This window comes from Camelus ferus, chromosome 13 (genome assembly GCF_009834535.1).
Source record: "Camelus ferus isolate YT-003-E chromosome 13, BCGSAC_Cfer_1.0, whole genome shotgun sequence".
Classification (NCBI taxonomy): Eukaryota; Metazoa; Chordata; class Mammalia; order Artiodactyla; family Camelidae; genus Camelus; species Camelus ferus.
In genome coordinates, this window is record NC_045708.1 from 66,862,628 (window position 1) to 66,931,548 (window position 68,921).

A 68,921-nucleotide genomic window follows, 5' to 3' on the forward strand; every position below is an offset into this window, starting at 1 on the left:
GCTTATTGCTCTCGTGTTTTCCCTCAGCTTTCAGTGATACTGTTTGCATGGCCTACACTTTGTGCAAGAGAGAAGTAACATGTCTTCACGGCCTAACACCCACCTTCCTTCCATGGTCAACAGAAATGACCGCGGAGGGCGGATTTTCTAGAGGAGAAGGTCACTCTGTGGACCAGGCTGAATGTGGCTGCCAAGGCCCCAGCAGGAGACTTTCTTTAATCTAGAGCTAACCTCTTTACAGGTGTGTAAGAACCGTGACACCGTTCTAAAGGAAGTGCTATCCGTGGCGATGTTCAGCATGGATTCAAGTCCCCTGTACCAGCTACGTCTTCACTTACATTGCCCAGAGGTCGAGACCTTGCATCAGGGCTCCTGGAAGAGCGACGTGAAGAATGCCTGCCCTTCACAGCCCCTGGGGGAGCCGCGTGTTACAACAAGCTCCTGGACGTTCTCAGGCTAAATGACCTCCATTTAAAGTATTTTCACACTGACAGTACTCCACTAAGAAAAAATAACGAAGAACTGCAGATATGCAGCTTCTATAAAGAGAAATGTAAGCGTCTGAAAACGGAAATGGTCCTGCTGCTTATTATTTATGAGCGTCACCTTCTGCTCAGCAAGCTCACTGAGGGAGACATGTACTCGAACATCTCTCTTAGGCCAGGGCCTTGCAAGGCCCAGTTCATCCCTTCTTGCTTTTTAATGCATATAGTAATAAACCATGCATACCCCCCACTTTCAGACTGCAAACTAAAGTAGGTTCAACAGTGGGTCTCAAAAGCCTTTATTATTTCCATAACTTTATTAAAATAAAAAATATATGAAAAAAATAACAAAAAACAAAGACCTCTATCAGCTTTATTAGCTGCAATAATATGCATTATTTGTAGTTATATATTATAAATTATCAATTACATGTAACACGTAATTATAACAAAAACTTTAGTTTTGAAAAACGTTTTATTCAAGAATTATATAATTTCAAATATCTTCCAAAATACAGTTTCCTAGATTACTACAAAAGAAAGCAAGTTCAATAAGAAATTTAAATCATTAAATATGTTTCACTAGTATATACATACAGAATGCCAAGCGGTCAACATTTGGGCCTGGAATGCGTACCACGTCTCTCGTTCCCCCTCACGCAGGCCCTGTCCGGCACGGCGTGCGGGCCGTGTGCAACAGGCAGGCAGGGTTCCGTGTGCAGAGGAGTCTGACGTTAGCTGCCTTGGTTTAAAGCTGTGGGAGTTTGTCCACGGGGGTGTCAAATTTGAAGTCTGTAGGAAACAGATCCGGCGCCCGAGGGTAGATGAGTCTGTAGGACTGTCTGATTGTGACATCGGCAACACCAGCAATGTCTCCAATTTCTAGAAGACAGACAGCAAAACATCAGTCGAACTTCCACCCACCTCCCTGCTCCTACCTGCATTCCCATCTGCGGGACATGGTGGGATAACGCGGCTCAGTGAAAAACAGGACAAAAATGCTGATTCTTAAAAACTGATAATGGAAATACATTCTGAAAAGCAGAAAGAAGGGCTACAGCGACAACGCAGTGGGGTTAGTACTCACCATCTCAAAGGCTGCACGTCGGTATTAAAAGGTTTTGTACGTAAAACATTTTGAACAGTGCTCAGGGCATAGCACGACGTGTGATAACTATTATACTGGTCATTGTATTTAGCACTGACTTGTTTTCTTCACAAGAAATCCTTTTGAGGATCACAGAAGTAATCCATGAGTACATTCTTGTAAAGAAATTCACTTTATTATTTCTGTGTTTAAAAGTTCCCCTGCAACGAATTCGAAAATTGCACCTCTTGGGGAGTGATGGAAATGATAGCTATCTTGATTGTGGCAGTGGTTTCGCTGGTGTATATACATCTATCAAAATTCATCAAATTGTACTGTACAGGAGCCATATCACAATAAAGCTATTAAAAAAAAAAAAGACTCCCATACCAGAAAAGAAAAAACACTGACCCTGCAACATCTCCCCTAGCAAATTTCTATTAAGAGGTTCTTCCGTTAGGTTCCAGTGAGTTCACTCTCATTTTCAAATTGTAAGCAATCATATTTTCAATTTATATATTGTATTTCTTACTAATATTATGACCAAGAATTTTATCGTATTAATTTTTCAATGTAATTTGTTTACAATAATGTAATCATCAAAATGACACACAGTTACACTACCACTAACTAGGCTTCATACACCAGCCTGTATTTCACTGTGTTCAATGTATACTTGTAAACAGAACAGCTGCAAACCTTAAAAAAAGCAAAATGGGGTCACACTGTAAGTACTGTTCTACAACCTCTTTTTCTACTTAATACGTGTGAGATGGAGCAGCTATATATTACGGCATGATGCAGGTTTTCACTATTACAATAAACGCATGCTTGAGCATATATATTGAGCTCATGAGTTATTCCTACAGCCCGTTACAGAACCCTAGGATCCACTTACTCTCTGTAAAGTCACTAGGTGTCACTTTTCTTTATTAGAAGTCCCAAAGGAGAGCCATTTAATTATTTGGTTAGTTATACTTAATCAAAATAGATTTTTAAAACACACACACTCTTTAATACAAATTCATTTTGCCACCTTTTCACAGCCAATTCAAATCGATGAGACTTTATGGCTTTTTAGCATGGACACCTCCATCAGTGCATAATTAGCTAATTTAAAATTTCCTTGTCTCATGCTGCATTACAATTTTTCTAGATATAGGTACCAATGAATGTCAACTACGTGAATGTCTGCTGGCTGCTGGGCAGGGAAGGAAAGGACCTTAAATTAAAAAAAACAAAACAAAACTTCATGCAAAACACAAACAGTAGCAAAGTGCCAAGCTCAACATTTTTGTGTTGATTAGAATAAACTTTACAACTTGGAATGAAGGTAAGGACGACCTGCCCAGCCACAACTTCTCAAAATTTTCCCAGGAGACTCACAATTTCCTTAAAAAATAAACGTGAAGGCCAAAGAGAATGGACAATGGCACACTTACATACCTAATGGATGGGTGCTTCTTTCTAATCATTCTTCTATATAATTCATTACTTTTATTAATACAGAAACATACGGCCTAAGCGAAGGTAAAAGGCCGCTGTGAACAGGGTGTTACAGTCACTGCAGCAAGTAAGTTCACTGCCTCACTTTTAAATTTAGAACCGACTTCTCCTTTTTCTTTATACATCTTCGTGAGGACCACAGAAGTAATTAATGAATACATGCTTGCAAGGACATTCACTAAATACCTCTGTCTGAAAGTTCTCCTACAAGAGCAAATTCAAAAACGGCTGCAGAGTCTGAACCACCTGTGTCAGCATTTTCATGAGGGAGCTGTGGACGGCACATGGAGGAAGAAAGAGAATAGGTTCCACAGGAAGGTGAAACTCGATGGTCAGCACACATCTACAGCGTGCCTATCCTGAGGGCGCCGTGCCAGGCAATGAGAAACAAAGCACGACCACATCCTCTCAAGAGTTAAAAAGGTAAAATTTGAGAGGAAAAAAAGCGACTATTTAAAATAACCAGGAATATTTAGAGGGAACACATAAAAACTTCTAAAAATGAAAAATATACAACCTAAAATTAATCACAAAAACGTTAAGTCTGTACACAGGGTTATGCCTCCAAATACTTTTATTTATGAGCCACTTACAAGCAAAATACTGTACTTTCTTAAGTTCTGATGCTAAGGAACTACCTCCTAAATGTGGGTTCTGGATATTTACCAGACTACCTGGAGGTTCAGTTCCAGACCACTGCAATAAAGCCAACACTGCAATAAAGCAAGTCAGAGGAATTTTTTGGGGTCCCAGCACATATAAAACTTAAGGTTTATACTATACCATGGTCTATTAAGTGTGCAAAAATATGTCTAAAAAAACAACACACATACCTTAATTAAAAAATAGTTGACTACTTAAGAAGCGCTAACCATCATTTGACGATGCAGGGTTGACATAAACCGTCAATCTGTCTGATGCTGTGAGAAGTCCGACAGAGAGCGGCGTGCCTGCCGGCTTCACGCCGGGAGCGCAGACGCAATCACACGCGGCCCGCAGCCCTCGCCCCTCGGCCCGCCCTCCCAGATGACGAGCACTACCTTTCTGGGTCCTCTTCTCCGCGGACGCCTGCGAGGCCATGTAAATGGCCGCCGCCGCCACAGATATCGGGCTCCGGCCAGGAACCAAGTCCAGCTCCACGGCCTTGCGGGCTATGTGCGTGGCTGCCATCTGCACTTGCTTAGGGAGACAAAGGTTGGAGCAAAACCTGGACATGAAGTCCCCGGTTGTAATCAAATCCACGCTGGTTTCTAAAGCTTTCAAAATAAGCTTAAAACATCGACCGATTTCTTTCTTAGAAATTCGTGATACAGCGCATATTTCTAAAAGAAAAAGAAATGTAAGTAAATCAATCCACAGAAGGCACACAGTCCAGTAACTTCTCTCAAGTTTCAATTCATCAAGTAAGTCTCTTCAACCAATCAAAAACTTCTTTGATATTTATGTTAATCTGCTTTAAGGAGAGTATCAAGAAGATGAGAGAAAAGACTCAAGCTAAAGAACGCTTCTGAAGCTAAAGATGTCATACGTGTGTGTAAGCCCTGCGATTTTAGGCGACAGCAAAATGGGATCAAACATCTGACTCCGTTATTCTAAAAATTCAACTACCACTTTCAGAATAAATCTAACAAAGCCTAGTTTTACTCGTAATAATCAAATGATGACGATAACGGGCACTGCCTCTTTACTTTGGCACAAGAAAATGTGACAAAGAAGTATCTGTGGATGAACGAAGGGTAGTCACAGTCTTAAGCTAAAATGTGGAAGTGTCACAGCGACACTGTGGCTGCGCTGTCACGTATTTATGGGTGAACTGCAAACTGGATTAAAAATTCTGGCTCTCTCAAAGCCTCTGACTTAAGCATGAACATGCAAACTGTCCAACTCAGGAGAAAAAACGCCACGGACGCTTTCTAAGGCTCGACTCCCTCTCATGCAGAGACCTGTGCTAGGAGCAGAACCCATCCCTGCGCCTCCGGCGTACGGACCACGCCAAAGGCCAACTCTGGCTTCTCACGCCAGGCCTCGAAGCCCCCAAGGACAGTCAGAAGATCTTACTAGCAAAGAACACAGGGCTTACATGCACTAAAATGACTTCACATGGGAAAGAAAACAGCCTGAAAAGAACATGGTCAATTAAATCATGGAATTTATTTTTGTCAAGGAAGGAGGTAACGTAACACTTGGAAAGTCGCTGAGGTGGATTACTGCATGTAACCAGGAAGACATGACTTAGCCACTCAGTGTCACAGCTGCTTGCCTTTGGTCTGTTTACTACAAAACAGATTAACACTTAAATCTATGCAAGTAAAAACTTACCTTTAAATGTCCTGGGCACCCCTTCCTGTCTGCAGGCAATATAGAGACAAGCGGAAGCTATGGCATCATTAGCTCTTCCCTTCAGGCTCTTCTGTTCATACACTTGCTTGAATAAATTATTTGTTCGATCCTTCAAAGCAGAGAAACTAAGTTTGTTTAACTCTAGGCCATTTAATTAGTTGCAAGATCAAAATTTCATGTATTCACTAAATTATGCTAGTGAAGCCAATGCCAGTATGGCTTAAATACAGACAGACAAGAACTTACAACTATATTCCGAGGGAGGTTGATTCTGTCTGCCATGGTGGTGATTTCCTTGAAGGCATTCATCATTGCCCGATCGGAACTACTCATCGTTCTCCGATTCTGGTACTTAGAATTACCAAATTCATCAAAACTTGCAGCTCCTGTTCCCTATAAAACAAAAGTTTTGTAACCTCATGCAAAAAAATTTTGAAAACCCAAATGATCAATTTCTAGCAAAACTGAACTTATACCATCTGACTCCACATTGCCCAAGAAATCTACCCCGAGCATCCTCTCTATTCCTCAATTTTCAGAAAAAGTACTAGCTTAAGATGGGTTCAAAGAGGTTTGTAGCAAATACTTCAAATATAAAAATATTAGTAGAAAGTCTAATATAAACCATCATATTAACAGAACTAAGGAGAAAAATCACACGCTGAGCTCCAAATGTGCTAAAAAAGGCTAAGAAAACAAAACTCAAAATCCATTTTCTGATAAACTCATGAAACACAATAGGTACTTCTTACTAGAAAGCCACTCGCCCAAGCCCAAGCCCAGCAAAATGGATTAGTGGAGGGATTAGCAGCACCACCACCAGAGACAGAAGACAAAGGTGCTTCCTACCAGCACAATTTCCCAACACTGTGCTAGAAAAACTAGCCAGTATTATGTAATTACAGTTACATAATGTAATTACATAACAATTATATTATTATATTAAAATTCGGCAAAAGATTTAAAGTATAAATCTGAGAAGGAAGTGATAAACTACTTGCAGGTAGTATTGTATATACGCAGAACACTCAAGAAAATCCCTGAGACTACTGTAAACAGTAAGAATTCATTAGCGTGGCAAGGTCAAAATTAACAAACAGAAATCAGCAGCCTACATGTGTGTAACCAACCAGTTAGAGAAACAAAAAGGTCCAATAACAACAGCAACAAAAAAGACAAAATATTGAGGGGTCAACTTAAGAAACACGCAAGATCTTCATGGAGAAAAATTTTAAAACATCCGTTGAGGGACACACATGACCTAAGGAAATGGAAACGGATGCCAAGTCTTTGGACAGGAAGGTTCTTCATTAAGAAGTCAATTCTCTAGAAGTCAATTACCAAATAAATCTAACCAACATCTCAGTGACAATAATAACCAGGTTTTGAGGGGTTTTTTTTAACTACATAAAATGATCCTAAACTTTAAATGGAAAAGACTAGTAAAGAAAATGCTGAAAAGGGGCAATAAATGAGGATTAATGCTCCCAGATATAAGAACAGAGTGGTGTGGCATCTGACTAACTAGACCAGGTCAGAGAAAGGATAGAAGTCCAGAAATATCCCCAAATACACAGAAGTTTAGCATGACAAATGCAGCATCTCAAAAATTGACATATAGACAAATCTTTGCCACACAGGCATAAATACTTTCAAAGCACACAGGAGAACCTAGTAATAGTGGTTACCTGTTTCTGACAGGGAAAGGGGGCTGCAGTAGGAACTGAGAGTTTGAGGGTTAAGGGTGAGGAAAAATTACTGTGTTCTTTTTACATTTTTGTTTTCGAATCATGTATTTCCTATTGAAAAAAATTAAGCATTAATAAAAGTTAGTGTCAGTTAGCTGCAATCTTAAAACATTTTTAAATGTCCTCAGTATAATTTTTTTTCAGCCTGGAAAGCTAAAGCAAATGCAGAAACCACCTACTTAAAATATTTCTCAACATTACAAACTTTTTCATCTAGCCTGTATTTTTCAAATTTAATATGTAGTTTATAGAGCATGAAAAAATAATGACCTGCTTTTTAATACTTTCTTAAAAATAGACACTGCAGTAGTACAGATTAAGCTCTAAAATAGCACACACTTCCTTGATGAGTCCTCTGGAATACTGCCACTGCGACTTCCAGTTCAGGTAACAGGGGAAAAAAAAAAGGCCAGATTGCCAGGAAGATTCTGCTGCTGCCTTATGTGCGAGCAGCAGCAATTAACTGAGCACACACCACACACTACCCGTGTCACGACGCTTCACGTGCACTCCCACTGACCCTCAACACCTCTATGAAGTGTTATCCTCACTTTACTGATGAGGACAGTGAAGCTGAGGAAAGTCATCCATTCAGCAGTATTAGAAAACTGTCTACACTGAGATTTACCTGAGGTGGTATGGAGGGAAAGAGGAGACATCCCCAGCATTCAAGAACACGGCAATACGAACTCTTAAGGACCATACGACACTCATTTTTGTGTGTGAAACTGCTTCATGAAAACAAGGGCCTGAGATGTAAGGATTCTGCGGCTTAAATCTGTTGGTCTCCCCCTTAAGATGGAAGAAATGCACATCCTTCACAATGGTATTACTGGCAAATGTGATTCTCAGGTCACGACTCCGCCCTGGGGCAATGACTGACGCTTCTGTAGTTTCCGAACTCCCAGGCCTTCAGGTCAGTGCACACTTGGTACTTCCTCCCAAGTGGATGTATTACCTTGCCGATCATAGTGGACAAATCTCCATCACTCAGAAGAGGATTCTGAGCGTCTCCAACTCGAGATGGATCTTTTGTTGCTTTATCGTTGCTGAAAGTTCTCCACTCAGATCCCACGTCGATAACCCGGTCACCTAAGAATACAAGCACAAATCTAAGTCGTCAAGACAGGATTTATTGAACACTGTCTAATGCCCGACTCAGCCCTTTTATTCCCAGGACACCTCAACACGAACATCTGCGCTTCAGTGTTAAGTATCTTGTCTCAGACATTTGTCCCAAAGCATTTCTTTAACTATTGTGCCAGTCCCAATTATAACCCTCTTTAAACACTGCTCTGATTAATCATATTCTGACTTCTGGAAGAAAGAATTAGTCAAAATAAGGACAAATAGCAAGATAAAGCTATTCATGTGCCGCAAAGATAAAGTAATATAACAATGAAGAACCAAAATTTGCACAAAATGTGCAACAGGCATGGAAAAAAAATAGAAAGCTGTTCACAATGGTATTAAAACACAATTTAGCATTAGAAAAAAATTACAAAGCTTTTATGGGCAATGCTTTGCAAAGAACTAAGCCTAAGCTTATGTTTTAGTAACTATTTGATGAAAGAGTATTTTGGGGCAAACAATTTATACAGAATAAACTTGAAGCCTAGAATCAGTAAGCAGAAAGGTAGGCAAGCTTTTCCTTTTAGGCAAAGAGGCAGTGGCTAAATACATCTCGCCAAGAAATGAGACATGGAGAGATCCGGTGTACATTACTGCTTTGGGGGGGCGCTCAACGGCTGGTAATAACTTCATCATAGACAAAAGTTAGCAACGAACACTTGCATCTGTGGGGCACTGATAAAGGTAGGTATCACTTTTATTGCCACATCAGAAATAAGATTAATGTCTCAAGATCACACAGGTGGAACTGAAATCTGAATGGGATTCCAGAGTCTGTTCTATACTGCATTGCGAACGTGAGCTTTTCCACCAGTGTGATAAAGCTGAAAGCAAGAGTCAGGCTATTTTCATCTTTACACAATGAGCAGAAAGGAACACGGAATGGCAGAAATCAATTACTCCAGCAACTAAAAGAAGCCCGACTCTCAGAGGCAAGCAGCACAACGGCTGACAGGGGACGCCACCAGTTGTTGCTTAGCCTTGGACGTTTCCTCATTTTAAAGATTGGAAAGATTAAATAAGCTAATACAGGTACAGTATACAAGAAGTGCTTAAAAAGCAGTTTAGAGTGAGTTGCTTGACTTTAGCTATTTACTGCTATAAAGAAAAAGCAAGGTGACAAATACTCTGACATTCTGGCATTCGCTCTGAGTAAGAAGAGCAGCAGCTGTAAAACAGAAGTATCGGAAAGCTGCTGCGGGTGCATGGTCAGCAGCACAGCCAAGGAAGCAGGGAGGGAACAGAAGGAAGGAACTCAGTGTAAACTATGCCAAGTCGCAAACGATTTGATGCATGGTACATAAACTAAAACTGCTCACAAACAAGAGCACAGTGATCACAATCTGACCTCAGTGTTTCATTTAACAAAGCAGGTAAATACACAACAGAATCACTCATTTCTGATTGTTTTGGAAAAACCTGTTTTTCTCTGGACACTCAAACCGTTTGGGATTAACCAGATGATCTTGGACTATCATGTGTCCATATCACTGGGGAACTGACATGGAGGCAGGGTCCCCATCTGCCATACCTATAAGCAATGAGAATGGCCAAGGAGAGCAGAAGCAGGGAGATCAGTTATACGGCAACTTCAGTGGATCAGAGATTGAGCAGGTGGCCCAAATAAGAAGTGAAACGGATGGGATGATCACGATGGATTTCTCTGCTTCCTCCTCATAGTAACAAACATCACTAAACTTCAGAAGCAATTCTAATTATATAAATTAATAGCGATTTTTAAAACATACCAGAAAGTAACAAAATCTGTAGTTGTGCACGGAGCCTCACTACAGTACTAAGCAAGGCCCACGTCTCAGAGCCCACTCTAAAAAGATTGATTTTTCTTCCTTTTTATAAAGAACAGCTGCCTACAAAAAATAGCTCTATAAGCAAAACAAAATCACCTGTGTTCCCAACACCCAGAGACAGCCACTGAAAACATTCTGGTATATATTCTTTCTGCCCTTTCCCTCATGTGTACAAATACGTTTTTTTCTAAGATTAAAATTAGATTATATTGTGCCTGTTCCATGATAAGCTCTTTTCACTAAAATTCTATCAAAACACCAAAACAAGATTTTTAGACGAAGTTTAGCCCCTGAAATAGCATCCATCCACTAAAGTGGTATCATGCTATCTCTACACTCCATGTTTTCAAAGGAAGAAAAGTGGTTCTAACTTTCCTGGTCACTGAAATAAAAATACAAATGTGAACAACACAAAAAACTACTGTGGCCTTCAAATCTAGAGTTACTTGCTAAATTTTAAGTTAAAAAAAAAAAATGTCATCATCAACTTTTTAAATTGAAGTATAGTCAGTTTACAATGTTGTGTCAATTTCTGGTGTACAGCACAATGCTTCAGTCATACATGAATATACATACATTCATTTTCATATTCTTTTTCATTATAGGTCACTACAAGATGCTGAATATAGTTCTCTGTGCTATAAAGTATAAACTTATTTATCTACTTTATATATAGAAGTTAGTATTTGCAAATCTTGGGGGGTAGGGTATAGCTCATTGGTAAAGTGCATGCTTAGCACGCACAAGGGTGCTGGGTTCAATCCCCAGTACCTCCATTTAAAAAAAATTTTTGCAAATCTCAAACTCCCAGTTTATCCCTTCCCACCCTCTTTCCCCCTGGTAACCATAAGTTTGTTTTCTATGTCTGTGAGTCTGTTTCTATTTTGTAAAAAATAACTTCATTTGTGTCCTTTTTTTAGACTTCCACATGTAAGTGATATATGGTATTTTTCTTCCTTTCTGGCTTACTTTACTCAGAATGACCATCTCCAGGTCCATCCATGTTGCTGCAAATGGCAGTATTTTATTCTTTTTATGGCTGAATAGTCATCATTAACTTTTGATATTTTAATTAACACAATGAATACACTAAGAGAATACTTTATCTTTACTAACTCACATCTTGTAAGTCTCTCTAGAACTCTAAAGTATTAGTTAGCCAAGATACTTCATTTCACAGCATTTTCCTTTGTTCCAAAAGTAACTTACCATGAGTTTCTTTTACTGCTTACTTTGTGCTGCCTCAAAAAAGCCAAGTTGGATTTGGGTGGGGGGGGGGGGCAGGGAAGCTGGCCTAGGACAGTATAAATAGAAAACTCAGAACTGGGCAGTGATGTAATTTTTCCACATACGTGGGAATGATCTACATGACTCATTCAACAATCTGTGGTTTGTCTTAAGAGCCTTTCTCTCTTTTCACACTTTATTGCTCAAAACATAGCATTTGTAAGAAACAAAATTTCCAAAATAACTCAAATAGCACATCATGAAACTACAACTAGACCATCAGATTAAGTGCATGAGTAACAAGAAACAGGGCAGACCATTCAGGGAAAAAAAAAAAAAGGTGAGAATACAGAAAGGATTTTCTTGAACAAAATCTAAATGCGGCAGCATTTTTTAAAGTTACTCTAGAAGGAAACTGCAATCTAGAATCTTTTCAAGGAGTAAGCGCACAAGACAGTCACAAAGTTTGGGTATAATCAACCGGGGACAAGGGAGCAGCTTGCCAATTAGCATGTGTGTGCACAGACACCACCTCACACATCCTTTAATGTTCTAGAAGCAGAGAAACATGCCAAGTTTTACCAGTTCCTTTCTTAACCACACGCTGGTTTCTGTAAAATTAACACCAGGTATAAAGTCTATATATAAGGTTTTTAATAGCCAATAGCACTACTACGCCATATGAAACAGCACTCGTCCTGCCTCCGCCTGTAGCGTATGATCGCTAACACTCTGATCAAGCTCCCCATCCGGAGAGGTAAACCGATGCAGTGTGTATATTCAGGTATTACACACGTGTACAGTTCTCAATCCGTATATCTGAGTGGTGCCTAAAGAGTATTCATTCACTAAGACATATTACTATATTCTAAAGAGAATGAGTTTCATCTCTTTATTTTTCAAGGAGAAATTAAGATTAATCGCCAAAATCATTCACACCAGTTTTAAAATGGTTCAACCACTTCGGCACCTACCTACCTTATGATTTCCACTCCGAAGGATTTGCCTACAAAAGTCTCATACAGGAATGTGCATAGCAGCATTACTCATATTAGCTAAAAGCTGGAAACACCCAGATGTCCATCAAAAGGAATATGGAAACAATGGACTACCCCTCAGCAAATCAACTACTAATGCAGTAATAGAAACGCATTTCAAAAACACTACTTGAAGCCAAAAAAGTCAGTCACAAAAAAGAACATACTATATGATTCTATTAATAGAAAGTTCAAAAACAGACAAAATAGGAGGATAGAAATCAGTACAGTGGCAGCTGTTGGGTGGGGGTGGGGGTGGGGGTGGGGGCAGCAGTGACTGACTCCGCAGCAGGAGGGAACTTCTGAGGCGACAGAACTGGTCTAGACATCTTGACTGCTGTGCAGGGCACACCAGCACATGCAATGTCAAAACTCAAACCGTACATCTGGGATCTACGCACTTTACTGTCTGCAATAATTCCTTAATAACTTAAAAATTAAAGTTCACTCCCATCAAAATAGTTGATTTTGAATTAAACTGTAAACCTATACACTTTGGAAGGAGTGTATAGGTTTTTTCAACAATTTTTATCAATCTTCCTGGACAAGAGAACATGCTCTTTCTCAAGATCTTTCAGATTACACGTATGCCACATTTAGACCTTTTTCTTTGGTTAAAAATCTCATTTTCTAACAAGTAATTGCTGTAATATTTTACATGCTTATATTCAGCCACTTTTAATAGAGTATTAATTTTTAAAACTTGATCTGAATAATCCAGATATAGAATTCCATCAGTGGAAAGAACTTGTTCCCCTTCCAATGCTTAACTCCCATTTCTATTTTATATCTAAAGCACTTGTTGGAAGTTTCAAAACAATGCCTTTGATTTAAAACAGAAACGTCTCCAATATTTCAACATTATGCATGAAAGTAACAGCTGAACTAAAAAGTCTTCTATTAAAGCACCATTCTACTGTAATTCAGAGCATCTTGTACGAAGAGTAAGTGCTGAGTTTATTAAGTGTCTGTCATCTTAGCAGACCATAGTGTTTTTCTTACCTCATAAAAGCTAACTGTAAGTTGTCTGTGGGTTTTTATTCTTCTAGTACTTATGTGCTAAGATAAACTAAGTTATTCGTGGGTAATAGAAAGTTTCAGAAGATGGGTGGTTTAAAATGAAGATTTCTTTCTTATTCATACTACATGTCTACAGGGGAAAAGGACTGCTTTCCATGCCATCCTTATTCAAGATGATGGAATCCCTACCCCTGGAGACATGCCAGTCATGTGCTAGGGAAATGGGAATGTGAATCATGCACTGCCTTAATGGTTTCTAATAGCAACATTTCCAGTCACATGCCATTGGCCAAAGCCAGTGAAAGGGTGATGCTTAACTTCAAAGGGAGTGGGGAAATAAAACTGTAACATGTAGCCCAAAGGAGAAGAAACAGAATTATCAGTGAAGAGTCATCAGCACTGTTTCACATGACCATCAGCAAACAGAATTCACAGCTCCACATTTTTGTAGATTTTTGTATAAGTTCATTTTAAAAAGACTGTTCTATGACTTCATTTTTGTGTTACACAACAAACTGAGGACTTAGAGTTAACTTCACTGTATTTTAGCATTTGTCACAGAGAAGCAATCTGTCAATAAAATTTTTGATCCTTTCAAAGTAATATTTTTACCAGTTGGCTGCTTGCAAATTTTTATTTAAAAAACTGTTTAAAAATGTTAAAATGATACATTCCTTAGTAGGTGGGGGTCTTGCTTTGCAACCCCAGGGGGCTTCTGAGAGGAATGTAAGGTTTTCTTCTATTGTAACTGTAATACTTTCTCATATTTACCTGGATGGTCAAGTAGTACCACAGTGGCTCTCTCACCTCTATCACTTTCCAACACTCACCTCCACATTCTCGGGTGTGTTTTCTGCTTTACTGATTCAACTTTCTAGATTGTTATGTCAGCTAATTGCGAACCAAAACACTTTTACTGTGTTTGTCTCCTTGTGCTATCTTACTTCTTTCTGATCACAATTAATAGAGACATTAAGGAAGCTTTATTTCACTGATCACAAGACTCAGTTATTTTGTGTAATTTTTTTAGTAAACTGTGTCGGGGCAGAATTTCCTGTTAAGTCCACAGGATCACTGTTCTTCTTCACTGCTGTTTGTATCCATAAGCCTCATGTTGATTTTTATGTTTATTTGCCCTGTAATAAAGAATTGTCAATCCAAGTCCAGTGGTGGCAGTGATGTTGGAAAACCGGTTCCAATCCACCAACGCCGGCTGTCAGTCTCTCTGGGTACTCACAAACCCCTGGCAGACAACAGATAACCCAAACAAAAATAAACTCCCAGTATGATTCTAAAAATGTATGAGGAAGGAACAGGTAGGTTTGTAATCAAAGCAAAAACAACAGTGACTTAAACAAAACAGAACGTTCTCAGGTTAACAGTCCACAGTTAATAGTTTTGATCAGTGGGACTCTCAGGCTTCTCCTATCTTTTTGATAAGCCACCTTCACCATGACCTGCGTTCTGTAGCATATGGTGGCTGTTGGTAGTTCCCTCATTCTAGCCAGCGGGAAGGGGAGAAAGAGAAAGCACATCCCTTAGGGCGGGATCTAGAGTTGCACATACCTCTTCTATTACAACCCATTGTTTAGAACTTAATCACATGGCCATACCTAACTGCAAGGGAAGCTGGGAAATACAGGCTGGCTGGGCAGCCACACGCCCAGTTGAAAATTGGGGGAGTCTTAGTATGAAAGAGTTGGTGAATAGGTATTCCTTGTAGCACAAACTACAAGGAATAATGGGGTAGGGAGAGAGAGACTGGAAAGAATGTCCAGTTGAAACAAGGTTCTTTGCCTTATAGTCTAAAGTAAACAGACACTTAACCTCCTTACGGTGCAAGCTATAAACTGTAAATACAACCAAAGGTACTTTGTAGCACAATATTAAAACCACAAGAGCTTAAGTTAGCAATCTTAATAGTGCATGGGGAAACTCCAGTGTACCAAAAGCAGCCAGAAAGCCAATACTGGAGGATAGCCTGATTTTCCAACCTGGCTTAGACTATCAGGATTTTGTTCTCTGTTTCTTACTGTAAATAAATAAAGAACTTTTTTAAAAAGGGAATATTAAGAGGAACTGCCCAGAATTTTAATTATTTCTGCCATCTTTCTGGAAATTGTTCTTATTTAAGTAAGCATTTTGGCATACAACCTGTAGTAGGCAAGAGTCTTGGAACAATAATCCCCAAAATACTTGTCTTCATAGGCTAGATTTATCTAAACCCACTTAGTGTAAAACTACATTTTCATATTATCATACATGAGAAGTCTAAAACATCAATAATCAAAATGTATTATTCAAGATGGATAAACTAAAAGCACTGAATTTTTTTAATTTAAAAAAATCAAGGTGCTTTGGAAAACTGTTTAAGCCAACACATTATTTGTTAAATCTAATGCTGAAATGAAATATATCACTAGCTTCTAAACCCACCTCAGTCATTTAACCCTTTCTACCATTCCTTCTTAAGGTATTTCAAAAAATCCTAATTTTCAGTCTAGGGTTAAAATACATTCTTATAAGAAATCTTGCATTCAAGATAATTTTGAAGTCAACTTTGACCAAGAGATACTTTATAAAGAAAAACTATTAATAATATAGCCAGTCTTCAAATCAGTTTATGTTCCCATAACGTAAACTGAGTACAAACGCAAAATGACTTATCCTCCTGAAACAAACCATCTCATGGTTAATTTCTCAGACCAACCCATAAAAGCCTACTTTAACCATGATGTTAAGACCCTTAAAAAACACAAACAAAAAGCAAAAAAAAAAAAAAAAACAAAACAAAAAACTGTTCGGAAAATAATTTGTAAAAGAAAATACATTGTAAGTTCCATCCCTGAATATCTGAATACACCTTGCTTTTCCTCAAATACAGGCAGGGAGGTCTGCAGCAGCAGCATCTAAGCTAAGGAGCTGCAGCTCTGATAGACATATCCTAACCCAGTCACAACGCGTTAGCCATTCATATACTAAGGCTTCCAGGCTTCTATCCCACGGAACGCATTTCCTTTTCCCTCTACCTGGAATGACTTTACCTCCATAAACCCTTACTAACTCTTCATGACCACGTCTCAACGTAAATTCAACATTAATTTCCCCAGGAGTCCTTGCTTCCTTCCGACATGTTCTCACCAAACTTGGAAGATATGTACTAGAACTTCTGCCATGCTCTGTGGTATTAATTTACCCTTCTCCCTTCCACAAACCAGACAGAGCTGCTCCAGGGCTTGCTCATCTTTCTGTCGCTCTCCCTGATCAGCACAGCGTTTAACAGAAATACACAGTACAAAGACCAAAGGCTTTTAAGTCCTACAGATCTGGATTTAAGTAGCTTTGTCACTTACTAGTTGTGGAATCTTGAACTAATTACCCAAACACTCCATACATACCTCAGTTTCCCTTTCTGTAGAATGAAAAGAACTACCTCAAAGAGTGACTGTGTCAACCAAGTAACATTAGTAGGTCTTCAATGCTTAAAAGAAAAGTAGTGTCTAAATTAAAAATTCTGAATTAGGCAAGAAGGCTGTCCCTGGGTACTTACAGGAGCTAACAAAGCAAGAATTTGAAAGTGAATACAAATATTCCTTAATTTAAAAATATAACTTGGCCCATTAAACTAAATCTGAGTATTTTCCTTTTAGGGAACACTACTCACGTAAATTTAAAGATGGTAACCCAATAATGTTTAAATACTATAGCTGCAACATTAAGTATACCAGACACATGACAATTACTCAGACACATCCTGCAATGGACTTGCTGTGAAGGACAGTGTCTCCCACTCAGAATCACCCTCTTCTACAAGGTTAAGAAAAAGGAGTACTTACAACCCCAAAATATGTATCACTGAAATCTCATATAAAATTATACTATATATTTCATACATTATCTCATTTGATTCTTAAAAATTTCTAAAAAATCTGAGATGCTTGGTACATGGCCCTTCTGAGGGGAGGTTGTTTATTTTGCTTATAAAGAAAGTTAAGCTTGGAGAAATTACTTAACTTGACTATAGTTAACATGACTAACTAACTAGTAGGGCCAAGCCTAGACTCCAGGGTCACTGACTCCAAGTTATACCGGGAACTACGGACACACAGAGGTACCTGCCCTACAGGAATCTGCAGCCTAGGTCTGGAGACAAAGAAAACTGATGAAAAAAAAGATGAAAACTAGAAGTACAAAGATCTCAAAGAATGTGGCAAATCATAAAGTTAGTAGTACAGATCTGTTCTTAACCCATTACCAATGTGTGACCTGAGCTACGGTTTCTGGAAGTGGGGCCTGGAATCCTTGTGAACAAATTTCTCAGCTGATTCCTCATGCACATTCACCTCCATGTCTCAGATTTACTGGTATAAACAATATCTGGATTGAGTTCAGGAGGGGATGGTCAAATTGACTCATTTTTCTCTTTCAAATTCATCTAAACTATTTTCTAGTATTTTCCTTATATTACTTTTAAGAACGAAAGAACTAGTTTTGGGGGAGGGAAGCGGCACAGCTCAGTGGTAGAGGGTGTGCTTAGCATGCATGAGGTCCTGGGTTCAATCTCCAGTACCTCCATTAGGAAAAAAAAAAGAGAGAGAGAATTAGTTTTAAATTGTACACAAAATGTGGCTTTAACTAGAAACAGTTCTATACAATACCTCATTGTTGAAATCCTAATTTATAAAAGTCTTGATAACCAGTTTCATGTTTTAATAGCTATTATAACAGCTTACTAACCTAACACTCTGCAGCCTATAAATCATGTATAAACAACACACAAGGTCAAATTTATGAACAAACTGATAATTTACATATGATTATACTGCCACCTAATGCTCAACCTTTAAAATGACACAATCACACAGGATTCAGGGGGAAAAAAACCCACAAATAGTACTGTTAGAGCCAGTAGTTTCATGGTAGAAATGACACAGTGTTGATTTAAAAATTGGCCCTATTTTAGAGATCACTACCAATATCTCAACGGTCACTGATGGGACCACCAATGACAAATCATAATACTTCATATATCTAAATCAATAACCCTATAATTCATAGAGGAAAATCAATTAAACAAATATTACATGTTAAAATAGTACTAAAAATAGCCATAAATTGGAAATAACCTATAAATAAAAATTAAACAAAAACAAGAAATTGGAAACAACCTAAATTATAGGACAGACTGAATACTACACAACCATTTAAATACTGGGGGAAAATTAAACAAAAGCATCAAACATGTAACAAATTGTATTTTCCAAAGATGGCAGCAATAATATCTCCCACCCACATGTTCTTCTGCAAAATGACCCTGTCACCCTCACACTGAGGTGGCGCCTATTCCTCCTCCCCGTCCCATCCAGGTGGGTCCTAGGACTGCTTTAACTAGAATGGAGCAGTGATCCTGTTCTAGGCATAGCCCTTAACTACTTGAGTCCAGCTTCCATTTCTCTCCAAACACTTGCTCTTGGGATATCTCTCTTAGAAACCAACCACCATGTGTGAAATATGATTAACACAACTATGGAGACGCTTCAGAGGAAGACAGACTCATGTGGGGAGGTCAAGGGAGCACAAAGCACCGGAAACGCAGATGAAGAAGCCATTACCGAAGTGAATCCCCCAGGTCCAGCCAGTGCCAGGGAAGAGAAACAATGGCCCAGAAAATTATGAGCAAAATAAAATGTTTGTTACAAGCCACTAAGTTTTGAGGTGGTGTGTTATCTAACTGAAACAGAAATAGGGAGGGAGAGAGAAAGGGGGGGTAGAAAGAGGGGAGAGGGAGATAGGGAGGGAGAAAAAGAGAGAAAGAGAAAGATGAGGAAAGAAAGAAAAGAAAAGAAGGAAATTGGTTCCTCAAAGTATGATGTTGATGTTGCCTTAAGAAAGTTCATGTTGTACCAGTTTTGAGACTGAGTGGTGGGCCTCAAGAAGCCTATGAATGAAGGTTTGAAGGACAGTGAGAAAAGTGTTATCAGGAACTGGAGAAAAGATATTTTATATCATATAAAATACACTTTTTGTATTATGAATTATTTCACTTAAAAAGATGACAGTAATGGGCTCTCCCACTTGCTGATTCAGTTGAAAGGGGTAATACACAGCTGTGAAGACAGCTGGCAGCATCTAGTCTTGAGTTTAAAATTAAGGGGAGTTAGTGACAATGGGCTGCACTGTTTCAAGAACGTACTAAAAATCAAGTACAGAGTTCTTCAAAAACAATTCTAAAAGAATTTCAGTTTCTAAAGTTGTCTGGTGATTATTTAAACAGGCGGCTATTCAAATTGCTTATTCAATAAATGCTATAACCTAAAAACTTACAGTGTAAAATGTTATGGCCAAGTACAAACAACGTACACCAAGCTTACTAGGAAAAACACGATGATGTTGTCTAGATATAAATCTGTATGAATATCAGTATCTCAAATATGAAAAAAGCCACAACACTTTTATATGCCCTTAGTGGACTGCAGAATATCTGCCCAGCTTAGTTTCTTCCCTATCTCCATAGTATTAAAGGTTGAATTCAGCTGGCAACAAAGACCATATGCCTTTAAACCAGCATGATGATGCAAACCTAAATTTATTACTGATATATGACAATGACATATGCTTTGTATATATGTACATGTTACGTGTCTTAAAAATTTAGACTTCTGGAGTATCATGTTCAATTGAACTATTTTCAACATAATTTGACTGATGGTATCTTCAGCAAAATAGAACTTTCTTAGCAGACTCTTGCCCTCCTGCCCTTGTCTGGCTATGGAACAGATTCTTCACTTGCAGGACATCATATTACACATTTAACCACAAATACCTGTGAGTCAGGCCACTGTGTGTTCTAAAACAAACATTTGTTATATTTTATGTCAGAAAACCAGCATCACGAACATATTTGTTTATATAGAAACGAAGAAAAGTTTATATATTTTTTAAATTTTCAGGCCTTAAAATCTAAGCCAGTAGGTTTCGTTAGAATACAGTTGTTTTAATAGTGTTCAAGACTAATAATAAAGCAAAACTAAAAGAAAGTTAACTTCCTTTGGTTTGATATAGCAGAAAAATGCAAGTAAAAATTAGTGATTCCAAGCACAAAAAAGCACAGAAAACTTGTGAATTGTATCTTCCTTCTCCAGTTGCTTATTTTTACCCAACTACCCTGCTAGTCAAAGTGGAAATGAAGGTGATGGAAGGACTGGAAATATAATGCAGGATTTTTGCACTACTTCTTTTTAAACGGCTACAGAGCTTAGGAGAGCCATGAATCTAAAATTATCTTCAGTCTTCTGTCTCTGTCTCACTTTTACATATCCGTTTGATCTTAGTACTTTTGAGAGAATTAGAATGCTCTCATTTAACTTAAAGGTCAGCATTTTCTGTAAAGGGCCACAGTAAATATTTTTGGCTTTATGGGTCAAGAGAGCAAACTGAGAATATTACAAAGGTATTTATATAGAAAAAGAAAAATCCACTAGTTTTTTAATGGATGAAATTAAAAAATATAATAAACAGTATAATTTGTTGTAATCTATTTCTACTACTGAGAAAAACAGAATTCTCATTTGGAGGATAACATTTCACTTATTTGGGGTTCAAAGTTAGTGTTCCCTATCATCAAAATCAATTACAAATGTTCATCTGTCAATGCTGTGTTAAGATTTTATGTATTCCATTTTTAGAAATGTCTTTTTCACACAGACAAGTACTATCAAATACTGGTATTAATCTGCAAGCATATGATTTTAATTGAGCATATTCATTGCTTGGAAGGCATTTATAGAATTTTATTACATTCATCTGATATTTGCCTTTTAACATGTGATTACATTGTAGATTAATCACTTCCAATTGAAGGTTAAGTGGAAGCTCCTTAATTGCAGTTAAATGTTTTTGAAATATGAAAATTTCCTTTCCATTTGCATCCAGGTCTGAAAAACACTGATTAAAATATAGTTTGAATTTGGCAAACATCCACTGCAGATTTGCGTGGCAACGAAAATCTTTAGTTCTTGTTTTAACTTCTGACAGCAATGAAGGTATATAAAATATATTAAAGCAATCTGATATTACTTGTGATTCAAATAGTGTTAAGTTGTTGTCAAATGGGCTTTACTACAGTGTAATCAATATACAGGCATTATTTTGCCTTGCAGTTCCAGGTTGAATTCATTAAGAAATATTAGCAAGTCTGCAGGAAAACCCAACTTCCTAAGCCAGTTCAATAATAGTGGTTGAAGGCAGCACTGGTTCAGAAAAATTTCAACCTTGGCCCTGACCTAAAAACAAACAAAAAAAACACACACACAAGAAAACTTTGCCACTGCTAAGCTACCAATTTATTGTGCGGTAGGGCAAGTCAGGATACTCAGCTTCTGACAAAAATTTACAGATCTGATGACAATTAAGTCCATGAGAGTGAATGAAGTTCACAACTGACTCTACTGCATCAGTAACACGTGATAGATTCAAACCTTTCCCACAATGTACCTGATGAATAACACAGTGAGTAACTACAGGCTTTAAAATTCTTACATTTTCACATTCTTTGTAAATTTGTCCAACTAAGACTTCTGCTCCACGTAGTATTTTTAATACACCCTGGCAGATTCCACTTCAGGTTGCAGTGAATCAGTGTTCTTGCAACTTATTTGGAAGTAGTTTCTCCTGTAGTTGTTCCATAGTCACTTCAAACTCTGCACTGACTCCTTGAATAAACAACTCACTGGTATCAGTAACACCTGTCTAGTCATCCAGAGTCTAGAAAAATACTTGAAATAAATCACCCTGACCTTTAATTGACTACTGATATCAGTCCCAATGTCTTCAACTCTTCAAATGGCTGTTTCTGCTGAGAGGCTGATAGTCTTCAGTAAGTTTATTTTCTCTGGACACATTTCTTTAGCTACTGCAATCAAACACGAATTAACTCATCATTGGTAAATGGCTTTCCCTGCTTGGCCTGCAAATGAACCACTCAAACTTACTTTAGCTGCGGCCCTATTTTTATTCTTTAATTTTTGTGAAGAAACTCTGCTGTGATGAGGTATTTCCCTTTACACTCTAAATTTTCTGACCATTGTTTTCCTGAGTTAGTGGCATTGTGATGAGTGCTTAATCTGCTAATGTCAACATCTGTCGTATTCTTTTGGCACATCTATCACTGCGTAATAAACACAATACTTCACCAACTAATTCAGTAACCACCTACACTCCACTGTGCCTTAAAAGCATGACATTCAAAGTTCACTTTTTCCCCTTATTTTGACATGACAGGCATGCAGTGGTAACAGAGTAAGTAAAATACTGCAGTATGGAGCCACGCTTGGCCCTGAGAATGCTGTGGATTTATAACTGCATCACTGACTTCGGCACAGGGAGCAGCAGGATGTGCTGAGAGCACCACATATGGTTTTGCTGCAACCACTAAGTTCTGCTACTGTAATATAAGAGCAGCCAGACAGTATATCAGCAAGTGAGTCTGGCTATGTTCCAATAAAACTTTATTTATGGGTACTGAAGTTTGAATTTGATAATATTTTCATGTGTCCCAAAATACTATTATTTTGATTTTTTCAACCATTAAAAAAGCCTTTCCTAGCATGCAGGCAATATTAAAAATATGCGACGGGTCATAGTTTGCCAATCTCAGATTGAACTCATTTTTTTATGAAAAACAACGGCATGATAGAAATTTGGTTCCCATGCAGACACTGGAGCTAGACTGCCAGACTACTTAAACTTCAGTTTCCTCATCTCTAAGATGAAGATGTTGGTTCTCACATCACAGGTTTATCTAATGATCACCAGGGCATGTAAGTCACCTAGAACAGTGCCTAGCATCTAGTAAGTACATTAGCTGTTTATATTGCTTATTGAGCAGAATGTAACTGCAAACGGATTCAAATTCATATTAACAACTCTGTACAATTTAAAACTCCCACTGGAGGTCTGAGGCAAGCAGCTTACTTGGAGTAACACTACAGATGTCCTCCAAGTCAGATCCTTTCACAGTATACCACCACCAGTGCTTCTCTTATACCTCCCACAGTCCTACTGGCAGTTTCATTCCTGAGTATTTCAAGTGGCTAAGTACTACTCCTTGCCTCAGGTGCTGGCTGCAACCCACTCATGAGACCATTTTTTTTAACAGACCATCTTTATTCTAAAGTAATGCTGCATATCTAGATTAGTGAGCAAATAGGAGTAAAAGTGAAATTTTAAGAAGTACTATTTTTGGCAATAACAATTTTATAACAGAAATTCCTAAATATGAACAATTCCATATGAGCAAATGAAAATTAAAACAAATCTCTTTTGCCGACTAAAGGGCCTTGGATGAGACTCAGTACAGACAGATACATTTATTACTCCGAAATAAATCATGTGTAAATATATAAAAGCCACCAAAGTTAGATGACATTAATTCATTATTTCATATGCATGAGTGTACATCAAATACTTAATTAGGCGTAAGGACCCAGGAGACTAAGAGCCTTTTCTTTTGGATCACCGATGTCAGTTTTAGATATTCCCTCCTATCCTACATCATGAAATAAATGCATTTATATAAACAATAAAATGTGGTGTCTTTGATTTTACTCTTTTCTAATTCTTTTTGTTTTACAATAAATGTGAATTACTTGTAGGGAAAAAAGTCAAAATGTATTCACTAAAAGAGTTTGGAAAATACACAAAGGCAAAATACCCTAAATAGTGATTTCAGTTAAAACCGTAATACCCACTCACCTACAACCAGGCCACATTCAGGACAGATCATATCACCAGCTCTGTAGTCCTCCACTAAGATCGCATCTGGATGGTTTGGACATGTGACTCTTGGAAGAGCATCCAAACTAAATGGAAAAAAAAAATTTTTTTTTAATATCCTCCTAACCAAAATACAACAACATACTAGTCTTCGGGCGGAAAAAAGGAGGATTTTGAACACTTCCCAAATATTACATATTTATAATACATTTAAGTTAAATTTTCAAAATAAACTTCCCAGTCAGGCTACTTTAAGTCCTAGCTAGTAATTAACAGATCCCACTGGAACTTTTTTTTTAAGAACAGTTACTGGTTTGCAGACACGGAACACTTTAAAAACTTAAATGGAAAACAAGTGTTCTTCTTTTTAACATGTAGGCTACCAAAATGTTTACAGATCCTAATTAGCATAGAAACGACTAGCTACCATAATAATGTGCCGACATTTGCACACACATATCTGCGTTCCTGACTCTTGCCACTTATTTCTCTGGTCAGAGAATACACATCAAGTCTGTGTTCCCGTACCTGTTGTATCTCTCACTAACAAACTTAGAAGAGTACACTGAACCTAGCAGGTACATAAAGGAGGGTGGCAGATGTGGCTCTGCTGACTTAACGACCTGAGGATTTCATTTTTTAGTCCAGGACTGAGTTTGTTAGCATTCAAGGAATGGTTTCATGGTGCTTTTTATGTATTTATTTTTTTGGGAGGGGTTGGTGTTAATTAGATTTATTTATTTTTAATGGAGGTACTGGGGATTGAACCTAGGACCTTGTGCATGCTAAGCACGCACTCTATCACTGAGCCGTACCATTCCCCTAAGAAATGGTTTCAAAAGCTACTTTTTAATCTATCTGTGATAATAATTTGCTCAGATTATTTTATTTTGAAAATAAGGCAGTTTGGGGAAAACACATCAGCCCTAAATGACCTGACAGAATCAGTTTTAAAAAGCAACAAAGAAATTTAACAGATTTAATAATTATTTCTGTATGACTTTACAATCACAAATGTCGGTATCACCAAAAACAAGCACTTTTTAAAAGTTCACCTGAAGTAATACTGAACAAGGTTATGTCGTGGCCATCACAAATAAACATGTAAAAGACAACATCAACCATCCTTAAAGTATGTAAATAAGTATTTGTGGCTTTGAATAACGCTTCTCAAACCAGCAAATACAATTCAGAATGTTAACTTTCAACAAAGAAGGTGATTCCCACTGAAAAACTGATAAAATAATCCACGTTCCCCAAATTCACATATTCAGGCTAACCAGAATCCATCTTGAATCTTTTCGCTGGGAAAATTAGGGGAAAGATGGTATGCTTATTCCATAAAATTCCTACTAAAAGTATTTTAATAAATTATGACAAACTATTAAGAAATTAGTATACATTATTTTTAAACGGTGTCAAAATAAATAAAATGTTAGCAGGGTAACAGTAATTACAAATGCGTAAAATGGGCAGCCATGTGGCACACAGTATACAGAGGACTAATATATTTTGCACTGCTAAAATGTAGACAAAATATTGTGTGCGTGTATATACATATAAAAATGACTTGGAAACATCTCAAAGATATGCTAAGCGGAAAGAGTAAGGTAGGGATTTTATACAAAACTGAAAAAAGTATGAACTACAGTTATATGTAATAACATGAAGGAAGTTCAAAATACTGATCAAAAGAAATGACACACGGAGGAATACATATGCCATTTATATGTAAAGTTTAAATCAAGCAAAATAAGTCTATGGTGTTAGAAGTCAGGATGTGGTTATCTTTGGGAAGAGTTAATGACTGAGAGCATGAAAGAGGCTTCCAGGGTGCTAGTGGTATTTGATTTCTTCACCTGGGCGGTAGCTAGGTGTATGTGCTCACTTTGTAATTTAACCGTACACTTAAAATATGTGCTAACTTCATGAAAAAAGGTAGAAAACAAGGTAGCGTACAGCGTTTATATTAGACCACTTTTGGGAAGGAAGAAAACACCAAGAAACTGGTTACCTTGGCTACTCTGGAGAAGAATTAGATGACTAGGAGCTAGGGAAGGAAGGAAACTGCTTTTCACTTTCTTCTCGCTTTTGTACGATTTGCATGCGTTACCTAGCCAAAGCAAAATGAAACTGTGCTCAAGAAGTCAACTTTTAAAGAAATGACCCACAAGGGCAATACAAAAGAGGAACTACAACAGTGGAGTGGTGGGGGAAGTCTGGGAGAGAAAGAGGGAAGGGATGGAGTAAACCACCACCATTGACACTACAACAATTTAGGCTGCCTAAGGAGCCAGAAAAGCCCAAATTTCATTTTACAGCTATCATTCATTCGGTGCCTACTACATGTCCAGTACTATCCATAAATGGTTAGTCTTCACAGGAACCCTACAAATTAAGCATTATCTGCATTTTAAAGATTATTCTCAGAGAATGATTTTCCTAGAACTAGTAAGTGGTGGAGTTCAGATCTGTGTTCTTTTGTGTTCTTCTCTGTGAAAACACCAGGCAGTTTCATGGTCTAACAACTGTGCATCTTCCTCAGGGAGGGGAAAAAAAGGAAGTTAAGGACAGAAATGTATTTACTTTTGTTCTCACTGGTAGAAAAACCTCAAGAGATGGACAACTGTAGTGACATATATTTAAGAGCTGGACATGCCTAGAAAAAACTTATTTCAAAGGTTTTTTTTTTTTTAACAAATGAAGAAATTAAAGGCACACAAAAGAAATGTATTATTTCGGTAAAGACTGTCAGGTGAATTTACCACACAAATAACAATTACATTTCTTACAGATCCCATACCCTGCTCTATGACATACAAAAGCTGTGCTCAAATATGACCACGTTTACCCTTCAGATCTATTGCCACGACAGACTACAGGCCATAGTTAAGTGTCTTAGAGAAACTAGTTCTCCATTTGCCTACTAGGAAGCCTTACCTGACAGAGCCACACCCAGGCAGAATGACTGAGCATCCAATCATAGAATTACAATCAGTAAACAAGTTGTCTTTGGCTTTATTACCTGTTTTCAGGTTGTTTCAGGTAAAGCTGCCTACCCTCGCCGCCACCTTTTTAAACCCAGCAGCATACAGTAGGAAGCCTAGCAGTTACCAAAAAGGGCCTGGACATCTCCAGCTTACTATTTTGTGATAATGGTTTTCACTGGGAACTCAATTCCACAGGTAACAAGTCCAGAAAAATTACTCCAGAGTTGCCTTGCCTTCCAGAAGCTACCAGAATCTAAACTGATACTTTTAATACTGTTATGAGTTAACTCCAGCCCAAGTGTGATAACAGGAAATAGACATCTGAGACTCCACACTCTTAACACTAGCCTTGGAAAAGTCAACACTGGCGTGACTCAGTTTACACTTACGCAAAAATTCTAGTATCTACCTCATAGTGGTCATGAGAGATATAATTAGGGTCTGCAAGCATTTTTCACGTCCCAGGATTAAGGCTGTCTCAAATGGCACTGTATGCATCTTCTACAGCTATGAGAACACCACATTTTAAAAATATATGGAAGAGTGACTTCCCAGCATATCATTTTTGCACGCAAGATCTTCAGGAGTACGCAGAAGACATTTTTAAGGAAATCTCTCAGAAGGGAACTTGTCAGTTCTTCAGAAATGCCCTAACTTCCACTTCAAAAGGCCTCCGGGGTGGCAGTCAGTTTCCATCAGGCTTACCACTGCTGACGTCCCTACCTTTCTAGCTGTCAGATCGATAGGGGCCTAAAACTAACCCCTGCCCGCTCTTTGGAAAGGACGACTCATGGACCTTAGGGCTGGTTGAGCCATAGGTGGAAAAACAAGCGCAGGAAAAAAAACGGTTGAAAGATCCGCCAAAGACGTGAGGCCAGGGGCCGGGAACACCGCATCCCCCGCAGGGTGGTGTCTGGGTGAGAAAAGACCGAAGACGCTGGAGGGGAAACGCCGACGGCTCAGCTCCCCCGGCGACACCCCTGACAGCCCCGCGTCTGGAAGCGCCTTTGTCCGGGTCGGCCAGCCGGTCCCGCCGCCTCTCCCCGCACCTCCGGGGCGTTTCGCCCGACGCGGCAGCGGAGGTGGCCGCCCAGCAAGTCCCGCACTCTCGGCCCGCCCCTCAGCTGGCCCGGCTCGGCCGGACGTACTAACCGGCTGGTAGACGCCATCTTCACAGCCGCTGCGGCTCCAGAAACAACCACCGCCAACCGCAAAGCGAACAGGAAGAGACTGGCGACGAGACGCTTCGAGACGGGCTTTTATAAACGAGTCAAACACGCAGTCGTAATAGGGCGTGGCTACGGGTCGGGAGAAGGGCCAAGAATAGCGCGTTCCTTACGCCACGTGCTTTGCGTTTTCTTCGTCCCTGTTCCGTTTCGGTTATTTGCTAAGCTTCTGGGTCAGTCGACGAAACTACCCTGGAAAACCCTCAAGGGTACCCTGCAAACGGGCTACACCGGAGATACCTTCAACTTGACTGAATTAAAACATAAAGACGAGCCTTGCTTCGTGGAGGGGGCAAAGCCCTCATCACTTAGGACGCCCCCTCACCCCTCCGGGAGTCACTTAACTCCAGTTTGAGTGCAGTTGTTACTGGGCTAGAGGGCTGATTCCACTAAGGTATTTGGAATAAAGAGAAATTCACTGAGGTCAGCCCGAACAGGTGTCAATTCAGGCTCTGTCATCAGCGAGCAAGCTGTGTCTTCTTAGGCATGCTATGTCTCCGCCTTTCGCATTTTGGAGCAAGGGGTGATAGTATCTGCCTTGCATACCCTTTTAGAATTGGCAGGAGATGAAACAAAATCATGTGAGAGCGCTGTGAGGAAGTGATGTGGGCCCTACCCTGACTGTTGGTTTCATGGTCTTTGCAAATTTGGCTGGTAGCTGAAATATGGAGACCTTAGCAGAACGTTTAAATGCCGCAAAAGGTTCCTAGGTTTATTAGTTAGCCAAACTAGTGTCAGAATGGTAATAACCACCACGACGCTATCAATACTTAGATGAAAGCAAACCTCCCTTGGCCCTATGGGAATCGGAGGGAAAAGGATGCTGTGAGTTTCTATGGGGGTGAGAACATATAATATAGTGGCTGCTTTGTTCATTTAGGCATGGGACTTAAGTGCCACGAAATACTCCTTGTTTTCTTGAAGGTGGGGAAGACTCGCTTCCTTAGAAAGAACAAGAGATATAAGAGGCAGGAGTTTAGGAACGGAAATCTAGATGGGAATGGGAGAGCTTTTTTGTTTTGTTTTTTGGTCTTCCAATCTGTAATTTAAAAACTCGACTGTACTTTTGTGGGGGGTTTTCTGTTTTCTCCCTTAATACGTGGTAAAGTTTCAAGATGCCAGTTTATTTCAAGTATGCCAAATGCAACCAAGGAAGGGCTTGGGGGTGCTCTACCCCAATCCAGCAGAAAGTTTTCATAGTAGAGCACCCTGGCTTGGGAGGAGAAAAGGGAAAAGAGGAGGAAGGCAACTGTGCACCTCTTGAGAATCAAGATAAGGATCCACCACCTATGGTCTGTGGTAGGCATTCAGTAATGTTTGTGGAGGGAAGAAACCATCAGAGAAATTGAAACACCAGAGGAAGGAAGCCGGGCAATGGTTAAATTACTTCTGCCCCATGTGAAGAGTCTCTTATCTGTCATAACCTAGTTAGGATTCCTTTTATATTAAAATAGAAGCAGCTTAGGTAGGCCATTCCTTTTTTGTTGTTGTTTGTATAGCATTGGAAATTTACAAAGCATTTTCTTCAACGTTATCTCAATTAATCTTCGTATCTGATTCTGAGATTGAAACACATAGAGCTGAGGTTTTGTCACCTAGAAATCAATGATCCAGACTAGCATTTACCAAAACTTCTGATTTGTTAGTATCATCATTTTTATTTAACTGAATTATGTGAATTAATTAGTTAAAATTATTTATTTAAATCAATCATTTGCACTAACACATCTTTTTTAACTTAAAATTTTAAACATTTATATCACTACTGTGAAATGACAACGTGGTAGGTTATAGTTCTTCTAAAGTATGAATGCTTTACATACCTAGTAAATGATTTTTTTAAAGTTTGTGATCACCTGGATATATATATATTTTTTTAATTTATTGAGGTATAATTACATACATAGAATTCACCTGTTTAGAAGTCAATGCTATTTAGCAATTTTAGCATGTTGTGCAACCATCCCCACAACCCAGGTTTAACACATCTCCATCATCACAGTAAGCTCACTCATGCTCATGTACAGTAAATGCACATTCCACTTCCAGCCTGAGAATCACTCATCTGCTTTCTGTCTCTATAGATTTGCCTTTTTTTGATTTTTCATGTAAATGGAATCATATGATATGTTGTCTTTTAAATCTGGCTTCTTCTCCTTGGTGTAATATTTTGGAGGTTCATTAGATTTATCCTGTGGCCTCACTTTTGGGAAGACTGATATATAAGTGTCTGTTATAAAAGTGCCTGTATGGTGATATTGCAGAAGATGACAATTTCCTAACTTAAGCAAGGTTTGACAAATACTTGATTGGAAATCATGGAATATTTGAAATATGTCATATGACATATTCCTGTTGGACTAGGAAGAACAGAGGATTCACTGAAATTTATGACCAGCTCTGTCTTGGGCTTTTTTGGAAATGAGAAGAAATGCCTAGAATATGAGACAAACCTCCTGTGCCTGGTGCCTAAGGGGCCATATGTATTACTTCTAGAGATGTGAGGGTTTTTTATTTTAAATTTTGGAGTGTTTTATCATATATGAAGATTTACAAACACACTAAATATTAGAGAAAATAATATAATGAATCCTCATGTAATATCCTGATTCAACAATTATCATGATTTTGCCACATTTGTTTCGTGTGTCCTTTTCTTCCCTTTTTTCTCCCTTTGCTGAAGTAAGTTAAAAACCGATCCTGTGTATCACCTTGACCCATACATGCTTTAGTCTGCGTTTCTAAAAAACATGGACTTTTAAACCGTTTTTATATAGTGTTATAATACTTCCTACATTGTCAGTGATGTCCTCACACACTAAGTTTTCTGTTGGTGATTGTCCTGGGCCTGCTTCTTGGTAGTTTGGCTGCACTGGGCAGAAAAGGGCCCAGCTGAAGGTGGCAGGGAGCCAGAGAGGGAAAGGACATGGTGAGTTGCAAGGACTAGGTGAGTTCAGGAAAGTAGGCCTGAGGTCCTTTTGCGTGAGGCCACCTGTCAGGTATTTCATGATCATTATTTTATCTAATTCTTGGTTATCTTGTCAGACAGTTATTACTATTCTCCTTTTAAGTCTTAGAGGTTGAGTAGGTAAATTGCCCAGGGTTACGAAATAAGTGAGTGGCAGTAGAATTCAAAGTCAGGAATAACTGACTTTAAAATTGCCTTGCTTCTGCACATGCCTACTATGTAACTGTTACTAAAAGATTATAGTTTTAATACCAAATTACTGTGCCCTGGGAAATACACAGTGTATTTATAGAAGCATTCATTCTTCTGCTTCTTTAACAAAGGCATAAAGCTTTATTAAATTCAGGTAGAAGTAGTAATAAAAATTAAGAGTCATGATATTAATAATCATAGTAAACACTCATATAGTGCTTAATATGTGCTGAGTATGATGTTTAAAGCTTTGCATATATTAACTCATTTAATCTTCCCAACAACTCTGTTGAGTTGGATACGATTATTGTCCCCGATTTATGGATGGAGAAATTGAGGCACAGAATGGTTAAGTAACTTGCCTGAAGTCACACAGCTAGTAAATGGCAGAGCGGGGTTTGAACCCTAGCAATTTGGCTCCAGAGTCCATGCAGTATGCCTCCTAATAGAAACTCAGTATACAGAAATTCAGTTTACAAACTTTAAGATCAGGAAGTGGATTCAGCAAGCAGTGTACCTGCAGCTATCATGTGGGCTTGATTTCATGGGGCAGCTGGACTCTAAAATGTTCTGGCCAGCTGCCCACATAAGGACACTTGTGCTTGTCAGTTCACGTGCTCCCTCAACTGAAATGTGCCTGGCTCCCATCCCATTGCTAAATCTACTTGCATATGTGATCCTGAATTTAACTTTTGCATTTGTCTGTTTGTTGATTTATTTGAAATCTTTGATTCCTCAGTATTGGCAGCTTGTTGTTCATTTGAGAATAAATCTTTTTCTGCACTGGGAAAAGCCAGCAGCTTTTGGCAAGTGTTAGAAAGTAGAATATAGTTTGAAAACATTAATAATCAATAACGTAGAAAATATTAACATCATTATTTCTTATAGAATCAGGGAGGAAGGGTGCTAGAAATTAACTCACTTTTTCGGGGCAGGGTATAGCTCAGTGGTAGAGCACATACTTAGCATGCACCAGGTCCTGGGTTCAATCACCATTAAAAACTAAACAAACAAACAAACAAAAAAACCTAATTACCCCCCCCAATAGAAGTTAACTCACTTTTTAATTTCATGTTCAGTCAGTGGGCAGTAGTTTTCTTTTAAACTTCTAAAGTACTCTGCTAATTTGGTGCAGCCATTTTAGAAAACAATATGGAGATTTCTCAAAAGACTAAAAACAGACCTACCATATGACCCAGCAATCCCACTGCTGGGAATATATCCAGAAGGAACCCTAATTCAAAAAGACACCTGCACCCCAATGTTCATAGCAGCACTATATACAATAGCCAAGACATGGAAACAACCTAAATGTCCATTGACAGACGACTGGATAAAGAAGTTGTGGTATATTTATACAATGGAATACTATTCAGCCATAAAAATGACAACATAAGTGCCATTTGCAGCAACATGGACGTCCCTGGGGAATGTTATGCTAAGTGAAGTAAGCCAGAAAGAGAAAGAAAAATACCATAAATATCACTCATATGTGGGATCTAAAAAAAAGAGACAAATGAACTTATATATAAAACAGAAACAGACTCACAGACATAGAATACAGCTTTGTAGTTGCCCGGGGGGAGGGGGGTGGGAAGGGCTAGACTGGGAGTTTGAGAATTGCAGATACTGACTGGTATACATAAAATAGATAAACAAGTTCATACTGTATAGCCCAGGGAAATCTATTCAATATCTTGTAGTAGCTCACAATGAAAAAGAATATGACAATGAATGTATGTATATTCGTGTATGACTGAAGCATTGCGTGCACTGTACACCAAGAAACTGACACAACATTGTAAACTGACTATAACTCAATAAAATAAGTAAATAAATAAATGACTCTGCTAAAAACAAAACAAAACAAAAGAACTCTAAAGGGTTCCCATTAGTAGCTTGTGACTTTTCAAATCAATATTTTTTTCCAAAAAGACATCATTTGGCATTAAGTACGTGACTCCAAAAGTTATGCTGCACTATTTAGTGTTGTTTTATTATATGTCTTGAAGCTAATATTTTTTCTCAAAATAAAAACATTCTCATTTTGTAATAAAAAATGGGGAAATTGAATGATATATGAGAATTTAATTTAAAATGTTTTTAGGTTCATTTACTTTAGTGTAAATAAGATTTGTCTTTAAAGTCCTATTAATGGTTTTCAGATAGTGAGCTACTGGGGGAAAATGAGAACATGAGACACATTCATATTCATGTAACCTGTTACTAGGCACTTTCTAGAATTTTAACATTAGATGCTTACTGTTTCCATGAAAATCACATGCTAAAAACCTTATTGGTGTAAAATAACTACCAATTTAAAAATAATCTCATATTATTTGTATGTTAAATCAAAGTTCTGTATACAAATGATAAAGTATGACCATGTGATGAGAATGTAAAATCGCTCTCATTACTGTCATGCGTTGCTCATAGGACTGTAAATCGACACAACCCTTTAAGAAAGCAGTTAAGCAGTTTGGCAATACTCCAAGAAGAATTAGATGTGAAAGCATCTTGTGCCTGTAATCCCACTTCTGAGAACTGAAGTAAGGAAATGATTTAAAATACGGAATACTATGTTCATGAAGATGTCCACTGCAATGTTTTTAAATATAACATTGGAAGCAAGATAGATGCTGAAAACAGGAAAATTGTAATTTTGGTTATAATGTTATGAAACAGAAACAACATTTACCTTTGAAATAGGAGAATGATATACAGACAGCCCCAAAAGTCTTAGTGCAATTTAAGAGGTAAAACCAGTGCATGTACCAAGGACCTTTAAGCAGTGCTTTCCCAGGGTTGAATCTGCTCCTACAGGTGCTTGAAAAGAAACTGTGTCGAGCTCACTGAGGGCTGAAGCATCCTAATTTCTTCTTTGGACCTTTTTGACTAACCTTTTGCAATAATTGTAGTTTATGTGAGTTATTGGTTGATTGAATGAATGACATAATATGTTTTACAATATGATTATTCTGACTCTTCTTTACAATAATTAAACCAGGTTAGTGAGGTTTACAAAGAGGGTGTTCCCATCATGGCTAGCTTTTCCTTTTTTCCCTCTAGTGCTGTCTCTCGTTTACAAAGTTGTCCATTATACCTGCTCATTCTCACTATTTTCTGACCTTTCCTACCTAGGAGTTTGCTTTCACAATGACCGGATGAAAGGACCCTGCCCTACACTTTTGTGAAGTAAAGCGTTTGCCACCCACTGTCCTACCACTGAGCTTAGCCAATATGTGTAGTGTCTGCTCAGTGTCTCATCTCCAGACGTCACGAGCTACCGTTACTAGTAGTAGTATTATCTGAGTATTAACAGTGTGCCCACTCTTAATGAGTGTTCTGAATACCAGTAAGGTAAGCAGTTTCCATATACAGTTTAGTAGAGGTGATGTTTGGTGCACTATCAGGTACTTAGACCACTTGTATTGGGATGGGTTTTTTTTCAAGTTAAAAAACATCAAAGTTAACTTGAAAGTAGCTTTTCTATTAAAACCACAAAACCTACAATGGGCTAGCAGTCTTCCAGTGTTTAATGACTTTATTGTACGGCATTGGCATCCAGATGCAGAAAAACAGCTGCATACAAAGCCCCGGTCACTTTTTTGCATTTGTCCCTTCCTACCCAGTGTTTTGAGCCCTCAAGCTAATTTTGTAGCATTCTCATCAAAATGCTCACTCCTAACCTGTCTTTGGACTATCATCTGTCCTTTTCCAGTTAGGTTCAACTCAGGCTGGAGTCTGACATTATTGTCTATCTTGTGAATGAGGGATTGGATCTATCTTTTAGCTTTCTTTTCTGTGATGCAGAAGTTAAGAAAAAAATTCCCCACACACCCAAGGTCAGTAGTTTCATTTTACAACGGAGATCCTAAGAATTTCCCACTGAACTAAATGGTCATGATTCTCTACCTCTAAAATAACCAGACTTGTTTGATTCTCTCAAATTTTCATGAAACTGTTCCAGAGTAAAATGATATGAACTACACTTGAACTTAATAAGAATTTAGTTATGGCTTGCTTTCTGTGATAGATCACCCCTCTGAGTACTTTTAATTGGAACTCAGAAGTATTTGGATCTATTAATATGGAAATGTACTTTTTCATTTAATTGATTATGAAACAAGGAAAGAGAAAGATTATGTTGCTTCTTAAGACCATTTGTCGAGCGCTGTGCACAGCTAGTCCCATTTCCTGAACAAAAGGCTAAGAACAATGTACCTGAGACTCCCCAGGCTCCTTCGACCTCAGCACCTTGGCCAAATGGTGGCGCTGTTTACAGCTCAGGTGACACTGCCATCTTGCAATTGTATACGCACAGGGCCTGCCAGCCTTGAAGTTATGTATTTTTTCAAACAAAATTTTTATTTGAGGAAATGAAAATTATTTAAAATTCTGAGCACAAGAAAGACTGTGTTAATATTTTGTTATGGTCCAGCGGTCAATTTTTGCATAATTCAAATTCATGTAAAATGCATCCATAGTGTACCTGGGTATAATCATCTGTTAATGTATTTTTGTTTTATTGGCATAAACAGATCATATTCAATAGTCTATTCTTCTTTTTTTCCTCAGGTGACAGAGATAAACTGCATTCTTTGGCTAGACACCATAATTTATTTAACTATACTGCCAATAACGGAGGAATTGGCTGTTTCTAGTTTTGTGATGTTACAGACAATGCCACCATGAACATGCTTGTTCATATTTGTGGCTGAAAGTTTGTGTGTTCAAAGTGTAAATACCTAGCCACAGAATCAGGGCATCAAAGGGCGGTGTGCTCATAGAATACTTTGATGGATATTGTGAAATCGCCCTCCAGGAATGTTGCACCAGTTCACATCCATTTCCCCATGTTTGAAAGGCAGGGGCTGAGATATCGTTATCAGCATTGTTTTAGACTGAACCAAACCCTGATTAGAAATACTTATTTACCAGGCAAGAGGGAGACAAATATAATTTCAAGCTTTTGTGTGTGTATGTGTGTGTGTGTATGTGTATGCACACACATGTGTGCATATGCATGTGTACATATGCACTGCCTGGCTTAAAAATGCTTGCAGATTTCTACTCTATTGAATCTAAATGTCTTGGAGCCAGGAGCCAAGTGCGACTTTGAGTCCTGTATCCTGGGATTGGGTTTCCACAGATCAAAGTCCCACATTATTGATTAGCTGAAGCCTTCAGCACGGGTGATTCAGAAGCCTGGCTGAAGTGACTCAGATATGCTATCATACCTGCTGTTTTAGGAACAATCTTAGGGACCAAAGAGAGACACAAGGTTAAAAACAAAACAATGTTAAGAACCAACCACCAGTAGCGTTTTGAGGGCCAAGTTCCATTTGCAGGAAGTCATTTATCCAATGCTACTTTATGCCAGATTCTGCTTTAGGTGCTGCGGATACAGCGATAAACAAACATGAAAAATCCGGAGACTCAGGGAACATAGGTTAGGAGGGGATACAAATGATAAATAAAATGAGGGAAACATTGTAAGATCGATGGTAAGTGCTAAGGAGAAAAATGAGGCAGGGAAAAGGGATGGGGAGAGGCAGGATTTACAATATTAAATGGGAGGTCAGATAAGTTCTCCTGAGGTGACATTTGCGTAAAGATCGGACGTAGCCAGGTAGATGCTGGGTGGAAAGTATTCCAGGCAGAGGGAACCTCAGGTCAGAGGACCTTGTCTGAAGGAGGCCTGGTGTTCAGCGGTCAGCAAGGAGCGCATGCAGGGAAGGGCCAAGGAGTAAGAGATGAGGTTAGGGAGGGGCAGGCTCGGGTCATGCAGGGCTCCGAGGCCAGAGTGACAATTTTGGCTTTTCCTCTGAGGCAGTGATGGACTTTCACCAGCAAAGTGTCATGAGTCAGATTTCCTTCAAAATGGTCACTTCCCAGAAAGACTAGCGTTTTACCAGGGCATTCCAGAGAGACAAAACTTCAGCAAATTGGATGATTTTCATGCGTTTTGTACTCTTTCATGCATATATTGGTCAGCAGAATGCTTCAAGAATAATTATAAAAGCAGTGTTATAATAAGTTATCTCAGTAGTTTACACAGAAAATGGGGTTCTGATGTTAGAAGCTACAGCTCTTCAGGTTTCAACTAAAATATGATGTTTATACTTTTAATGGATAATTGATGAGAGGGGTAGCAGATTTACAAAAATAATTCTTCAGGAAAACCATTCTCCGACAAAAGGACAGAATTATTATTCATCTCTTTTACCGTGAGATTTTGCTACAAATGAAAAGTTTTACATATTATAAGAAAAAAGATGCTGTATTAAATGTCAAAGAAAGTAGCAAATGCATAATATGATCAAGTTAATATTGATTAGAAAATCCAATTATTTCTACAATTTATTCTGATGTATCCCAAGATAGCTGTTTGTCAGCAGGTGAACTTCCTATGTAATTGGCATGACTGAGCAATTAGATGAATTCTCAGAGCAGCAATAAAATGAAATCCTCATGTCTGAGGAAGTAGGATTGAGGTTTTTGTTTTGTTTTGTTTTACCCTTGGGTTTATCCATCTGAGACCAAGGAGACTTCTTGTTTTCTCTGGGAACGATTTTTGATTTAAAGTATTTGGTAATTGTGTGGTTATAGAATTGTTTTCATTAAGAGAATGATGGGGCATATTGTACGCATTTGACAAATATTTGTGATGCTTTACCTTCCTCTCATACTAAATCCTTCAAGCCCTTACCAGCTTTTCCCTGAGCTCCTGCAAGAGCCTTCAGACTGGCCTCTCTCTCTCTCTCCTCCAGGCCTTTTCATCAGATCAATTTATCTTCTAGAAGAAAAATTTCATCTTTGTACCATATCCTCTATATCAAGTAGTAATGCATTCATCTATAAATAACAAAAAACTCTGTTATAGTAGCTTAAAAAATAAGGGTTTGTCTCATGCATTAAAAATTCTGAGGGTATAGTGGCTCCAAATTGCTTCCAGGGTGTGTCCCTTCATCTTCCTGCTCTGCCATCCTTATTATGTAGGCCTTCACTGTGACACCAATTGCTGCCTGAATGCAAGACGGCTGCTGCACCTCCAGACCTTACTTCTACATTCCAGGTAGGAAGAATGTAGAAGGGAGAAGAGGACAAAAAAGACAGCAAAGTCTCAGAATGGCTTTGCCTTTGATCTTTTTCCATGAGGGGAAGCTCTTCTCAGATACTTTTGACCAGTTGCAAGGGAAGCTGAGGAAGTGGCTATTTTGGCTTCTAACCTCCATAGTAGAAGCAGTCACAGAAGAAGGTGGAGTATTACTGGATTTTGGATGGCCAAACCATAGTTTTCTCCATATTTCTACCTTCCATAAAAATCTTCAAATATTCATTATTGCTTACTGTGTGAAGCCCGTATCTCTTATTATTGTGTAGTATAATGTCATAGAATGACGTCTTACATAACTTTGGGAATTTGCAGACAATTTATCTTCATTTTTGCTAATCTACTTGCATTAGTCAGAATTCTCCAGAGATATGGAGACAACAGAATGTGTGTGTGTGTGTGTGTGTGTGTGTGTGTGTGTGTGTGTTTACATATACATATCCAGAAAGAGATTTAAGAGATTGGCTCACACGATTATGGAGGCTGGCAAGTCCAAAATCTTCAGGGTGGACCTTCAAGCTGCAGACCCTAGGAAGAGCCAATGTTGCAGTTCAAGCCTGACAGCCCTCTGTTAGCAGAATTTCCTCTTGCTCCAGGGAGGCCAGGCTTTTGTTCTGTTAAGAACTTCAACTGTTTGGATGAGGCCCACTCACACCATGGAGGGCAATTTGTTTTACTGAAAGTCTACTGATTTAAATTTAATCTCTTCCAAAACACCCTTACAGATTATCCAGAATAATGTTTGACCACATATCTGGACACCACAGTGCCATTAAGTTGACACATAAAATGAAGCACCACCAATATACACCAATACACCACCTACACTAAGCAAGTTTGAACATCAGGAAATGACATCTGCTAAAAAGCAGAGAGAAAAGGGCTCATTTAGAAACTGAAATGAGTTCAGTATGACTGGATATTTGAGTAGGAAAAAATGGGAAAGCTAAGACTGGAGGAGTAAGAGAGAGACCATATCATACAGGGCACTGTAAGCCCTGATGAGGAGGGTGTGGGTGACTGAGGAGAAATGGCCTCCAGGGCAACTCCCTCACCTGAATAAGTAAATGGACTGATTCTTTCCTTAATCAAGAAGAGTTTGCATCAGGAAATGATCCTCTAAAAACCCCAAACACCAAAAAACAAAACAAAACAAACAAAAACCCAATATGCCACCACCACCAAAACTCATTTATGTTAAGAGAAATGGAGAGTAATTAAAAGGTCTTAAGTCGCTTAAGATGTTTTCTCCTTCATTTGCTCCCTTCTTCAGAATTCTGTCCCTCTTCTCAGCCAATGTAGTTCGTGCAGAGTTGACCTTGGACTAGCTTAAGTCACTTAGCATGTCCAGTCCTCTGGTCCTCAGCAGGTAGCTCAGGAATGAAACATAAGACAGAATACGCCATTTGCCAGAGCTTCAGAAAGTGTCCTCTTTAGCTGAATTTGCTAGTGACACCACATAATTCTTGTAAACTGCTGCAGCCATGTTTCTATCACGGGGGTGGGGGGGCGAGCTACGAGGTGGAGCGTGGTGACCTGTTACAATCTGAGCGAGTCTTGGATCAAGCTGTAACTGAAACTAGACTATGCCTAAAATGTTCAGTTGAGACAGACAATTCCTATTTGATTTAAACCCATATGGGTTAGGCTTTCGGTAAGTTGCAAGAGAAATATTCTTAACTAGTATATGTAAGGATTACATTTGCATTTTATAAAGCTTGTTTGGGCTACAGGAATAATGGGTTGCAGGGAGAAAGGTAGGAGAAACCTTGAATGACTTCAAGGTTTTCTGACTTTGAGCAACTGGATTGGTGGCACCATTCCCTCAGTGAGGAACCCAAATGGATAGAGTTTGCCTATAAAATGTCTTCATGAGATGACAATTGTAGTATTGGATATATGGGTCTGAAATTCAACAGATAGGGCTAGGCTGTTACAGACTCAGAAGTCATGACCATTTAGAGAGTAAATTAAGTTATTTAGTGAGAAAGAAAATACCAGTATCCAAGAAACAGGCAAGGGAAATGAAGGAGGGGCAGTCAGAGAAGAGGAGGCAGTTCAGGGACGGCAGTGTCACAGGAACGACAGCAAAAACAGGGCTGAAGAAGCCAGGGCGGCCAGCAGTGGTGATCACTAAGAGGGAAAGTCAGATGGGACTGAGACGTTTCCCTTAAATCTAAGAACATGCAGGCTATTAGAGAACTTAGAGCAATATTGGGTGTGGAATCCAGATTATAGCGTTGAGGCTGATATATGTGTGTGTGTGTGTATTTGTGTGTGTGTGTGTGAAAGTAGAATCATCAAATGAAAACAAATTTTCCAAGAGTTAGCTCACTTTGCAGTAAAATTTCTCAAAAACCCAGAGCTAAGTCCTCAGTCCCCTTTTGTTGCTAATACTGACATATTTGGTGCTCTTACCCAGTCTTGCATCTTTAAATATCAAGATGCCACAGACTCTCAAATGTATGTGTGTGTGTGTGTATATATATATATACACACATACATATTCCCAGCCTCTCTCCTCAGCTCCATACTTGATTATCCTCCTGCCTACCCAACATCTCCACCGGCAAGCTGAACATGGGATCTCAAACTTACGTTCAGAATTCCAGGCTTTCTCCAAGCCTGCTCCTCCTGGCGACTCCTCCACCTCGGTGATAGCACTCAGTCCTTCCAGTTGCTCAGGCCAAACATCAAACCCATCCTTGAGTCCTCATTGTCTCTCATACCCTCTATATAACTCTTTTAACAAATCCTGTTGGCTCTACCTTCAAAGCAGATCTAGAATCCGATCATCTCTCACCCTTCCACTGCCACCACTGTGATCGTCCACCTGAATTGCTGTAACGGTCTCCATCCCTCGACCTTTGCTGCCTCTACAGTCCATGCTCAACGCAGAAGCCAGAGTGGTCCTGTGAAAGGACGCAAGAACCTCCAGGACTTGGGGTCCCCTTAAGAAAAGAGTTTGAGGAATGTACTCTCAACAGCAGGAAAAAGGAAAAATAGGTTTAAGTCTCTTTTTGAGAAGACCAAGAACCCAGTTTTCAGCGACGGAGGAGGAGGCTAGAAATTTCAACCAAGATGAGTGCAAAGATGTGATTTACCAATTGGGGGCTAAATACTTTGAGCAGAAGGAGCAACAACAGTGATCGCCAGGAGAATCAGCCCAAGACTTGGGGCGAGGAGCTAGATGTGAGCTGCACACATCTGTCAGGGCGGATGCCACGGCTGAGGCTTAGGTTCTTGCAAAATTCTCTGTCCAATCTTTTTGGGTTTCCTACTGTAGCAATTACACTGTCTCTAACCATGGCTAGGCCTGGCAATCTAGTTAGGCATCTGGAAGCCTTAGGTCTGGCCTTGACCTCTGAAGTCCCAGGGTTGTTAGGCCAAACATTAAAATTATCCCTGGTCCAATATGCAGTATTCATCCACAGATACCATATTTAAAATCCATGCCTTCCTCTTCCCCAAGTCAGTCCTCCTCATCCCAGCCAAGTGGAAAAGATGGTAACCTCTGTCCCTTGGATGACCCAGAACTGGGGTTCCCTATGGATCAGTCCTAGGGCTGACTGTTGGACCAGAATGTGGCAGCTCTATTCCAGTGGGTACAGAAGTTCTAGAACCCCAGGGTTGGGGCTTGCATGTGAAGCATCAGTGATCACAGCACCAGATTCCTTGTCTACTGAGAACTCCAGCTTACTCTTTGCAGGTACTGTGAGGGAAACAGTTTTGAAGGGAGCCAGTAGAGGCTGAAGATGCAAGAGCCTGGCCTGAGCCAGCTCCCTGAGAATGTGAGAAGAAACGGGATCCGGAGCACAGGCGGTGGGATTAGCACTGAAAAGGTCCAAGGCTGCAGAGAGTGGATTTTTACACCCCGGTGAAAATTTTTACCAAGTTCCCCAAAAGAGTGGACAGGCTAAGTTTTTACATGGAATTTGTACTGCTCTGCAAGTTGGACTCTTGAGGCCCTGGCCCTCCTTCTGGATGGCTCCGCCTAGTGCTGTTTAACCATCAGTCCTCCCCCCCCCCGCAAAGGAAATGAAGCATGGATGCTTATGTACATGTCTTAGACCCATTAGCAGAATCTCAGTTGGGAGTGCTGGTCTGGTGGCTTCTATTTTTTTCATTTCGTTTTTCACAGAAGCAGATGAGGTCATTTAATCATGCTGGCAGTGGTGGGCTCTGAGTTGTAAGGAGAATGGGGAAGGCTGGATATTTTTACTAAGGAGAACGGGAGAGTATTAGGAATTGCTTTGTGGTGGAAGGCTGACCAAGCGCACGAGGGGGACACAGAAGGATGGAGTCTGGTTAAGGTCAGTGCCAGGCCTTCACGGCTGTCGGCACCTGCCCAACTGAGCACTTCGCCACGGCAGCGCTCAGCACCCACGTGCAAGCACGGAGCGTCAGCCCCAGGGCTGAATTATTTTCTGACCAGGTAGGTGAGATGCAACAATGAGCAAGTTATTTAAGGCAGCAAAATATCCCGTCTGTAGCTGTGGATGATGAAATCTAAGCTGGATGTGGAAGGGAGTGAAGATAGAGACGGACGGGAGTTACAGCAGAGGGTCCTAGGACCAACACGGTGATCTTCCAATTTCAGTGCGTCTAAGACCCACCCGGGAAGAGCCAGCCCCTGAAGTTAGTATTCAGTAGATCTGGGGTGAGGAAACCCAAATCTGTTTTCAACAAAGACCCTAGTTGATGCTGACATAAGAGGGCCATGAGAAATAGTGGATTTGAAATTATAGTGAGTTTAAAGAAGTGATATTTTGAGAGTAACAGAGAGGGAAGTAGTGTGGGGGGGTACTTACTTACTTAGTAGGAATAGATGTTTATAGTGTGAAATGACTAATTTATTATCTCAAAGTTGGAACAGCCTGGAGGGGTGGAAGGTTCGGGGTATGCCCGAGGGAGTGGGCAGCTAAGGTGGAGCGTGGAGTGCAGGTGACCATCGCCAGAGGTGAGGAGGTCAAAGCACCTAAGGCCTAAGTAATCCATGTGCCCCTTGAAGCCACCCCAGATGATGGTGGTGCCTGCGACAGACAGGCAAAACTCTGAGCAGAGTTCAAAGCCACTAGTAAATGCAGGGATGGGAACTACAGGCAGGGAGACAAAGCAAAGACACAGAGCTGGGGTGGGGGGTGTAACTGGTTGAGTTTTTATAGTGACAGAGAAGTGAAACTGGCTAACAGTGGAGTGCTTATTGTTTGCCAGCCTTTACGTACATTAGTCCATTACATCCTCATAAACAGTTAACTCAAAAGCGTCATATGAAGTGCCACTTTTATTCCCCTTTTGAGGAAACTGAAGCACAGAGAAGTTAAGCCCCAACCAGCATCTCTCAGTTCTTATCCACTACATTACACTTATCCATTACACTCACTCATAAAGTGAAAGGTGCTTTAATATATCTCAACTGAAAAAAAAAATCAGATTTGAATATTGTTAGGAGTGGGGTTAACTTCTTTGGAAAAACAATGGAAATGTTCCTTTAAATTTCATTTGTGCTGAAAGTTTTATTCTGCGATAACCAGCAAGGGGCCGCACTGAGTGACTCCATTCTAGGTCATCTGACAGAAACAACGCAGTCTGCACGTATCAAGACGCCTGTCTTTTCCATGCCTTGATGATTGCTTCAGCAGCATCCAGTGTACTATCTTTCTGTAAATTAATGAAATAATCATCATTACATGTCAAAATAAATTTAAGATGAAGTAAAGATTTAAACACCACAACCTCAGCAGGAGCACAGAGACCGGGAAATGGCGTTCACAATCCCTTACCTTAGTGGCCAAATACACAGATCTCAAGCTATTCAAGGAACACAGGAGCAAATCAGACAAACAGTTATTTATAATGCTGTACCCCACTGCTGTCTGGCTGGGAAAGGGAATGAATCTCACAAGGAATTCACCATCAGGAGAGCTAGAGAAGCGTCACAGCAATCACTACATCATACTGGTTTGTGACGCCGGCTGCCAGGGCAGGGCACTTTATTACTACTATCCTGACACCAAAGGAATCTACAAATTAACCTGCATGGGGTCAAAGAGCATCACCAAGAGAATGACTGACAAGTTGTATATACAGCTCAGACTGAATACAGTTTAACATGATCCCATCTAAAACCATGCCCATCAGTGTGTGGGCGCTCTCATCACTCATAACCACCTGGGGCAGCCCCAGTGGCCTGCAGTGCCAAAGACCCAGACTCATGAAAGACACTGCTGCAGGTGGACAGTCTGGAGGATGTGCCGATGGAATCCAAATTTATTATTTCATCCATTTGGGTGGGAAGTGTGCAAAATCACAGACCTCATTCAAAAAGGCTTCTAGACAACAAAAGAATACTCCTCCCTTAGCTCCCAACACATACAGAGGACGTCAGGCTGACCAAGAACGAAAGAATGAATTAGTACACAATTATAGAAAAAGGACAAAGAGTACAGAAGAGTTTACACTGAAAAATAACTGCTTCTTCCCTCCCCATCTCTTCCTGCTACTCCCAGCATCCCCCAAGACAACCCTTTATGGCAATTTCTGGTTTTAATTCTAACTAATGTACATTTCTAATTTTTTATTTTTCAACTTCAGTGTCCACCATTCTCTGCTTTCAACGAGGAGAAATTTGTTCATTCATAAAACTGCCCCATCCTACTGAAGTCTCTTAGTTATAAGCGCCTAACCCCTACACTGTTTGAGGGTAACTGTATTGATAACATTCATTTTTTTTTGAATAGGTAATACCTGCATATGGTATAAAATTAAATTGATGGATAACTTCTTCTGCTTTCTCTACTTCTCCTTTTCCTTTCGCTTCCCTCTACAGAATTGTCTAGTTCAAAAGCCATTAGGTGGGGCTGAATGAGACAGGTGTCCATGGATGGGGGCAGGAGGAGCCCTGGCAGCCTGGTGCAGGATGCTGCAGCCAGCGTGGAGTGGGGGGACTTTCCAATGTGGGTGGTGGGGGGTGGCGGTGGCAGCACTGGTGGCACTGACCAGGAACAGCGTCAGGGTCTTAGGAAGGTAAGCGAGGCATCTGTGTGGCGGGGTGGTTCCAGGCAGCGTGGAGCCTGGATGGGATGAGGCAGGTATCTGCCGGCACAGATGGGCATGGCACGATGGAGCCCGCAAGGGAAGAGGAGGGCTTCTCTGCAGTCGGTGATAGTGGTAGCCTTGCATGTGGTGCTGGAGACTTAGAGAGGAGGGTGTCTCTGCAGGAGAGTGACAGCAGCAGGTCGGCACAGGGTGCTGAAGCCCAGGGTAGGTGAGGCTGGTGACCATGAGGGGCAGTGGCAGCAGCCTGGTGCAAAGTGTCTGAGTCTGAGTCAGGTAAAGGGTGCCTGTCAGGGGTGGTGGGTGGAGGGGCAGCGGCACTGACAGGAGACTGGTCACACACAGAGGTACTGATTAAAAGGAGTGGCTACATGATGTGAGTCAGGTTTTTTTTTTTTTTTTTTCTACTGTCAGAGAAGGGAGTGACAAATATGGAAAGGGTGAAAGCTGGAAAAAACTCTGGTGATTTCAACATGTTTAGATAGACATAGAAACAAACAGAATAGACATAGAATGTGTGTGTGTATATATATGCCTCCCTTTTCCTTTTTATACAAATGACAGTGTTCCTCGCAAACCAGTCTGCCCCTTGCTTTTAGCTCCTGCTCTATCACTACATGGAGCTGCTTCACTCAGAATTCTATGAATGTGAATGTCCCACAATTTTTTCAAGCAGCCTTCATTGGTGAGTATTTTGGTTGTTTATAATCCTTTGATATTACAAACAACGCTTCACTGAAAATCCTTGAACACAAGACAGTAAATGTGCAAGTGAATCCACAGGAAAAAAATCCTAGAAGCACAATTTCTGGGTCAAAAGATATGGCCATTTCCATCTGGATGAACAATTTCAAACCAACCACTGCAGAGACGTTACAAATTCCACTGCTGTTTTCAAATCAATGTATGAGAGGGTCTTACAAAACTTTTCAGTTGTTTTGGTTGTTTCCACCTAACAGATAAGATAAAACTTCACTGCAGTGTGTTTGTCATTTCTCTTATCATGAGTGAGGTGGAAGATCCTTTTATGTCTTTGACAGCTACTAAGGGTTTTACCCACAGCCACTGTAAAGTGCTGCTTTTTGGTTTATTTTGCCCTAAATTCAACCTGCTTTCTTTCAATTTCCATTTTCTTGGCGTGTTTTGCCATCTTTTTATCTTTAGCCTTTCCAAGAGGTTGGGTTGGGTGTGTCAACTTTCCCTAGGGACTTCCTGGTGTTGCTTGTTATTTTCCAATACGGACTGCTGCCAAAAAGGACGCAAATCCACCCTGATCTTCCCCTCCTGCCTCCGTGGAGGACTTGATCATTTTGTTTAGATGCCAAAGAATCATTTCTTTAAAATCCAGTATATTAAACAAGGCATATCAGTGTTATTCTGTGACAGTTTTTCCTGAGACGAGGCATTCGCTTCCAATTTTTAGATTTATCTTTTGTTTTAAATGGAAAGCATTCTCAAAATAAAAGCTGTAACAGTCTTTCCCCAGTTCCATTTGTTCTGCTCCTCACTTCCCTCGGGGACGCTCGGTGCTCCGTCTGTCTTACATGGCTGCCATTTTTCTCTCCAACATTTTAAAACTCTTTGTTCCTTTCCACTTGCTTTTGCTTACCTTTCTCAATCCTCAGTGCGCTTACAGGAGTATTCAGTGTTCTCTGTCCTGAATCCAATGTCATCACAGTTACCAACAGCTTAATTTTTCCCTTTAATTTCTCACCTGAGCTCTGACAGCTGCCATTTCATCTTCCTATATTATTTTACTCTATCTTCCCTGAACTTTAAAAAATCTCCACTGTAATCTTGTTTTAAAAGTTTTGAATTTGAAATACCACAAATTTTATTTGCTCTATGGCAAAATTTTTTGTTGTTGTTGAATATTGTCTGACATTTGTTTTCCACTGTACCTTCTTCCCTTATAGTATCTTATTTATAGATTCACAGATGGCTCCTTTTAATACTCACTGCCAGCACACCTACACCTCCTATTGTTCTGGGTAGTGAGGAAGCTCCCTGCTGGCTTTGTCTATGACCTGAAGATGTGTTTGCAGACTTGTGTAAGGGGGGAGCCAGGGGAGCACCGGGAAGGAGTAGAAATTTTCTCTAGCTCGCAGTGCAGTTTAATGTGATTAGTGGAGAATTCAGTGAGGGAGAGTTCTTTTAGATTTTAGTTCTTCTCAACTAATTTTACTGGCTACCTCCAATTTAATGTCTTGCCTTCATGTTGCCTTAACACAGCTTTAACAAAATGATGGGGGTGAGGAGCAAATCTATAACCTAACCAGCCTCCTTTCCAGCCTGGCTTGCACAGGACCTGAATGGCATGACTGCGTGTTCCTGCTCTGCCTCTTCAGTGCTGCCACGTGGCTCTGGGGAAGCTCCCGCTGCCAGCATGCTGAGATGTCCTGTTGCTCTCGATAATGAGGAGGCTACCCACTGGCTCTGGCTCTAATTTGAAGATGCAGAAGCAGGAGACTTTCCTGGTGTCTTCCCTCTACCATTACCTTCACTGTATGTGGCAACTCTTCCTCCTTTACTGGGGCATTTGTGAATTTGTTTTCTATTCTCCTAGCTGTTTTGTAAAAATAATTTCCAAGAAAAGAATGGGGAAAAGCTGTGTCTACTACTTTAAAACTGGAGGTCTTATACCAAAACCAGGCAAAGACACTAACAAAAAAGAGAATTATAGGCCAATATCACTGATGAACATAGATGTAAAAATCCTCACCAAAATTTTAGCAAGTAGAATCCAACAACACATAAAAAAGATTATACATCATGACCAAGTGAGGTTCATCCCAGGGGCTCAAGGGTGGTTCAACACACGCAAATCAATCAGTGTAATACATCACATCAACAAGAGAAAGGACAAAAACCACATGATCATCTAAATCGATGCAGAAAAAGCATTTGATAAAATTCAACACATATTTATGATAAAAACTCTCACCAAAGTGGGTACAGAGGGAACATATCTCAACATCATAACAGCTATATATGACAAACCTACAGCCAGCATAGTACTCAACGGTGAAAAACCCAATAGCTTCCCACTAAAATCTGGGACAAGACAAGGATGCCCACTGTCACCACTCCTATTCAACATAGTCCTGGAAGTCCTAGCCACAGCAATCAGACAAGAGAGAAATAAAAGGGATCCAGATTGGAAAATAAGAGGTAAAAGGGTCACTATATGCAGATGACATGATACTATATATAGAAAACCCTAAAAGGTCCACACAAAAGCTACTAGAGCTGATTGAAGAATTCAGCAAGGTAGCAGGTTACAAAATTAACGTTCAAAAATCAGTTGCATTTCTTTACACTAACGATAAATCAACAGAAGAAGAAAGTAAAGAAACAATCCCCTTTAAAATAGCACCCAAAGTAATAAAATATCTGGGAATAAATCTAACCAAGGAGGTGAAAGAATTATACACAGAAAACTATAAACCACTGATGAAGGAAATTAAAGAAGACTTTAAAAAATGGAAAGATATCCCATGCTCTTGGATTGGAAGAATCAATATTGTTAAAATGGTCACACTGCCCAAGGCAATCTACAGATTTAATGCAATCCCTATCCAATTACCCAGGACATATTTCACAGAACTAGAAAAAATCATAATAAAATTTATATGGAACCACCAATGACCTAGAATTGCCAAAGCATTACTGAAGAGAAAGAAAGAGGCTGGAGGAATAACTCTCCCAGACTTCAGACAATACTATGGAGCTACAGTCATCAAGACAGCATGATATTGGTACAAAAACAGACATATGGACCAATGGAACAGAATAGAGAGCCCAGAAATGAACCCACAAACTTTTGGTCAACTAATCTTTGACAAAGGAGGCAAGAATATACAATGGAATAAAGACAGTCTCTTCAGCAAATGGTGCTGGGAAAACTGGACAGCAGCATGTAAATCAGTGAAGCTAGAACACTCCCTTACACCATACACAAAAATCAACTCAAAATGGATCAAAGACTTAAACATAAGACAAGATACAATAAACCTCCTAGAAGAAAATATAGGCAAAACATTATCTGACATACACCTCAAAAATGCTCTCCTAGGGCAGTCTACGCAAGCAATAGAAATAAAAGCAAGAATAAACAAATGGGACCTAATGAAACTTACAAGCTTATGCACAGCAAAGGAAATCATAAGTAAAACAAAAAGACAACCTAGGGAATGGGAGAAAGTTTTTGCAAATGAAACCGACAAAGGCTTGATCTCCAGAATGTATAAGCAGCTCATACGACTTAATAAGTAAAAAACAACCCAATCAAAAATGGGCAAAAGACTTAAAGAAGCAATTCTCCAAGGAAGACATACAAATGATCAATAGGCACATGAAATAAGGCTCAATATCACTAATTATCAGAGAAATGCAAATCAAAACTGCAATGAGGCATCACCTCACACCAGTCAGAATGGCTATCATTCAAAAATCCACAAATGATAAATGCTGGTGAGGCTATGGAGAAAAGGGAACCCTCCTACACTGCTGGTGGGAATGCAGTTTGGTGCAGCCACTGTGGAAAACAGTATGGAGATTCCTCAAAAGACTAGGAATAGACTTACCCTGTGACCCAGGAATCCTGCTCCTGGGCATATATCCAGAAGGAACCCTACTTCAAAATGACACCTGCACCCCAATGTTCATAGCAGAACTATCTACAATAGCCAAGACATGGAAACAGCCTAAATGTCCATCGACAGATGACTGGATAAAGAAGAAGTGGTATATTTATACAATGGAATACTACTCAGCCATAAAACCCGACAACATAACGCCATTTGCAGCAACATGGATGCTCCTGGAGAATGTCATTCTAAGAGAAGTAAGCCAGAAAGAGAAAGAAAAATACCGTATGAGATTGCTTATATGTGGAATCTAAACAAGCAAACAAACAAACAAAACATAAATACAAAACAGAAACAGACTCATAGACATAGAATACAAACTTGTGGTTGCCAAGTGGGTGGGGGGTGGGAAGGGATAAACTGGGATTTCAAAATGTAGAATAGATAAACAAGATTATACTGTGTAGCACAGGGAAATATATACAAGATCTTATGGTAGCTCACAGAGAAAAAAATGTGACAATGAATGTATGTATGTTCATGTATAACTGAAAAATTATGCTCTACACTGGAATTTGACAGAACATTGTAAAATGATTATAAATCAATTAGAAAATGTTAAAAAAAAAAAAAACTAGAGGTCTTATGGTACTTCTTTCTATTATTAGTTCTGTTTGTAACTTCAAATAATATATTTGTACCTCTATTTCTAGATCCACTATAAGAGGATGGCCTTACCCTTTCTTCTACATTTCAGTCAATTAAATGTTGACATTGTTAGACTGTTAATATGTATATCCTATTCTGGATAAGCCTCCACTAGGTTTGTCTATAAGCTTGTCTCTAAAAGTTGAAAACAGCATTTACACCAATCTGACTAGTTACAGGTGAGTGTGTTGGTATACAGAGTGCCTTAATCTTGGTAAGACTGTTTTCAGTAGTGGTAACATCTTAAAAACAATAATATATTCAGATTTTTTTTTTAAGAACAGATCTGATGGTGCTGAATTCTCTTAGCTTTCATTAATCTTGGATGTTTATTTTGTTTTTAGTTTTAAAGGATATTTTCCTGGATACAGAATTCTGGGCTGATAAATTTTTTATTTCAGCACTTTGACGGTGTCATTTCATTGTAAGTTGGTCTCCACTGTTTCTGGTAAGAAGTTAGTTAACATTCATATCTTTGCTCCTATGCATGCAAGGTATAGTTTTTCTCTGGTTCCTTTCATTACCTTTGGTCTGTGTCAAGGTGAAATTTTCTTTATATCCTGTGTAGTTCACCGAATTTTTAGATCTCTAAATTGCTTTTCACCAAATATGAAGAAATTTTGGCCATTATTTCTTAAGATATTTTTTCTGCCACATTCTCTTTTATTTTTTGAGAGGAGAGGGGTAATCCCAATTACATGTATATTATTAGCTGACATTGACTTATAGACCTGAGGCTTTTATTCATTTTTCAAAAACAACTTTTCACTCTTTTTTCAGATTGGACAATTTCTATGGATCTGTAGTCAAGTGGACCCTTTTATTCTCACCTTCATCTTATGTATGCTAAGCCCCATTTTTCATATCAGATACTGAATTTTTAAATTCCTGAATTTCCACTTGGTTCTTTTTTATAGTTTTAATCTGGTCACTCACTGTGACCATATTGTCCATTAACTTCTTGGACATGCTTATAATATTTGCTTTAAAGTCCTTGTCTGCTAATTCCTTTATCTGGATCACCTTGAGATCTGTTTTTATTGACTGCTTTTTTTTTTTTCTTTTTCCCATTAAGGGTTACATTTTCTTGTGTCTTCACATGTGTAGTAATGTTTGGTTTTATTCAGGACATTGTAACATTACAAGCAAGGAGTCTGATTATGTTATAATCCAGTAAGCTCAACTTCAGAAAGTGCTGACTTTTGTTCTGGTAGGTTAATTTTACTGCATCAGGCCAAAATTTAAAAACTGTTTATGGCAGCAAGCCCAAAATTTAAAAACTGCATATGAGCACATCATGTCTAGCAATTGAAAAATATGGTGCTTTATAAATCAAAAGGAAGGGTATTATAAATATGTTTTTGAGTACACCAGGGAACTTACTTTAATGAAACAAAATCGCACAAATTTCTCAAACTGTGATTTGGTCTCTGCATTACAGAAGGCTGAAACTGGGATGGCTGACAGTTTCTGAAAAATAAATAGGAAGATAAAATAGGAAAAATAGGAAAATTACTTACATTTTAAATATTAATTTTAGGACCACAAACATTAGAAATAGTTACTTCTAAATATTAACAATGTCTAAAAGAAAAATGTTTTTAAAATCCTACAAATAGCTACGAGTAGACAATCATGTAACAAAACTAGTTATCATTGTTTAAAGCAGATCAGCAGGATTCCTTCATAAATTAAGTATAACACAGCACAATACTGCAAAGGCCAATAAAATATTACCTTATTTTTAGTCATCCATTTCACAAATTTATAGTCATAAGGTTCACTGCTGTCCTTCATATCAGAGAAGTCTGCATCTAAAACAACAGTAAAACTTGAACGGCCTGTATATTATGTCTGAGGCAACATGTATCTCATTTGTCTATGAAGATTCAAACTTTCCTCGGAAGATATCCACAGAATCTGCTGGAGACTCACCCTGCATGGTGTGGTGGGAAGTAAGGGATTCACAGGTGAGCTTTACAGACACTCTGAGGCAGTACTCAAATACACATCTGGTTGATCATGCTTGTGTATGTACCTTTTAGCACTGGAAGAGAGTAGGAAAGGGGAAGGAAGGAGTGCTGCCTTTCCATTTAGAAATAATATGTCTCTAAGATCATTATTATGGAAATAAAACTTAAATTTACAGAGTGTTCGTCCATAATAATTATACCCCCAAATAGTAATTCATTATTTATTAGGTTGTAAGCTCCACAAGGGCAATGCAACCTATCATTATCCACAACTCCTAGATCATGTCTAGTATACAAGTAATGAGAAGCATTTTATGGAATGAATGAATGAATATTATATATTATTTATGAAGAGAGAATGTCTGTGTAGTTCTTCCAAGTGATATTTTTATTGTTTCCTCTTCCAAATATTATGCTTAAATTTTTTTTAATTTGGTGAAAAACTTCAAATATGTATTCCTGTATTTATCTCTTGCTCTAATCTTGCTTTAAATTCTAGGCTAGCTGTTTCTCTGGCATTCAGTTTCAGCAATCTACATTTCATATTATTTCAGTTTTACTGATTTGTACACTTAGATCTGTTTGAATGCCCTAAAGCAACTAACACTGATGGTTACTATAATCAATGAAATTTTACAATTTATTGCTCAAAATAAATTGAGGCAGTTATCTTCTTTCTTTCATTCACTAAATATCACTGGCTCTTTAAATTAACAGTGTAAAATTCTTGACATTGAAGAAAGTTTAACTTGCATTTTTTTTTATGTCTTACTATGGTTTTCCTTAATGATTTTATTTCCATTTTCCCCTGTGCTTTAAGAATATAAAATTTCCATAAGATAATGCTAATAATATTCTACCATTTATTTAGTACCTCCTATTTGTTAAGCAGGTTACATGATTCTCTCATTTATTTGTCCTACAATTCTGAGAGACGCAACAATCCTCACTTTACAAATGACGATTACTATTTCAAGTTATCTGTATGTGTGTTTAATTCAGGTTGGGCTCTGACAAAAATGACAACGTAGAATGGTTAGAGACTAATTGTAAATGATGTGAAACTACTAGTACTGCATGGGTGGCTCAGTGGTAGAATTCTCGCCTGCCATGTGACTACTAGTACTCAGTGGTAGTATATGCAAAGGAAACCTGGAGAAAGGAGTGATTACTCGTGGCTGTAGGAAGAAGAACAGGAGGTTATCAACTACCTGTAATTGGCACTGGCTTTACTACTCATTTATTCTTGTAAAGATTAGAAAAGAGAAATTTATTGCCATGGTATTCAAAAAAAAAAAAAAAAAAAAAAAAGAAGAGAATAAATACAATTCTAAAAGATTTTATAGTGAAGAGAAAATTGGAATCTATTTCTTTTGAATGCTTGAGTCAGACACCCTCAAAGGAACTAAACAAAATACTTCTTTATCAAAGGTAGGAGTTTGAACCATTTTATAATAACACTAGCTTATTTAAGTAACCTATGAAAATTAAAATTGGTGGTTGTATTCTTACCATCTTCTCCATAATTATGGACCTTATTATCTCACTAGAACAATTGTAATAATCTTCTTGTTTGTTTCTTGTTTGCTAAATCAGATGTTTTCCTTTTTAGTTCTAGGATGAAGCTCATTGGTTGGGAAAGTTGCTTAGTTTAGCAGAAAAAAGATAAGTTCACTGGTTAAGACATGGATCTCTGGGTTCAGAGATCAGTTCTGCTACTTATTATTTGATTAACCTCAGTAAATTTCTTAATTTTCTATCTCATCTTTCTCAAGTATCAACGAAGATATAATAGTACCAATTTCATAGGGCTTTTGTGAGAATGTGATATTTGTAAAGCTCTTAGCGTAATACCGGCTAAATCATAAATACTGAAAAAATATTAACCATTTAGCCATTGCTATGAGTTACACGCGGAATTACTGTGTTCATGAATTTTACAGTTCATCTTTATTTTCAAGCTACCTTCAAATGAAAGTTTTCTTTTTTTGCTTTTGTCTTTAGCAAATGGTGGGACAAACCTCTAGTATATGGAAGAATTTCTACATTCAAATTAATCTGAACAGATGAAAGAGTAAAATAAAACGAACTTGTCTTCAGATGTAGAAGGGTCTTAGAGACATTAACATTTTCCCCCTACAGGTGAGGGAGCATCATAAAGAATGGGCATCCTTTCCATCATCACAAAAGGTTTTCTAACAAAAATCCTTTCTGCTCCTATTACAACTACATTAGTTTAAGATCTAGGACCTAAACCAGTATTGCTTTCAGGCTGGATCAACTGAGGATAGAATGGGAAACTACTTAAGAGCTTAATACAATCATCCAAGTAAAAGTTGCATTACTGTCCTTTTGATGCTTGATGTCAAATATGGTGAATCCCTTTTAGAACCTACTCTGAAAAAGTTTAGTTCCAGGGAAGATTTATTCTTACCTAAAAAGCTGTTACATTTACTTTCACCCAAGAATTACGTAACTAATTCTATTTTTCTATTTGCCTTTGCTGCCCTGAGGTTTGGGCTCAAGTTAATGCTAACTACAATACAGTTGACCCTTGAACAATACAGGTTTGAACTGCGTGAGTCCACTTATACACAGATTTTTTTCAACAGTAAATACTACAGCACTGCACAATCCATAGTTGGATGAATCCACGCGGAAACTCAGGTAAGGTGGGGCTGCATATAAAGTGGGATCACTGATAACGGAGCTCAACAATGTGTTATACACAGATTTTCAACTGTACAGAGAGCCAGTGCCCCTGACCCCTGCATTGCTCAAGGGTCAACTACCATATGAACCTAGGTGACTAAAATATTTGCTTCCCCCTGCTCCATGATACATTGATATTTAAACATTTCTATTTACAGATTTTTGTGTCAAAGACTTTAAATATTAATTAGCTGAAATTCTTGCTGGAAGCAGATAAAGTATAATAATTTCCTTCTTTTTTTTTAATGGAGGTACTGGTGATTGAACCCAGGACCTTATGCATGCTAACCATGCGCTCTACCACTGAGCTAGTCCCACCCACCCACAAAATAATTTTCTTTTAAACAAAATAATTTATGTTGAAAATCTTGTGAATTTCCAATTCAAAAGCAAAAATGTAAGTGATGGAAGCTGTGCTATTTCTTTTTATCATTTCATGAAATGAGCTGCACATTTAGGCTCAATATAGTAAAAGTGCTTTCCAAACCTTAGAGTGTAGAACATTTCAAGGGGTTTTACATAAGAATGGAGCTTGGGAGCCTGACAAATACAGCTCTCCTGACAAACACATGGCCTCTGCTTCTCTCACAACAAATGAAGAAATAATAATCGCTGTTTTGTTACAAAATTGAAAGTTTCTAGCTTTATAAAATGTATAAAATTTGGTATATATTGAACATTTTTCATGTTCAGTAGCACATCACTTCACTGTAATAGAATCTTAACATTTAAAACTGTTCCAAATAGCTGTAATTTCTAAGATTTCTGTCAGAATAAATTATGCTTTTAAATTTACTACGATTAACACTACAGTTTTTTTGGAAGAAAGATGTTAAACATAAAACATTATCATGCTTCTAACTTTAGATTTGTGTGGCATGTCAGAATTTCACATAACAGCTTCAGGTAAGTGTAGACCACTGCTTTTTGGAGACAAAACTATCTGCAATCTTGCTATGTGACTTTAGGCAAGCTATGTAATATTTTGTAAGTCTTCGTGTCTTTAAACATGGAGCTAACAATGCTTTTTTTCAAAAGAGTATTTGAAAGTGCTTGGCATATAGTAGACCCTCAATCAATATGCTTCATTTCAGTATACTCTAGTGACAAGTATTCCTCAGTTGCATCAACAGTCTAGAAATCATGTTTTTTTAAGTAAAAAGGAACGTAAAATTGTACTAAAAGGAACACAAAGAACATGTATTACTTCATGTACCTGTTATAAGTTACACACCAGAACTAGACAGCAAATTCTACGTTTACCAGAAAACTCAGAACCAATAACTCCATAATCATGGAACAACAGTCGCATTTAAGGTCAAGGACCTAATTGTCAAGATGACTGTAAACAACACTGACATTGTGGAAATCCATTTTTCCATAAATGAAATGCTGATATGGCTTTGACACCAATCTATAATTCCATACCTAGGTTTCTGTATATTTGAAATAATAAAAACCTTTACAAACCTAGCAAAGACACATCAGCGATGATGAAGTATCCTCCATCAGGAACTATGGGTGTCAGGCCAACACTTTCAAGTAAACGTACCATCCGATCTCTTTTTACTTCTAACTCTTTTGGCAAAGAATTAAAGTAACACTCTGGGTCATCCATGCGCTTAATGTCAATCCAAAAAGCTTGAGCCAAGGCTTCCTGTATGTCAAGATTGAAAAATATAAAAAGAAAATATGATAATGTTATTTACTGCTGAATTTATTGGTATAATAAATACAGACTGAGTAGCATTATTGGCAAAAAGTCTTTCAGGGAATCACAGCTGAATTTCTGTGAACCTATGTTAAATTCTATAGATTAATGGAGGAATCAGTTACGTGTGAACGATGAATTCTAATGTGAAGAACTGAGAACGGACCATGAAAATCCAAACTGAATCAGAGGTACAGTTGTCCCTTGGTATTCTCAGAGGACTGGTTCCAGGATCCTTACAGATACCAAAATCCACGGATGCTCAAGTCCCATAGATTCTGCTTCTGCAGATTCAACCAGTGGGGGATCCACAGTCTTTGGTTGAATCCATGAATGCAGAACCTGTGAGCAAGGAGGACCAAATGTATTATACAAAGACAGCTTCCTTGGAAGTGAAAAGACATTGTTATTTCCTCTTGAGGTTAGCTGTAGAATAACTTGCTAGCTCTAAGTCTGAAAGATGACCAGAGAAATGATGAACTAGCCAGCACTTCCCCATTACCTTGAAGGACGTAGTGGAAATGAAAGCTGACCCACCGTGTCATTCCCTGTAAGTGTACAAATCCCTGCTCTAATCATTCACATTCCGGGAAGGCAGTGTAAGTCCCACAGGGATTAGAAACAAGTTTCTGGGGACATGTGGAATTGCTTCTCTACCATTCTTCAGGAAAGTCAGAAGAGAAAGGAGAGAAATTGGGCAAAATGAAAAGAGCCAGTGTTGTTTAGATCAGGCAGGTGTCTCAGAAGGCAACAGGTCAGGAACAGGTAAAGGAGTCCAAATCAGGGCATACAAAACAACAAGGATCTGTACAAGCAGGAGGGCATAAGTTTGGTAGTTGAACTGGGACGACCTAGAATACTGGCTCTCAGAGCAAACAAGGAGATCCAAACAAATAATCAAGAACCTGGAATAGTTAAGATAGAGGGGTAGAGCGAAGTTGTCAAATCTTAAGGAAATTGATCAGAATCCAGAGATATCAAGAACTAAAGGACAAAAATGAATAAATACTTATGGAGTAAGTATATACTGAGTACCTACAGTGCACCTGGCACTGGTGATAAATGCTGGGAATGTAATGACGTACACGATAAACACGGCCCTTGCCTTTACAGAGCTTCCAATTAGCCTGAATCTGCGTGGACATGGGGGAGGGGAGAGAAAGAAAACAAAAACAGGAAAATGTCAGGACATAATTTGTTCTGCTGGAGGAACCCAGAAGTCCGGTGTGGCTAACGAGTAGCAGGAGAATGTGGCAAGAGATGACCCTGAGAGAGGACAGGACCCCAGAGAGGACCGCATGCCAAAAGAACTCAGCAGGAAAACAGAAACAGTAATAGTTCCCCAGAACTAAAACAATCTTGAATAAATACGGATCAGCTGCTTCAGCCTCGGAATCTGTGGCTCCAGTTTCCAAACACAGTTGTCTGAGGGCATGGGAAAAAAAACCAGGCATTTAGGTGGGGAGGGTACAGCTCAGTGGTGGAGCGCATGCTTAGCACGCATGAGGCCCTCCCTGGGTTCAATCCCCAGGGTCCCCATCAAATAAATAAACCTAATTACCTCTCCCCCAAAATAAAAAGTAAATAAGTAAAAAAATAAATTAAACAAACAAACAAACAGAAAAACAAGGCACTTAGCCAAAATGGAAATAAGAGTTCGGAAAAAGATACGCCAGATTCTTAGTTGAATCTTCCTTTTTCTCAGTAACTGGCCATTCCCTACGGTAGGAGATACTGCCCTAGAAAATTCAAAGCCCAGGAGATGTAAACATCTGTCACCACCATAGAATTATTCTGGACTCCTCTCCTTTCCTCATATCCCACATGTGGTCCATTGGCCAATCCTGTCAGCTCTAACTTCAAAATAAATGCAGGCCCAAGCACTTCCCACGACTTCTGCCACCCCCATTCTGGTTCAGTCCACTGCTGTCTCTCTCTCCTGGATCACTTTGACAGTCTTCCATCTAACTCGACAAAGCAGCTAGCGTCCCTCTGACGACACAAGTTAGGTCATGTCACTCCTGTGCTCAAAATTCTCCAGGGGTTTCCTATCTCACCCGGTCTTTATAGTGACACACATGTCCCTACTCGATCTTACCCCCAGCTGCTTCTCTGATTTATTTCCTCCTACTCTTTTTCCTTGATCATCCCGTCCCAGCCTCTGTGCTTCTCAGTGGTATAAACATGACAGCCACGCCACCTGCCAGGGCCTTTGCACTTGTTCTCTCATAACCAAGTGACGGCTTAACCTCCTTCAGTTCTCTGTGCAAATGTCACCTTCTCAGTGAGGCTTTCAAAGATTACTCCTTTTAACACTGTGTATTTTCCCCATTAGCACTTTGTATCCTTCCTCTCTTACATTCTTCTTCACCTACCAACATCTGACATATGTATTACTAAAACATTAATTTGTTTATTACCTGTGCTCCCCCACTAGGTCATAAGACGTACAAGGGCAGGAGTTTTGTCTGATGTGTCTCTGATACTTAGTTAATATTTGTTGAGTAAGTGCAGTTTTATTTTGAGAAAATGAAATGGGTTTAATATATAATAAAACCAGTGTCAGGCTAGCCTTTATCATGGTATCACTTTAGAGAATCACTGGAAAAATAATTTTAAATTAGAAATTTTTCTTAATTCAGCAGTTATTTTTCGCAGGAAGCAAAAAGGTTTACTGTAGCCAATATATTTGACTGTTTTGGCTGCTTACCTGCCTTCCAATTTTTTTCCCAGTGTTCTGATTATTTACAGAATGATCGTACATAGATCCCTATTTTATAGACATTAAAAAAAAAGAAACATAAAAAGACATACATTAAAGTCTTATAACCTACCCATCACTGTCTACTAATTTCATACATCCCTCTTACCCCCACAAAAGGTTTCTTATGGACCCTTCCAGAGATCCTTTAAGAAAATGTAAGTGAATAGTCTTTCCCCTTTCTTATACAAAATGCAGCATAAATATACACTGCTCTTTCCATATCTTGCTTTTTTTACTTTACAATATATCCTGGAAATCTTCCCACATCAGTAAGTATAGAGCTTCCTCATTCTTTTTTTTCACTTTCCCTTTCCTTTTATTTTAAACAGCCATGATGATGAGACAGAATAATGGCCCCCAAAGATATCCATGTCTTAAAACCAAGAACCTGTAAATATGTTACCCTGCATGGTATAATGTTAAGGATCGAGATGGAGAGATTCTCCTGAATTATCTGTGGGCCTAATGTAGTAACAAGATTCCTTATAAGAGAAAGAAGGTGGTGGGCGAGTTGGTGTCACAGGGGGGATATGTCTTGACAGAGGCAGAGGTCGGAGTGATGTGACCACAAGCCAAGGAATGCAAGCAGCCCCTAGATGCCGGAAAAGACTTGTAGTGGAGTCTCCCTCAAAGCCTCCAGAAGGAATGCAGCAAGGCCAACACCTTGATTTTAGCTCCCTAAGACCCATTTTGGACTGCTGACTTCCAGAATTTTAAGATCAAATTTTGTGTTGTTTTAAGCCACTAAGTTTGTGGTAAGTTGGTACAGAGAAACAGGATACTAATACAGTCATATAATATTTAAATGTTTAAACAAATCATGGTTTATTAAATCGATCCATAGACGGACTATCCCCTAACTTCTGCAATGAAAATGAAATGGCCATGTACACACGAAGCTTCTGACATGTGCAGTTGACAGCTTTCGGGTAAATTCCCTTCATGAGCTTCATGAGCACGGACATCTACAACTTTGCTTGGGGCTGTCACTGTCCTCCAGAGTTTGCAGTCCTCTGTGATCCCACCAGCAATATATGAGTGTTCAAAGTTAAAGCTTCATGTATCAAAAACAAACAAAAAAACTATTCTTGATAGCAGTGAATATGTGTTTGGCCTAAATTCTCAAATTATACTAGAATTCCTGCTCAAAAAGACATGAAGAGAAGAATTAAGGCAATTCAAGTACACATAATAAAAATAACACCACCCAAAGACTTTGCTCAACCCCAAGTGACTGCAACACCTACCTGTAAAGGAGTTGCACACGTATAAATGGTGTTTTGTTGAACTGTCTGTAAATGTTTTATCAAATGTTTAGGACCAATGGACCAGCCAAGCTGGGAAAGAAAACGGTAAAAGCAGATTTCAAAAATGAGTCTGATTCTAAGTACCAAATCTGATAGACGAGCTAAGCTTAATGCAATTAATAAATATATGCAATTCCAAAATGCTCATACCATGAAAGTAGGGCATGTAGTTTTAGTAGGTAGAATTATTTCAGCCCTGTTCTTTTTGTGGAATAGTTTCCAACTGGAGTCACTAAACTCTGCCTTCAGAAGGGAAATAGTGCCCACAATAGATTATCTTCTCCTCCACTGCGATGTTGCAGCTTCTGATATTCTGGAGGTCTCATAACCAGGAACAAAGCTTGTTTGAATTAGATACAGGTAAAAGTATGCCTGAATGAGGGCTGTAAGGGATTCAGCCGTAATTTTGAAACTCCCTGCTTCTTACCCAAATTCAGGAGAGGTGAAGCTGGGAAGATAAGGTTTTTTGTCCTTTTTTTAAACTGAAGTACTGTCAATTACAATGGGTCAACAATTTCTGGTATACAGTACAATGTTCCAGTCTTGCATATACATACATATATTCGTTTTCATATTTTTTCCATTAAAGGTTATTACAAGATATTGAGCATAGTTCCCTGTGCTAAACTTTTTTTTAATCTATTTTTATATATAGTGGCTAACATTTGTAAATATCAAACTCCCAAATTTATCCCCTCCCACACCCTTTCCCCAGTAACCATAAGATTGTTTACTAAGTCTGAGAGTCTCTTTTGTAGATGAGTTCATAGTATCTTTCTTTTTTTAGATTCCACATATAAGTGATATCATGTGGTGAATAAATTTTCTGGCTGTATTACATAGTGCAGTGGTTAAGTGCATGGATTCTGAGGCTAGACTGCCTGTCCCAGCTGGAATTTAAATTTATTAGCAGTGTAACCTTAGGCAAGTTACTCAGCTTCTTTGTACTTTAGTTTTGTCTGTGAAATGGGAATAATAAACTATACCTACCTCATAATACAGTTACGAGAATAAAAGGAATCAGTATGTATGAAGCTCTTAGAACCTGGCACACAGTAAATGCCAAAATGTTAGCTATTATTTTTTCTCCTTTTATATTAACATGCAGTAATCTGAACATTCTTTGCAAAGAAAAAAGTATCATTAGTTGGTTATTTATTAAAAAATCACCTAATTTTTTTCTTACTTTTAAAGGAATGATTAGGTCTCAAAAAGGGTAAAGGCCAACCAGAAAACTGGATGAGTAAATAAGGAAAACAGCAGTGAGTAGAAAAATCTGTGAAACTAAATACATGTGCATTTAAAACACACACACACAACTCTACAAGAAATAAAATGCACGCCTGTTTCAAACAATCAAATTCTCGCTCCTCTCACCTTCCAGCCAGTTACACTGAAAGTCTTTCCAGCACTCCCGATCGTTACTGTTCTCTCCCACATTCCTGGAAAAGTGGCTGAACAGGAAAAAAAGAAGAAAAAAAAAAGGTTAAATAATTGCTTTCCAATCAATCTACAGTCAGTCTAACCTAAAAACATAAATGCCTAATGGTGTGGTCAGTAGTGTTATCTCCATGGAGATAATTTTTTAACCCAAACACAGTTGAAAATGCTACCATGCTTGAAAACATTTAAGTGGCAAAACTACTTCCCAGGGCAGGAGCGGCAGAGGTGTCTGCAGGCAGCACTCTGGGCTGGCTCAGCGCCGTGGTCACAGGAGCCAGAGCACCCAGCGTGCTCGGTGTCAGCAGCAGCTGGGTGTCCAACGCCATCACTCTGCGGCTCTGGTTCTGGTTGTGGTCCTGGCTACTGTATAGCTCGCCTCTACTCTGCTCCTTTTCCAAGTCTATTTCTATAGGATTCCTAAGGCAATGGTTCTTAAAATGTGGTTCCCACATCAGCAGTATCAGTTATCACCGGGGAACTTGCAAAAAATGGAAATTCTTGGATCATCAGAAACTCTGGCGAAGGGCCAGCGATCTGCATGCACGTGTGAGAGTGTGTGTGTGTGTTCTGCTAATGACTTACTGAGTCAGAAATCCTATGATGTATAGTTCATTCATTTAGTGTATATAAGAGCCATAGAGTTATGTGACCATCACCACAATCAAGTTTGAAACTTTTTTTTTCACCCTCAAAGGAGCTCCGTATCTGTTAGGTATCACCCACTAATGTTCCCATGGCCAGTAACCCTAGAATTTGCGCCTGAGTGGAGCCTACCTAACACATGTATTTTCTCTGCGATGCAAACCACAGCCTTCCTGCCCTTAGAAACATTAGACAGCACTTCAGCACTATATTTGGGGGCCACTTTAAACAGCAAAACCACTGTGAAAAGGACATGTGCTTACAGAATGAGCTGCCATAAGAAGGCAGAGCATTGCCTTGCTGACCTCAACTGGGAACACGCACATGGGGCAACTCTAATGTCTCCCTCCCCTGCACATGTCTGTGACTGGAGCACTCTACTCATCTGGGGGTTACAAATACATTTTAGTGAGCAGATGAACTCACAAATAAAAATTCCACGAATAATGAGAAACAACTATGTAAAAGTTTTCAAGTTGACTGACATCTTTAATAAAAATCATTCGTTCACTTACTCAGTCACTCATTAAACATTTATTAGCAATGATCAGGAGCCAGGGACTAAGCTAGGTCTAGAGAAAACAAAGATGAGGGGCTTACTGTCTAGCGGGGGCAGGGACAAGCGGAGCAGCAGCTGCAGTGTGCAGGAGGAGGTGTCAGGGTAACCCTCTGCAGCCAGGGACGCCTGAGGCGAGGCCTGGACAACCACAGGGGCCTCTGCCCAGCAGAGAAGAGGAAGAAAGGTGTTTTGCCCAAAGAGGATTCAGGTATCGAAGTCATGGAGGTATAAAATGCAAGAGTTTGTGAACTCTGTTGGGCACTGGTACCTTGCTCCTGTTAGTCTTCCGGGGACGCTACCCACAACACTGCTCAATGGAGTCCTCAAGGGATTTCGTTGTGAAATTCTTCATACACAATCCCACAAGGTTTTCACCTGGTTTTTTTAGAGGTACAACAGATTCTCTTGCATTGTTCTAGGAATATTAGTATGCACAAAGGGAAAACAAATACCCGTTTCTGGGGAGGGTCTAAGCTACTGTCTTCTTGAAGTAATCTTCTCCTAAGCAAACAAAGTGCCTACTAAAATGTAAGGTGGCTAAAGGAAGTTCAAAATGGATGCATATACATTTCAGTCTATCATGAAATACCTGCCAATATTTGTAAAGGTGGGAAAACTATATAAATGAGGAAAGTTATCACTGTATTTTCTGTGGAGTATAAGGAAACCCAAAACGAGAGATGAAGAAAATATTCAGAGAGAGGCGAGAGGGAAGAAGGAATATTCTAACATTTGATGTAAATAATTACATCCTTTCAAGTTGAGACATTTCTAGTCTTCCAAGGTATTTCCAAAGAATACAACACATGTCCCACTTTCCTATTTGACCAGAGAACTATGTTTAATTCAGAGTATCACTTCCTTTAAAATAAAAATACATATCCAAATCAGGAAGGCCTACTAGTAAGAATATCTAAAAATAAATTTTCCTAAAATAAGGATTACCCAGAGACACTAATACAATCCTCTAACATGTTTTCAATATAAGTTACATATGAAGGAAATAAAAACTACATACACATCAAATGTAGGTTCCAAACATAAAATATCAAATCTAAGTATAGTATTTAAAAGGTGAGCTAACTAATTTCTTGATGTCTCTTTCGGCCATATAGAAGCAGATGTCTTGGAGGGGAGGGTAGAGCTCAGTGCTAGAGTGCTTGTTTTAGCATGCACAAGGTCCTGGGTTCAATCCTCAGCACCTCTGTTTAAATAAATAAGGAAACCTAATTACCCCCCACCCCCAGAATAAATAAATAATTTTTAAAAACACATAAAAAGTGTTAACTCTAAAAATAAATAAATAAAGAGTAATGTCTTTTCTTCAAAGACTAAGCTAATCAGCTGGATAATTTACAAGGAATTTTATACTAATTTTCCATACATCAATGGATTAGTACATAAATACCAGTGTATCAGTATCCATCTCTTCCAGAAGAGAAGTTTCTTTTGTTGACTGAAATGTCATCTTACATGTCATTTACCTGGAGACATCATTTGAATCAAAAATCTGATCCAATAAGAACAAATTCTATTATTTCAACAAAAAGGGCCATAAGTAATTTAAAAACATCTAGATATTCACGTCCTCTCCATCTCAGAGATTTGGGGAGCTACAGAATATAAACAGGCAGAGCAGATGACCATAGCACTGTGTGTGAATTCAGTAACCTAGAGGGAAAAAAAAATCTTTGCAGGTCTGATGATTTCAAAAACTATATCCAGTGTCCAGTACTGGTAAGTTCAGCTTGCAACTATATCAACGGCAACTGGTCTTTGCACGTCCCCTCTATGACCCATGATCCTTAAATCGGCCACGGCAGCTGTAACAGTTATTCACTGGCAATTTAGGCTTCAGTATAAGTCAGATGAAGATTAGAGACATGATGAAGAGTGAAAACCACACCAGGGAAAACTGCCCCTGTGACAACATGGAGATGACGCCAACTGCATGATGTGTGGCCAGCAAGCCTTACGGTGTCAGACTCGAGACCTGCCTCTCTGCAGATGATGGAGTAGCCATTTTGCATCCTTCATGTAACGAAGGCTGCTGTGTTTAACAGAATACATTTTCGTGCTTTTGCACTCTCTAAATAATAAAATAGTGAATTCATTTTTTCTTGTTTTAACTTTATGAGTTATTCTAACAACTAAAAAATCTGAGTTAAAGATACATGTCTTGATATCTTTAGCAAATAATATTGTTTACACTTTGCCATGAAGGGCTTACAACATAGGGTTTAAACAAATTTCAAGCCTTTTACACTGAGTTCACTAAAATTTGAAAGCTTTCAGTCATTATTGCACAGACACGAACATTTGTAAAATACATAAAATGCTGAGTATAAAATTATACTTATTCATTAGGTAGATGCCTCTTTCTCTCTCTGCTTAATCTAAAAAAATTACTGAAAAAGTTAACTGTCCATGTCAGTCTGATTCTCAACTGGGGAATAGTTCAAATGACCTGAGACAGAGATCGACAAGACGGCTGAAAGTGACCTCTGCGGCCCACTCTTTGCTGATCACCTCGAGCAGCTGCTTTCTCCTCTCTGTCTCTGTCATTTGTAATGCACCACAGGGGTAATTATGGTATGTGCAACTATTTACATACAAGAGCACTCTTTTTAAAATGTATTGGTTTCTGCCACGCTGATTTTAGTTATCCTTCCCTTTTCCTTTTCATACTTCCTATTCATTTATTCAACAATGACTTTCTTGATGGTCTACCACGCACAAAAACCCTATTCGGGGAACAGGACATTGAGAAGAGACCAAAAACAAATGAAAATACCTACTTTCTTGTAGGTTAAAAGTCAAATATACAGATCCTGGTATTTGTTATACAGAAAAAAAGGACAAAACAAATGCCTGGAAGGAGAGATACAACCATCTTAAACGTTGTGGTCAACGAAATTCAACCTACGAATAGAGATCCGAGGGAGGTGAGAGACTGAGCCTTGTGGTATTTGGTGGAAATGCATTTCCAGGTAGAGGAAGGGCAAGTGCAAAGACACAAAGGTTGCAGCCCAGTTTACAAACCTAGAGTTGACATCAAGGTCTGGATCACCCCTTCTAGAAGATACTGTGGCATCTGTGAGATGGCCCGGTAGTGCAGTGAAATCCCGGGCAAGGGCCGCACAGCAGTACCCCTCCTGTCCCTGCAAGCTCCCCTCCTGTTGACCTGGCGTTTTGGCAACTTGCTCAACAGGGACAAACCAGTTTAGGAACAAGCAAGCCCATGCCTCATGTGCTGAGTAACAGCCAGATTTCTGGGGAAAGCTAAGGATACAGGCAGAGGTACCATTGTTCTGGTTTCATAGCTTTGTTGTGTGATCCAAAATCTCTCCCTCTAAGCTTGTACAGTTGTTTCAGTCTGTTCATTCATTCACTCCAGCATCATTCACTCAAATCCCACTTTAAGTGCTCATACAGACATTTTCCCATCACGAAGACTCTTTAAAGCTGTTCTGGGAGACTTTCCAGTCACACATTAAACAGTCACACATTAAACAAGTGCCCAAACACACTTAGATCTGCGATTCTATATAAGAACCGGTACCTATTTTTAAATGCTTGTTTCCAGTATACACGAGCCATTCAATAAACCTCATCGCTGATGCACAGCGCGTCGTATTTGATGCAAAGGTCAGCAATCACTTGGAGCTCCGAGTTGGTGAACACCTGCACAAATTAAAGGGAACAAAAGAGCAGGCCAATCATTGTTCAACACGTGAGAAAGTGAGGGACCACAAGACTGCATAAGGAGGTAACAGACTCACCTTGCAAGGGGGTTATGTGGAGTATTTAGGATTATAGCCTTGGTTTTAGAATTAAATTTGCTTGCCAGTTCTTCAGGATCTAATGTCCAGTCAGAACTAGACCATTTTTTGCCATCAACAGGTTTTCTAAGCATGAAGAATGAAGATACGATTTAATTCAATTAATTCATGTTTGCTGCCTTACAGATCAATAACCTAATAAGGAAAAAGAAAGTAGAGAAAAGCATGGCAAAGGTAACTGAATAACTAACAAAGGAAAGAAACAGAAATAACTAAGCTTTACTTTCTGGCCTTGAGAGCTCAAGAGAACTCGATTCTCATGCTCATAACCGTCAAATGGAAACATGAACTGTCAACATTAACAGCTGTTAACATGCCTATATTCCTTCTACGGAGCCAGCTGTCAATGTTGGTCAATGTGGTCACATACTACAAGGCTAAGAGAAGGTTTCTGTGATTCACCTTAGTGTATTACGTATTTTGATACGGTTTTTAAAAAGACAATGATATTTTATTGTATTTCTAAAGACAAAAGCAGAATTTAAAAAGTCACTTCGCTCAGAATTCAACAAGCTTATTGAGCACCCAGCATATACCCTGCACTGCTAGTCACTGGGGAGCAGTGCTATAAAAGTGAGTCAGAAATGGTCTCTGCCCTGGTGGTGCTCACAGTTGGTGGGGGAGACACAGAACCAAAACAGTATTACATACAATATAGATGTGCGGTAACGTAACATAATGTACTAAAAGCTCCCCCACAAAGTTGTTGGTTACCTTCAGTCACAGTAGAGATACATAGTAAATCCAAACATATAATCAAAGTAGAAACTTCATTGGCAACCAAGTAATTGGTACTTTCAAGACTTCTTAAAACGTGAGTCATGTGGCAAACTTACAGCTCTTAAGGGAATAAAAAACTGGCGTTGCTCCAGCCATTCTCACCATGGGCTCATAGCAGTCATAGAAGGCACTATCACTATGACCTGGAATAAAACCAAGTAAGAACACGGACACATCAAT

The 68,921-nt window shown here is 39.0% G+C and overlaps 2 protein-coding genes across 4 annotated transcripts; both read right to left on the reverse strand.

Moving 5' to 3' along the window:
- Nucleotides 1–941: 941 nt before the first annotated feature.
- Nucleotides 942–28,458, reverse strand: GTF2B (general transcription factor IIB). Its single transcript, XM_006187687.3, has 7 exons — nt 28,305–28,458; nt 24,142–24,248; nt 8,125–8,258; nt 5,665–5,811; nt 5,398–5,527; nt 4,119–4,400; nt 942–1,367 (listed from the first exon to the last, which is right to left on the reverse strand). The coding sequence occupies exons 1-7, from the start codon at nt 28,319–28,321 to the stop codon at nt 1,234–1,236; spliced, it is 951 nt and encodes a 316-aa protein (XP_006187749.1). The 5' UTR covers nt 28,322–28,458; the 3' UTR covers nt 942–1,233.
- A 15,463-nt stretch (nt 28,459–43,921) lies between these two features.
- Nucleotides 43,922–67,748, reverse strand: LOC116668135 (kynurenine--oxoglutarate transaminase 3). Of its 3 annotated transcripts, XM_032494737.1 has the most exons (7): nt 67,682–67,748; nt 62,853–62,929; nt 61,416–61,505; nt 57,164–57,350; nt 52,746–52,822; nt 52,392–52,478; nt 43,922–44,316 (listed from the first exon to the last, which is right to left on the reverse strand). In XM_032494737.1, exons 1-7 carry the CDS (start codon nt 67,731–67,733, stop codon nt 44,254–44,256), a joined length of 633 nt encoding a protein of 210 aa, XP_032350628.1. In that variant the 5' UTR covers nt 67,734–67,748; the 3' UTR covers nt 43,922–44,253. The 3 variants fall into 3 exon arrangements, with proteins under 3 accessions (XP_032350628.1, XP_032350629.1, XP_032350631.1); XM_032494738.1 differs by lacking the exon at nt 61,416–61,505; XM_032494740.1 differs by lacking the exons at nt 62,853–62,929; nt 67,682–67,748 and adding an exon at nt 61,626–62,058.
- Between the last annotated feature and the right edge of the window lie 1,173 nt (nt 67,749–68,921).

What these genes read in the sequence shown, in the direction of transcription:
- LOC116668135 (XM_032494737.1), bottom strand. Translation starts at nt 67,733, where the DNA reads ATGAGGTTTATTGAATGGCTCGTGTATACTGGAAACAAGCATTTAAAA. An exon ending in TCAGTGTAACTGGCTGGAAG is followed by an intron (nt 61,506 to 62,852) that starts GTGAGAGGAGCG and finishes TTTCTTTCCCAG; the next exon opens with CTTGGCTGGTCCATTGGTCC. An exon ending in AATGGATGACTAAAAATAAG is followed by an intron (nt 52,479 to 52,745) that starts GTAATATTTTAT and finishes TTTATTTTTCAG; the next exon opens with AAACTGTCAGCCATCCCAGT.
- GTF2B (XM_006187687.3), bottom strand. An exon ending in TGTCCACTATGATCGGCAAG is followed by an intron (nt 5,812 to 8,124) that starts GTAATACATCCA and finishes TTTGTTTTATAG; the next exon opens with GGAACAGGAGCTGCAAGTTT. An exon ending in GGAGAAGAGGACCCAGAAAG is followed by an intron (nt 1,368 to 4,118) that starts GTAGTGCTCGTC and finishes TCTGTCTTCTAG; the next exon opens with AAATTGGAGACATTGCTGGT.